At 45.2% G+C, this 58,889-nt stretch overlaps 2 pseudogenes; both read right to left on the reverse strand.

Moving 5' to 3' along the window:
* Positions 1–2,922: 2,922 nt before the first annotated feature.
* Positions 2,923–28,136, reverse strand: LOC135533692 (major facilitator superfamily domain-containing protein 12-like; annotated as a pseudogene).
* Positions 28,137–31,411: 3,275 nt separating this feature from the next.
* LOC135533691 (casein kinase I-like) lies at positions 31,412–55,493 on the reverse strand (annotated as a pseudogene).
* Between the last annotated feature and the right edge of the window lie 3,396 nt (positions 55,494–58,889).

Raw genomic sequence — 58,889 nt, forward strand, 5'->3', positions numbered from 1 at the left:
CGCCGGCCCTCACCGCCAGACCCGCCGGCCCCTCACCGCCAGACCCGCCCGGCCCCTCACCGCCACCGCCAGACCACTCACCGCCAGACCCGGCCTCACCGCCGGCCCCTCACCGCCAGACCCGCCGGCCCTCACCGCCAGACCACTCACCGCCAGACCCGCCGGCCCCTCCGCCAGACCCGCGGCCCTCACCGCTCACCGCCAGACCCGCGGCCCCCACCGCGACCCGCCCCTCACCGCCAGACCCGGCCTCACCGCCAGACCGCCCCTCACCGCCAGACCACTCACCGCCAGACCCGCCGGCCCCTCACCGCCAGACCCGCCGGCCCCTCACCGCCAGACCCGCCGCCCCCTCACCGCCAGGACCTACCGGCCCCTCACCGCCAGGACCTGCCGGCCCCTCACCCGCCAGACCCGCCGGCCCCTCACCGCCAGACCCGCCGGCCCCTCACCGCCAGACCCGCCGGCCCCCCACCGCCAGACCCGCCGGCCCCTCACCGCCAGACCCGCCGGCCCACCGCCAGACCCGCCGGCCCCCTCACCGCAGACCCGCGGCCCCTCACCGCCAGACCCGCGGCCCCTCACCGCCAGACCCGCCGGCCCTCACCGCCAGGACCTGCCGGCCCCCTCCGCCAGACCCGCGGCCCCTCACCGCCAGACCCGCCGGCCCTCACCGCCAGACCCGCCGGCCCTCACCGCCAGACCGCCGGCCCTCACCGCCAGGACCTGCCGGCCCCTCACCGCCAGACCCGCCGGCCCCTCACCGCCAGGACCTACCGGCCCCTCACCGCCAGGACCTACCGGCCCCTCACCGCCAGACCTGCCGGCCACTCAGCCGCACCCTGTGTAGTAGTGTAGTCAGAATTGTCTAAGTTGTTCTTGTCAGAGTGTGGAAGGGCAACCTTCCACCTCAGTCAGGGGCAACCTTCCACCTCAGTCAGGGCAACCTTCCACCTCAGTCAGGGGCAACCTTCCACCTCAGTCAGGGGCAACCTTCCACCTCAGTCAGGGCAACCTTCCACCTCAGTCAGGGGCAACCTTCCACCTCAGTCAGGGGCAACCTTCCACCTCAGTCAGGGGCAACCTTCCACCTCAGTCAGGGGCAACCTTCCACCTCAGTCAGGGGCAACCTTCCACCTCCAGTCAGGGCAACCTTCCACCTCAGTCAGGGGCAACCTTCCACCTCAGTCAGGGGCAACCTTCCACCTCAGTCAGGGCAACCTTCCACCTCAGTCAGGGGCAACCTTCCACCTCAGTCAGGGGCAACCTTCCACCTCAGTCAGGGCAACCTTCCACCTCAGTCAGGGGCAACCTTCCACCTCAGTCAGGGGCAACCTTCCACCTCAGTCAGGGCAACCTTCCACCTCAGTCAGGCCAACCTTCCACCTCAGTCAGGGCAACCTTCCACCTCAGTCAGGGCAACCTTCCACCTCAGTCAGGGCAACCTTCCACCTCAGTCAGGCCCACCTTCCACCCGAGGTAGGCCAACCTTCCACCCGAGGTTGGTCAATCCATGTTTGCCCTAAAATTGTCAAAGACCCCAGCCATAGACTGTTCTCTCTGCTACCACATGGCAAGTGGTACCGGAGTGCCAAGTCTAGGACAAAAAGGCTTCTCAATAGCTTTTACCTCAAAGCCATAAGACTCCTGAACAGGTAACCGATGGTTACCCGGACTATTTGCATTGTGTGCCCTCTCCCCAACCCCTCTTTTACACTGCTGCTACTTTGGGAGAAAATGTACATATATGGAGGAGCATAAATACTGTAACACAATAGAGAGATACACTTATAGAGTGCATTTGCCATTCTGGTAAAATACATTGTATATTGTATTGTATAGCAGAGGCGGCCATAGATGTATAGAAAAGTTGAACACTAAAAACAGACCACATGAAGGGAAGGTGACACATGGTATGTCCAGCTATCCTGGCACCTAAGGCCAGAGGGATATACAAGGAGGGGGTCAGTCAAATGACTAACTGATGACCAATAGACATAGCTCGCATATTTTTAGGACATAAAGACACACATACAAAGGAACATATTGAGCTAAGTGCAGAGCCAAAGCATAGGGCTGTAAAATAGAGGAATGTATAGTATTTTCAGTATAGCTGGACACGCTAGAAACTGAGGAGACACAGTCTGCTGATCATAGATAACACACAAACAAAAGAATGCATTTAGCTACGTGCAGGAACAAAGCAAGGGTCTTGTCATCATTATAATCTGACGGAAAGCAGGTATGGGCGTGATTGGGCTGAACAAGCAGGATGCACGGATTGGAATGTAACTTCATTTGCATGTGGGATGGACTCAGATGTTGTATGTGTATAAATCAGAGCGAATGCTCAGAAAAAGGTGTGTGTTCCGCGGGGCACTCCGGCTTGCTATACACTTGTATTAAAGCCTGATTGATTTCACAAGTTCTGGTATGCGTTGTATTTGATCCGATTTTCCACGACACTCCTCTCTGTTTATCATATATGCATCGTCACTTTAACTATACATTCATGTACATACTACCTCAATCAGCCTTGCTACTAACAGGTGTCTGTACGTAGCCTTGCTACTAACAGGTATCTGTATAGAGCCTTGCTACTAACAGGTGTCTGTATAGAGCCTTGCTACTAACAGGTGTCTGTATAGAGCCTTGCTACTAACAGGTGTCTGTATAGAGCCTTGCTACTAACAGGTGTCTGTATAGAGCCTTGCTACTAACAGGTGTCTGTATAGAGCCTTGCTACTAACAGGTGTCTGTATGTAGCCTTGCTACTAACAGGTGTCTGTACGTAGCCTTGCTACTAACAGGTGTCTGTATAGAGCCTTGCTACTAACAGGTGTCTGTATAGAGCCTTGCTACTAACAGGTGTCTGTACGTAGCCTTGCTACTAACAGGTGTCTGTATAGAGCCTTGCTCCTAACAGGTGTCTGTATAGAGCCTTGCTACTAACAGGTGTCTGTATAGAGCCTTGCTACTAACAGGTGTCTGTATAGAGCCTTGCTACTAACAGGTGTCTGTATAGAGCCTTGCTACTAACAGGTGTCTGTATAGAGCCTTGCTACTAACAGGTGTCTGTACGTAGCCTTGCTACTAACAGGTGTCTGTATAGAGCCTTGCTACTCTTTTTTTTCAAATGTCTCTCTACTGTTGTTTTATTTCATTACTTAAACACACACACACACCTTTTCTGCACTATTGGTTAGAGTCTGTAAGTCAGCATTTCACTGTGAGGTCTAAACCTGTTGTATTTGCGGCGCACGTGACAAATAAACTTAGATTTGATTTGAAATTTGATATTCACTTGATTTGATTTTGATTTGTTTAGTAAATGTTATAAGGCCCAGCCCTAACCCCTAACACTGGCACAATCACCCTGCCCCGCCTCCTGAGTGTAGTTAGGGTTGTCTATGTTCTCCTTGTGTTGGTTGCCAGAGTCTGGAAGGAAAAACAGCACCACACCCGAAAGCATTAGGGTTGAAGCAAGGTTTAAAACACATCTACTGACATACTGGATGGACACCTTGAGAAGGGATTTCTTGAGTAAAATGTTTGAAAGCCCTCACCCTGGCCCCGCCCCACTGAAACCACCCAATCGTAGTTAGGATTGTCTATGTTCTTCACGTCGGTCTCTGAAAGAGGAAACAAATCAGCACCACAGCACATGTAGGGCATTATTACATGAACATCCAAAGGAAGACTAGCCCTTCGTAGGCTAAAAAGAGATCCTGAAAAACAACAAGATCAGAGTTTACTTTATATGTTCTAATGTAATGTGATGAAACTCACGGTGGACGATCCTGATAGGCCATACAAGGATGGTACAGAGACTGAGAGCTGCTATGACGGCCACGCCCCCTGTTGCTATGACCATGACATAGTGGTAGTACCACACACACGCTGGACAGCAGACCTGAGAACTGATGGACAGAGAGAAAGAGAGAAAGGAGTTTACTACAGAAGAATTTCTATTGGATTTCTTCATTACTATTGATAAACTTGGTGGATCAAGATGTAGTCTAGGGTCTATTCACAACACAGTTGAATACATATGGAGTCTAGGGTCTATTCACAACACAGGTGAATACATATGTAGTCTAGGGTCTATTCACAACACAGTTGAATACATATGGAGTCTGGGGTCTATTCACAACACAGTTGAATACATATGGAGTCTAGGGTCTATTCACAACACAGGTGAATACATATGTAGTCTAGGGTCTATTCACAACACAGGTGAATACATATGGAGTCTAGGGTCTATTCACAACACAGGTGAATACATATGGAGTCTAGGGTCTATTCACAACACAGGTGAATACATATGTAGTCTAGGTCTATTCACAACACAGGTGAATACATATGTAGTCTAGGGTCTATTCACAACACAGGTGAATACATATGTAGTCTAGGGTCTATTCACAACACAGGTGAATACATATGTAGTCTAGGGTCTATTCACAACACAGGTGAATACATATGTAGTCTAGGGTCTATTCACAACACAGGTGAATACATATGTAGTCTAGGGTCTATTCACAACACAGGTGAATACATATGGAGTCTAGGGTCTATTCACAACACAGGTGAATACATATGGAGTCTAGGGTCTATTCACAACACAGGTGAATACATATGTAGTCTAGGGTCTATTCACAACACAGGTGAATACATATGGAGTCTAGGGTCTATTCACAACACAGGTGAATACATATGTAGTCCAGGTATAGGAGTGTATGAATGTCCAAGTTATTGAGCTTATTTTGGCTGATTTCATAAGACATAATCATGTTAGTGGAGCTAGCATGATGCAGCCCAGACTCCCAGGCTAGCAGTGAGTTAGCGGAGCTAGCATGATGCAGCCCAGACTCCCAGGCTAGCATGATGCAGCCCAGACTCCCAGGCTAGCAGTGAGTTAGCGGAGCTAACATGATGCAGCCCAGACTCCCAGGCTAGCAGTGAGTTAGTGGAGCTAGCATGATGCAGCCCAGACTCCCAGGCTAGCAGTGAGTTAGTGGAGCTAGTATGATGCAGCCCAGACTCCCAGGCTAGCAGTGAGTTAGCGGAGCTAACATGATGCAGCCCAGACTCCCAGGCTAGCAGTGAGTTAGCGGAGCTAACATGATGCAGCCCAGACTCCCAGGCTAGCAGTGAGTTAGCGGAGCTAACATGATGCAGCCCAGACTCCCAGGCTAGCAGTGAGTTAGCGGAGCTAACATGATGCAGCCCAGACTCCCAGGCTAGCAGTGAGTTAGCGGAGCTAGCATGATGCAGCCCAGACTCCCAGGCTAGCAGTGAGTTAGCGGAGCTAGCATGATGCAGCCCAGACTCCCAGGCTAGCAGTGAGTTAGCGGAGCTAGCATGATGCAGCCCAGACTCCCAGGCTAGCAGTGAGTTAGCGGAGCTAACACGACGCAGCCCAGACTCCCAGGCTAGCAGTGAGTTAGCGGAGCTAACACGACGCAGCCCAGACTCCCAGGCTAGCAGTGAGTTAGCGGAGCTAACACGACGCAGCCCAGACTCCCAGGCTAGCAGTGAGTTAGCGGAGCTAACACGACGCAGCCCAGACTCCCAGGCTAGCAGTGAGTTAGCGGAGCTAACACGACGCAGCCCAGACTCCCAGGCTAGCAGTGAGTTAGCGGAGCTAACACGACGCAGCCCAGACTCCCAGGCTAGCAGTGAGTTAGCGGAGCTAACACGATGCAGCCCAGACTCCCAGGCTAGCAGTGAGTTAGTGGAGCTAACACGACGCAGCCCAGACTCCCAGGCTAGCAGTGAGTTAGTGGAGCTAACATGATGCAGCCCAGACTCCCAGGCTAGCAGTGAGTTAGCGGAGCTAACACGACGCAGCCCAGACTCCCAGGCTAGCAGTGAGTTAGCGGAGCTAACACGACGCAGCCCAGACTCCCAGGCTAGCAGTGAGTTAGCGGAGCTAACACACGACGCAGCCCAGACTCCCAGGCTAGCAGTGAGTTAGCGGAGCTAACACGATGCAGCCCAGACTCCCAGGCTAGCAGTGAGTTAGTGGAGCTAACACGACGCAGCCCAGACTCCCAGGCTAGCAGTGAGTTAGTGGAGCTAACATGATGCAGCCCAGACTCCCAGGCTAGCAGTGAGTTAGCGGAGCTAACACGACGCAGCCCAGACTCCCAGGCTAGCAGTGAGTTAGCGGAGCTAACACGACGCAGCCCAGACTCCCAGGCTAGCAGTGAGTTAGCGGAGCTAACACGCGCAGCCCAGACTCCCAGGCTAGCAGTGAGTTAGCGGAGCTAACACGACGCAGCCCAGACTCCCAGGCTAGCAGTGAGTTAGTGGAACAGGCACGGTTCTCTATAATAAGGGGCTGGCTGTGCTGAAAGACACATTTGATTTGATCCGTGACACATTTGAAAGAAGTACTGAACTTAACACAAATTCGAGTACCAAACCGTTTTTCATGTTGTAGTATTGAAAAAGTAGAGAAGCGTGGGTATCGCACGCAACACTAAGGCAGGCACACACACACACACACACACAGACACACACACTCACTGGCAGGGGTGTAGAGTCTGTATCATCATAACAGCTACTCCGTTGGCCACCTTGTCAGTGAAGCTCATCGCCCCATAAACAAACGCTCCACTTTGCTGTGAAATACAGGGAAAGTTACACAACCACGAAAACAAACTCCATCAGTCTCACACATTAACTCATCGGGCCCTAAGATTCTTAAGATACTATAACTATAATAAGATACTATAACTAAGGGTCTAGTTGAAGACCGTAACTAAGGGTCTAGGGGTCTAGTTGAAGACCGTAACTAAGGGTCTAGGGTCTAGTTGAAGACCGTAACTAAGGGTCTAGTTGAAGACCGTAACTAAGGGTCTAGTTGAAGACCGTAACTAAGGGTCTAGTTGAAGACCGTAACTCCATTAACACCAACCGTCTGGTCCCCGATGAGGTCAGCGGTCATGGAGAGTGACATCACCAGGATGGTAGCTGACCCCACCCCTAGAAGGACGGACGCCCGTAGATCCGGTCACCCATCTGGTCGTCTATCAACACCCAATAAGAGAAGGCCATGATCAGCAGCAGGCCCACAAAGTAGGTCATCTACCAATCAGAGACGAGCAAGACACGAATATTAGTTCAATAATGTAGTGTCAGAGATGTACTGAAAACCAAATCCATAAAATCTACTGTGTTATGTGTATTACAGTTAGAGACAAACTACTGAACAGATTTGAAATAGACCAGACAGACACTCACACATTTGCCGATGAGTTTGCTGATAGGCTTCATGATGAAAGAGGAAGCGAAGCCACTGACGTACATCACCAGGGGAATAGTGGCAATGTATTTCTGGAACAGGAGACAGGAAACTGTGTTACTTAGACGTTCAAACAGGTACAGCCAAGGTCCTGGTTCTACATCAATAACAGGTACAGCCAAGGTCCTGGTTCTACATCAATAACAGGTACAGCCAAGGTCCTGGTTCTACATCAATAACAGGTACAGCCAAGGTCCTGGTTCTACATCAATAACAGGTACAGCCAAGGTCCTGGTTCTACATCAATAACAGGTACAGCCAAGGTCCTGGTTCTACATCAATAACAGGTACAGCCAAGGTCCTGGTTCTACATCAATAACAGGTACAGCCAAGGTCCTGGTTCTACATCAATAACAGGTACAGCCAAGGTCCTGGTTCTACATCAATAACAGGTACAGCCAAGGTCCTGGTTCTACATCAATAACAGGTACAGCCAAGGTCCTGGTTCTACATCAATAACAGGTACAGCCAAGGTCCTGGTTCTACATCAATAACAGGTACAGCCAAGGTCCTGGTTCTACATCAATAACAGGTACAGGTATAGTTGTAATTTTTGGTATAGGTACAGGTATAGTTATAGTTATAGGTATAGGTATAATTATAGGTATAGTTACAATTATTAGTATAGTTATAGGTATAGTTATTGGTATAGTTATAGGTATAGTTATAATTATAGGTATAGTTATAATTATTAGTATAGTTATAGTTATTGGTATAGTTATAGGTATAGTTATTGGTATAGTTATAGTTATTGGTATAGTTATAGTTATTGGTATAGTTATAGTTATTGGTATAGTTATAGGTATAGTTATAGGTATAGTTATAGTTATAGTTATTGGTATAGTTATAGTTATAGGTATAGTTATAGGTTATAGGTATAGTTATAGGTATAGTTATTGGTTAGTTATAGGTATAGTTATAGTTATTGGTATAGTTATAGTTATAGGTATAGTTATAGGTTATAGGTATAGTTCTAGTTATAGGTATAGTTATAGGTATAGTTATAGGTATAGTTATAGGTATAGTTATAGGTATAGGTATAGGTATAGTTATAGGTATAGTTATAGGTATAGTTATAGTTATTGGTATAGTTATAGTTATAGTTATTGGTATAGTTATAGGTTATAGGTATAGTTATAGGTATAGTTATAGGTATAGTTATAGTTATAGGTATAGTTATAGGTATAGTTATAGGTATAGTTATAGGTATAGTTATAGTTATAGTTATTGGTATAGTTATAGTTATAGGTATAGTTATAGGTTATAGGTATAGTTATAGGTTATAGGTATAGTTATAGGTATAGTTATAGGTATAGTTATAGTTATAGGTATAGTTATAGGTATAGTTATAGTTATTGGTATAGTTATAGGTATAGTTATTGGTATAGTTATTGGTATAGTTATAGTTATTGGTATAGTTATTGGTATAGTTATAGTTATAGGTATAGTTATAGTTATTGGTATAGTTATAGGTATAGTTATAGGTTATAGGTATAGTTATAGGTATAGTTATTGGTTAGTTATAGGTATAGTTATAGGTATAGTTATAGGTTATAGGTATAGGTATAGTTATAGGTATAGTTATAGGTATAGTTATTGGTATAGTTATAGGTATAGTTATAGGTATAGTTATAGGTATAGTTATAGTTATTGGTATAGTTATAGGTTATAGGTATAGTTATAGTTATTGGTATAGTTATAGGTATAGTTATTGGTATAGTTATTGGTATAGTTATAGGTATAGTTATAGTTATTGGTATAGTTATAGGTTATAGGTATAGTTATTGGTATAGTTATAGGTATAGTTATAGGTATTGGTATAGTTATAGGTTATAGGTATAGTTATTGGTATAGTTATAGGTTATAGGTATAGTTATTGGTATAGTTATTGGTATAGTTATAGGTTATAGGTATAGGTTATAGTTATAGGTATAGTTATAGGTATAGTTATAGGTATAGTTATAGTTATTGGTATAGTTATAGGTATAGTTATAGGTATAATTATAGGTATAGTTATTGGTATAGTTATTGGTATAGTTATTGGTATAGTTATAGGTATAGTTCTAGGTATAATTATAGGTATAGTTATTGGTATAGTTATTGGTATAGTTATTGGTATAGTTATAGGTATAGTTATTGGTATAGTTATAGGTATAGTTATAGGTATAGTTATAGGTATAGTTATTGGTATAGTTATAGGTATAGTTATAGGTATAGTTATTGGTATAGGTATAGTTATAGGTATAGTTATAGGTATAGTTATTGGTATAGTTATAGGTATAGTTATAGGTATAGTTATTGGTATAGTTATTGGTATAGTTATAGTTATAGGTATAGTTATTGGTATAGTTATAGGTATAGGTATAGGTATAGGTATAGTTATAGTTATTGGTATAGTTATAGGTTATAGGTATAGTTATAGGTTATAGTTATAGTTATTGGTATAGTTATAGGTATAGTTATTGGTATAGTTATTGGTATAGTTATAGGTATAGTTATTGGTATAGTTATAGTTATTGGTATAGTTATAGTTATTGGTATAGTTATAGGTTATAGGTATAGTTATAGGTATAGTTATAGGTATAGTTATAGGTTATAGTTATAGTTATTGGTATAGTTATAGGTATAGTTATTGGTATAGTTATTGGTATAGTTATAGGTATAGTTATAGGTTATAGGTATAGTTATTGGTATAGTTATAGGTTATAGGTATAGTTATTGGTATAGTTATAGGTTATAGGTATAGTTATTGGTATAGTTATAGGTATAGTTATAGGTATAGTTATAGTTATTGGTATAGTTATAGGTTATAGGTATAGTTATTGGTATAGTTATAGGTTATAGGTATAGTTATTGGTATAGTTATTGGTATAGTTATAGGTTATAGGTATAGGTTATAGTTATAGTTATTGGTATAGTTATAGGTATAGTTATAGGTATAGTTATTGGTATAGTTATTGGTATAGTTATTGGTATAGTTATAGGTATAGTTATAGGTATAGTTATAGGTATAGTTATTGGTATAGTTATAGGTATAGTTATAGGTATAATTATAGGTATAGTTATTGGTATAGTTATTGGTATAGTTATTGGTATAGTTATTGGTATAGTTATTGGTATAGTTATAGGTATAGTTATTGGTATAGGTATAGTTATATGTATAGTTATATGTATAGTTATATGTATTGGTATAGTTATAGGTTATAGGTATAGTTATAGGTATAGTTATAGTTATTGGTATAGTTATAGGTATAGTTATTGGTATAGTTATATGTATAGTTATATGTATAGTTATATGTATTGGTATAGTTATAGGTTATAGGTATAGTTATAGTTATAGGTATAGTTATTGGTATAGTTATAGGTATAGTTATTGGTATAGGTATAGTTATATGTATAGTTATATGTATAGTTATATGTATTGGTATAGTTATAGGTTATAGGTATAGTTATAGTTATAGGTATAGTTATAGGTATAATTATAGGTATAGTTATTGGTATAGTTATTGGTATAGTTATTGGTATAGTTATTGGTATAGTTATTGGTATAGTTATAGGTATAGTTATTGGTATAGGTATAGTTATATGTATAGTTATATGTATAGTTATATGTATAGTTATATGTATTGGTATAGTTATAGGTTATAGGTATAGTTATAGGTATAGTTATAGTTATTGGTATAGTTATAGGTATAGTTATTGGTATAGTTATTGGTATAGGTATAGTTATATGTATAGTTATATGTATAGTTATATGTATTGGTATAGTTATAGGTTATAGGTATAGTTATAGGTATAGTTATAGGTATTGGTATAGTTATAGGTATAGTTATTGGTATAGTTATATGTATAGTTATATGTATAGTTATATGTATTGGTATAGTTATAGGTTATAGGTATAGTTATAGTTATAGGTATAGTTATTGGTATAGTTATAGGTATAGTTATTGGTATAGGTATAGTTATATGTATAGTTATATGTATAGTTATATGTATTGGTATAGTTATAGGTTATAGGTATAGTTATAGGTATAGTTATAGTTATAGGTATAGTTATAGGTATAGTTATAGGTATAGTTATAGGTATAGTTATTGGTATAGGTATAGTTATATGTATAGTTATATGTATAGTTATAGGTATAGTTATTGGTATAGTTATAGGTATAGTTATTGGTATAGTTATTGGTATAGTTATATGTATAGTTATATGTATAGTTATAGGTATAGTTATAGGTATATGTATAGTTATAGGTATATGTATAGTGAGTTTACATGACACCCCTGTGCACTCCTTCACCAGGTTCTCCTTTTCATCCTTCTCTGTTTCAGAAGTGTGTAAAGCCCTGAAAGAAATTGATTTAAAAAAATCCCCTGTCCCTGATGAACTAGACCCCCGCCTCCTACACCTAGCTGCAGACATCATTGCTCCCCACTTCTTTGGGACTGGGACTAGCTTGGATAATAAGGTGCTCAGAGTAAACTGCCTGCTACTCAGGCCCAAAAACTAGAATATGCATATAATTAGTAGATGTGGGTAGAAAACACTCTGAAGTTTCTAAAACTGTTTGAATGATGTCTGTGAGTATAACAGAACTCGTATGGCAGGCAAAATCCCGAGAAAAAAATCCAACCAGGAAGTGGGAAATCTGAGGTTTGTAGTTTTTCAAGTCATTGCCTATCGAATATACAGTGTCTATGGGGTCATATTGCACTTCCCAAGATGCTTCTACTAAATGTCAACAGCCTTTAGAACCTTGTTTGAGGCTTCTACTGTGAAGGAGGAGGGAATGAGAACTGATTGAGTATGAGGTCTGGCAGAATGAGTTTGGATTTGTGAACTAAACGCGCGAATAAGGAGGTATTTGGAAATAAATTATGGACTTTATCAAATAAAGCAAACATTTATTGTAGAACTGGGATTCCTGGGAGTGCATTCTGATGAAGATCATCAAAGGTAAGTGAATATTTATAATGCTATTTCTGACACCTCTCCTTTGGAAAATGGCTGTATGTTTTTCTGTGGCTAGGCGGTGACCTAACATAATCGCAAGGTGTGCTTTCGCTGTAAAGCTTTTTTAAAATCTGACACAGCGGTTGCATTAAGGAGTAGTTTATCTATATTTCCATGCATAACACTTGTGTCTTTTATCAATGTTTATGATGAGTATTTCTGTAATTTGATGTGGCTCTCTGCACTTTCACTGGATGTTTGTTTGAGAATGCATTTCTGAACACACCAATTTCAAATTAGGTTTTTGGACAGAAAGAGTCACTTTATCGAACAAAACACACATTTATTGTGTAACATGGAGTCCTGTGGAGTGCCATCTGATGAAGATCAAAAGGTTGGTGATTAATTTAATCGCTATTTCTGACATTTGTGAGGGCTCTCCTTGGCTGGAAAATGGCTTTATGGTTTTCTGTGACTAGGTGCTGACCTAACATAATCGTTTGGTGTGCTTTCTCTCCGTAAAGCCTATTTGAAATCGGACACTGTGGCTGGATTTACAAACAGTTTATCTTTAAAATGGTGTAAAATACTTGTATAGGTTTGAGGAATTTTAATTATGGGGTTTCTGTTGTTTGAATTTGGAGCCCTGCAATTTCACTGGCTAATGTTGCGAGGTGGGACACCACCGTCCCACATATTCCAGAGAGGTTAAATGGAATGCAATCAGGTTTTTATGACCACAGCACTGTTTCAGCAACATTGAAGGTTTTAAATGACATCCACTGTGCTCTTGATAGGAAGTTACATTGTGTGTCTGTTTTTATTGATTTGTCGAAGGCTTTTGACACCATGGACCATGCTGTGTTAGTGCAAAGGTTAAAATGTTGTGGAATTACTGGTCATGCTCTAGATTGGTTTATAAATTACCTATCAAATCGTTCACAATGTGTAATGGAGGATGGTTGTAAATCTGAGTCCATAGAGTTGTGCTCAGGTGTTCCGCAAGGTTCTATTTTAGGCCCACTGTTGTTCATTTTGTATATCAACAACATTGGGGATCTTATTGAAACAGTGGATGTTCATTTTTATGCAGATGATACTGTTCTTTATACAAGTGGTAGTAGGTTATCTTTAGCTTTTGAAAATTCCCAAAGAGCATTTAACATCATACAACAGAATCTGTATGATTTAAAGCTGATTCTAAATTCAGGTAAAACAAAATGCATGGTATTGTCAAATGCCAGGCATGTTACTAATCATGTCAATGCTACATTGGCTGGACATACTATAGAGCAAGTTAAAGTGTACAAATATTTGGGTGTGTGGGTTGATGATAAACTGAGCTTCACTGTGCATGTAGAGAACTTGATAAGGAAGCTCAAGCTGAAAATAGGATTTTATTAACGGCATAAGGCTCGTTTTTCTTTTGAGGCCAGGAAGGTGCTGGTATGATGTACATTACTGGCATCAGGCTTGTTGTTCTCTGGAGGCCAGGAAGGAGCTGGTATGATGTACATTACTGGCATCAGGCCTGTTTTTCTCTGGAGGCCAGGAAGGAGCTGGTATGATGTACAGTACTGGCATCAGGCTTGTTGTTCTCTGGAGGCCAGGAAGGAGCTGGTACGATGTACAGTACTGGCGGTTTTAGATTGTAGTGATGTTATATATATGCAGGCCTCAGCCACTACCCTGAGAGCACTTGATTCAGTGTATCATGCAGCCCTCTAACACATCATTGTGATCTCTACAGCGCTGTTGGCTGGTCGTCATTGACCTTGCGTAGGCTTAAACACTGGTATACACTGGTTTATAAGGCCATATTGAATAAAATGCCATTTTATCTCAAGTTCTTTTTTAGTCAGGTCAGTAAATAAATATCTATTACGGTCCCATTCTCATTTGCGTCTAACAGTACCAAAAATTACAACAGGTCATGGTAGAAATAGTTTTAGTTACTTAGCTCCGTGGTCCTGGAATTCTCTCCTGAACATTTTAAAATGTGATGATCTAGTTTCGTTGTTGGATTTTAAACACTTGATCGATGTATATATCATAGAAGAGTGTAATTGTCTTTAGGACAGCTGTTTTTAGTCAAGATGTTTGTGTTTTTAAAAGTAAAATGTTTTTGTCGTACTGTATGTGTGTTTATAGTTTTGTTTAATGTTGTGTTAGGGTATGTGTGTTAGTGTATGTGTGTTAGTGTATGTGTGTTAGTGTATGTAAGTTGTTTTGTCTGGAACGTGGTTCCCCCTGCTGCTATTGGACCAGGTCTCTCTTGGAAAAGAGATGTTCTCTCAATGAGAAAAACCTGTATAAATAAAGGGCCAAATAAAATAATAGTTATCGGTATAGTTACAGGTATCGGTATAATTCAAGTGATCGGTGTAGTTATAGGTATCGTTATCGCTATAGTGGTGTTACCTTTGGCAACATGAGAGTGTTGGTAAGATACATGGTGTTGTTACCTTTGGCAACATGAGAGTGTTGGTAAGATACATGGTGTTGTTACCTTTGGCAACATGAGAGTGTTGGTAAGATACATGGTGTTGTTACCTTTGGCAACATGAGAGTGTTGGTAAGATACATGGTGTTGTTACCTTTGGCAACATGAGAGTGTTGGTAAGATACATGGTGTTGTTACCTTTGGCAACATGAGAGTGTTGGTAAGATACATGGTGTTGTTACCTTTGGCAACATGAGAGTGTTGGTAAGATACATGGTGTTGTTACCTTTGGCAACATGAGAGTGTTGGTAAGATACATGGTGTTGTTACCTTTGGCAACATGAGAGTGTTGTTAAGATACATGGTGTTGTTACCTTTGGCAACATGAGAGTGTTGTTAAGATACATGGTGTTGTTACCTTTGGCAACATGAGAGTGTTGGTAAGATACATAGTGTTGTTACCTTTGGCAACATGAGAGTGTTGGTAAGATACATGGTGTTGTTACCTTTGGCAACATGAGAGTGTTGGTAAGATACCTGGTGTTGTTACCTTTGGCAACATGAGAGTGTTGGTAAGATACCTGGTGTTGTTACCTTTGGCAACATGAGAGTGTTGGTAAGATACATGGTGTTGTTACCTTTGGCAACATGAGAGTGTTGGTAAGATACATGGAGATGTAGGTCTGAGACACGTTCACTATCAGTCTGGTGGACATGTAGAGAAACGCTACCTGGACAGGACAGAAGGAAAATACAGGAACTATTAACATGGGCTGAAAACACCCCTATTAACATGGGCTAAAAACACCCCTATTAACATGGGCTAAAAACACCCCTATTAACATGGGCTAAAAACACCCCTATTAACATGGGCTAAAAACACCCCTATTAACATGGGCTAAAAACACCCCTATTAACATGGGCTAAAAACACCCCTATTAACATGGGCTAAAAACACCCCTATTAACATGGGCTAAAAACACCCCTATTAACATGGGCTAAAAACACCCCTATTAACATGGGCTAAAAACACCCCTATTAACATGGGCTAAAAACACCCCTATTAACATGGGCTAAAAACACCCCTATTAACATGGGCTAAAAACACCACTATTAACATGGGCTAAAAACACCCCTATTAACATGGGCTAAAAACACCCCTATTAACATGGGCTAAAAACACCCCTATTAACATGGGCTAAAAACACCCCTATTAACATGGGCTAAAAACACCCCTATTAACATGGGCTAAAAACACCACTATTAACATGGGCTAAAAACACCACTATTAACATGGGCTAAAAACAGACAAAGCAGTGTTGTGTCTGCAAAATGTCAACAGAAATATATTCAGTTTATTTGTCATATGTATATACAAAGAAAAACTAAGTTGAGCAATCCTACTGCCGGAGATTGAAACAAACAACCCTGATTGGAAGTACACTGAGCATCGAATCCAGAGCGGATGCTGAGTATCAGATCAAAATGCTGTTGAAATCCAACCAGCTGTTGAATCGGACTTAAAATCTCTCGATTCCAAAATGGCAGGAGTGTTTCAGTGTTACCTGGTAAAAGGAAGGCTGCTGCAGCCAGCATTTCCACCTCAGCAGCGACTGGACGGGGCGGCAGCCTGAGGGCGAGGGATAAGGGGCCGGCGCTCTCCTCTCTCTTCTTCTTCATCATCCTCCTCTTCTCTCTTCTCTTCCCCTGCTCCCCCTTCTCTTCCCGTGTGCCCAAGTGAAAGAGGACAGAGAAAAGAGCACCGATACCCAGCACGATGAGGCTCAGGTTCTGAAAGGAAAAAAATAAAATAGAGAATGAAAAGTACCAATGAATGGACGTAAATATGTCCTCTTCATCTCCTCCCTGAAGTTGTCTACTATTGTTGTACATTTATTTATTTTTAATAACGGTGTTCAAATGACATACTGAAGGTGTAGCATGAGCCTACAGCACATTTCAACAAGCACTTCCTATTACAAACATGTGGAAGAAGATAACATCATCATCAAGATAATGAGTTGTGAATGGTTGTGGTTATACGCACATTCTTTAAAAAAAAGTTTAAGATAAAATTGTATCATGAATTTGCATTAACTATACAGGAAACAATCTGAGGCCAACTCTGATCTACTCATCAATGGGGTAATGTATGGCTCTACTCACCCAGAATATAGGGATATCTATGAGGTAATGTATGGCTCTACTCACCCAGAATATAGGGATATCTATGGGGTAATGTATGGCTCTGCTCACCCTGAATATAGGGATATCTATGAGGTAATGTATGGCTCTACTCACCCAGAATATAGGGATATCTATGGGGTAATGTATGGCTCTACTCACCCTGAATATAGGGATATCTATGGGGTAATGTATGGCTCTACTCACCCTGAATATAGGGATATCTATGAGGTAATGTATGGCTCTACTCACCCTGAATATAGGGATAACTATGAGGTAATGTATGGCTCTGTTCACCCTGAATATAGGGATATCTATGAGGTAATGTATGGCTCTGCTCACCCTGAATATAGGGATATCTATGAGGTAATGTATGGCTCTGCTCACCCTGAATATAGGGATATCTATGGGGTAATGTATGGCTCTACTCACCCTGAATATAGGGATAACTATGAGGTAATGTATGGCTCTGTTCACCCTGAATATAGGGATATCTATGAGGTAATGTATGGCTCTGCTCACCCTGAATATAGGGATATCTATGAGGTAATGTATGGCTCTGCTCACCCTGAATATAGGGATATCTATGGGGTAATGTATGGCTCTACTCACCCTGAATATAGGGATAACTATGAGGTAATGTATGGCTCTGTTCACCCTGAATATAGGGATATCTATGAGGTAATGTATGGCTCTGTTCACCCTGAATATAGGGATAACTATGAGGTAATGTATGGCTCTGCTCACCCTGAATATAGGGTTATCTATGGGGTAATGTATGGCTCTACTCACCCTGAATATAGGGATAACTATGAGGTAATGTATGGCTCTGCTCACCCTGAATATAGGGATATCTATGAGGTAATGTATGGCTCTGCTCACCCTGAATATAGGGATATCTATGAGGTAATGTATGGCTCTGCTCACCCTGAATATAGGGATATCTATGGGGTAATGTATGGCTCTACTCACCCTGAATATAGGGATATCTGTGAGGTAATGTATGGCTCTGCTCACCCTGAATATAGGGATATCTATGAGGTAATGTATGGCTCTGCTCACCCTGAATATAGGGATATCTATGAGGTAATGTATGGCTCTGCTCACCCTGAATATAGGGATATCTATGAGGTAATGTATGGCTCTACTCACCCTGAATATAGGGATATCTATGAGGTAATGTATGGCTCTACTCACCCTGAATATAGGGATAACTATGAGGTAATGTATGGCTCTGCTCACCCTGAATATAGGGATATCTATGGGGTAATGTATGGCTCTACTCACCCTGAATATAGGGATAACTATGAGGTAATGTATGGCTCTGCTCACCCTGAATATAGGGATATCTATGAGGTAATGTATGGCTCTACTCACCCTGAATATAGGGATATCTATGAGGTAATGTATGGCTCTGCTCACCCTGAATATAGGGATATCTATGAGGTAATGTATGGCTCTACTCACCCTGAATATAGGGATATCTATGAGGTAATGTATGGCTCTGCTCACCCTGAATATAGGGATATCTATGAGGTAATGTATGGCTCTGCTCACCCTGAATATAGGGATATCTATGAGGTAATGTATGGCTCTGCTCACCCTGAATATAGGGATATCTATGGGGTAATGTATGGCTCTACTCACCCTGAATATAGGGATATCTATGAGGTAATGTATGGCTCTACTCACCCTGAATATAGGGATATCTATGGGCCCCAGGGTCTCGGTGAGAGAGGGGTCCTCGTCTGATCCAGTCTGGAAGTGGAACAGCAGATAGGCCACAGCGTACACTGTTATATTGGCCATCACTGTAAACGCATACCTGGAATAGCAGAACAAGAGAGAATATTTTGCCATTTTAAAAAGCTCATTTCCTGCAATTCTACACATTTTGCCATGTCTTGTGTGTGTTCATGTGCTATTCCCGAAACGGCTAAACGCCTTTTATTCTCGCTTCGAGGCAAGCAACACTGAAGCATGCATGAGAGCACCATTTAACATCGATGGGGCTGTAGTGGAGCGGGTCGAGAGTTTGAAGTTCCTTGCTGTCCACATCAACAAACTGTCATGGTCCAAACACACCAAGTAAGTCGTGATGAGGGAACAACACCTTTTCCCCTCAGAAGACTGAAAAGATTTGACATGGGACCCAAGATCTTCAAGAAGATTTATTACAGCTGCACCATCGAGAGCTTCCTGACCGGTTGCATCACTGCCTGGCAACTGCTCAGCAGCCGACCATACGGCGCTACATAGGGTTGTGCGTTGTTAGAGGTTCACCTAGGGGGTCATGATAGGGGCTGGACCAAATGTTTGATGTATTAGAATAATTGACTATGTTGTATTAATAGAAGCGGAAGGGTTATAAGACCCCTCCCTCCTTACATTTATAGGATCCTGGACTACAGAGTAACACTATATATACAATATGAGGTTTAATATTGTTCCACAGTACTTTTCTGGTCTTTCTGCCTCTTCTAAGAGCAACAGTCTGAGAAATGTTTGACTGTAGAGACAGAACTCAGTAAGAGATAAGGGACCAGTCAGACATCCCACTATAAATCAACTTGGACATTATTTACTGCTAAGTATTTAGATAACACTAAAAACCTTGATTATATAGCTGTGTAGGCATGGCTTTGGTCTCATGAGTAGAAGGTAATGACGTAGGCAGTGACATCACTAAGGCTGGACTTCAGGTTTAATAAAAGCAACTTCTATTTTGCAGAACTTACGCGGAAAAATGCGTGCTCTGTTCCTGATTGTCAACTTCTGCAATTGCATTAATAAAGGTTTTTGAATGATTTAATTAAAGATATTGTCATAATGCTAATTTCACCAATGATGATTGACAAGGAACCGGAAACAAACCCTAACAGCGTACAGCCCAGTACATCACCGTGGCCAAGCTTCCTCCCATCCAGGACCTCTGTACTAGGTGGTGTCAGAGGAAGGCACAAAAATTGTCAAAGACTCCAGCCACCTTAGTCATAGACGGTTCTCTCTGCTACCGCACGGCAAGCGGTACCCGGAGCGCCAAGTCTAGGACCAAAAGGCTCCTTAACAGCTTCTAACCCCCCAAGCCATCAGACTCTTGAACAATTAATCAAATGTCCCCCTGGACTATTTGCATCGACACAGCCCCCCTGTTTTTACACTGCTGCTACTCGCTGTTTATTATCTATGCATAGTCACTTCACCCCTAACCTGTACCCCCTGCACACTGACTCTCCACCGGTACCCCCTGTATATAGCCTCCACATTGACTCTGTACCGTAATACCCTGTATATAGCCTCCACACTGACTTGGTACCGGGACCCCCTGTATATAGCCTCCACATTGACTCTGTACCGTAATACCCTGTAAATAGCCTCCACATTGACTCTGTAACGTAACACCCTGTATATAGCCTCCACATTGACTCTGTACCGGTACCCCCTGTATATAGCCTCCACATTGACTCTGTACCGGTACCCCCTGTATATAACCTCCACACTGACTCTGTACCGGTACCCCCTGTGTATAACCTCCACACTGACTCTGTACCGGTACCCCCTGTATATAGCCTCCACATTGACTCTGTAACGTAACACCCTGTATATAGCCTCCACATGGACTCTGTACCGTAACACCCTGTATATAACCTCCACACTGACTCTGTACCGGTACCCCCTGTATATAGCCTCCACACTGACTCAGTACCGGGACCCCTGTATATAGCCTCCACATTGACTCAGTACCGGGACCCCTGTATATAGCCTCCACATTGACTCTACCGGTACCCCCTGTATATAGCCTCCACACTGACTCAGTACCGGGACCCCCTGTATATATCCTCGTTATTGTTATTGTGTTAATTCTATCTTTTTTTTATTTATTTTTTACATTTTATTTAGTAAATATTTTAACTCTATTTTCTTAAAACTGCATTGTTGATTAAGGGCTTGTAAGTAAGCATTTCACTGTAAGGTCTACACCTGTTGTATTCGGCACATGTGACGAATTAAATTTGATTGACCATGCAGACTGAATGTGTCTCATGGTCCAGGAACAACACGTGGTCCTTGAGTGACAGGGGCGGGGCTAGGCGGGGCTAGGTCTGTGTGGAAAGCGGCATGGAGAGAGAGATAACTGAAGTAGCCAAGTAAACCTTAAAAATGTATGTTACACACAGCGTATCCCCTTTAACAAACCAAACACACACAAAAAAACATTATCAAAGCGAAAATAAAAACCCAAACCTGTCCGTGCATTAATACCGGTATATCGTACAATATGGTATACCGCCCTAGCTCCATCCTGGTTGTTATTTACCTGTAAGCAGTGAGCTCCAGCCTGGTTGTTATTTACCTGTAAGCAGTGAGCTCCATCCTGGTTGTTATTTACCTGTAAGCAGTGAGCTCCACCCTGGTTGTTATTTACCTGTAAGCAGTGAGCTCCATCCTGGTTGTTATTTACCTATAAGCAGTGAGCTCCACCCTGGTTGTTATTTACCTGTAAGCAGTGAGCTCCACCCTGGTTGTTATTTACCTGTAAGCAGTGAGCTCCACCCTGGTTGTTATTTACCTGTAAGCAGTGAGCTCCATCCTGGTTGTTATTTACCTGTAAGCAGTGAGCTCCACCCTGGTTGTTATTTACCTGTAAGCAGTGAGCTCCATCCTGGTTGTTATTTACCTGTAAGCAGTGAGCTCCACCCTGGTTGTTATTTACCTATAAGCAGTGAGCTCCACCCTGGTTGTTATTTACCTGTAAGCAGTGAGCTCCACCCTGGTTGTTATTTACCTGTAAGCAGTGAGCTCCACCCTGGTTGTTATTTACCTGTAAGCAGTGAGCTCCACCCTGGTTGTTATTTACCTGTAAGCAGTGAGCTCCACCCTGGTTGTTATTTACCTGTAAGCAGTGAGCTCCAGCCTGGTTGTTATTTACCTGTAAGCAGTGAGCTCCACCCTGGTTGTTATTTACCTATAAGCAGTGAGCTCCACCCTGGTTGTTATTTACCTATAAGCAGTGAGCTCCACCCTGGTTGTTATTTACCTATAAGCAGTGAGCTCCAGCCTGGTTGTTATTTACCTGTAAGCAGTGAGCTCCACCCTGGTTGTTATTTACCTGTAAGCAGTGAGCTCCACCCTGGTTGTTATTTACCTGTAAGCAGTGAGCTCCACCCTGGTTGTTATTTACCTGTAAGCAGTGAGCTCCACCCTGGTTGTTATTTACCTGTAAGCAGTGAGCTCCACCCTGGTTGTTATTTACCTGTAAGCAGTGAGCTCCACCCTGGTTGTTATTTACCTGTAAGCAGTGAGCTCCATCCTGGTTGTTATTTACCTATAAGCAGTGAGCTCCACCCTGGTTGTTATTTACCTGTAAGCAGTGAGCTCCACCCTGGTTGTTATTTACCTGTAAGCAGTGAGCTCCACCCTGGTTGTTATTTACCTGTAAGCAGTGAGCTCCACCCTGGTTGTTATTTACCTATAAGCAGTGAGCTCCACCCTGGTTGTTATTTACCTATAAGCAGTGGGCTCCACCCTGGTTGTTATTTACCTATAAGCAGTGAGCTCCACCCTGGTTGTTATTTACCTGTAAGCAGTGAGCTCCACCCTGGTTGTTATTTACCTGTAAGCAGTGAGCTCCACCCTGGTTGTTATTTACCTGTAAGCAGTGAGCTCCACCCTGGTTGTTATTTACCTGTAAGCAGTGAGCTCCACCCTGGTTGTTATTTACCTGTAAGCAGTGAGCTCCACCCTGGTTGTTATTTACCTATAAGCAGTGAGCTCCACCCTGGTTGTTATTTACCTGTAAGCAGTGAGCTCCACCCTGGTTGTTATTTACCTATAAGCAGTGAGCTCCACCTTGGCGTGTTCGCAGGACACCAGCTCAGGGATGAGTGACAGGTGTGAGATCTGCGTGGCAGCCCAGCCGAACTGGAAGATGATGATGAATGGGATGAAGTACGTCAGGCTGACCCACTGAGAGGTGTACTGGTCACACCCCAGACACTGATTAAAGATGAACGCAAAGGACATCAGCACACTGACCGTACCTGGAGAGGGGCAGGGGATGTTACTGTTGACGTGTGTGTATCTCACTTCCCTTTACCAACAGTAGCCTTGTCAGTCATGATAATAAAGCTTCTTACTCTGAACCGAATCCAATAAATAAAGAGGGGAGCAAGGTTAGCTCTATGAAGACCTAACACAGCCCACAGGAAGGGGAATGAGGTTAGCTCTATGAAGACCTAACACAGCCCACAGGAAGGGGAATGAGGTTAGCTCTATGAAGACCTAACACAGCCCACAGGAAGGGGAATGAGGTTAGCTCTATGAAGACCTAACACAGCCCACAGGAAGGGGAATGAGGTTAGCTCTATGAAGACCTAACACAGCCCACAGGAAGGGGAATGAGGTGATCTCTATGAAGACCTAACACAGCCCACAGGAAGGGAATGAGGTTAGCTCTATGAAGACCTAACACAGCCCACAGGAAGGGGAATGAGGTGAGCTCTATGAAGACCTAACACAGCCCACAGGAAGGGGAATGAGGTTAGCTCTATGAAGACCTAACACAGCCCACAGGAAGGGGAATGAGGTTAGCTCTATGAAGACCTAACACAGCCCACAGGAAGGGGAATGAGGTGAGCTCTATGAAGACCTAACACAGCCCACAGGAAGGGGAATGAGGTTAGCTCTATGAAGACCTAACACAGCCCACAGGAAGGGGAATGAGGTGATCTCTATGAAGACCTAACACAGCCCACAGGAAGGGGAATGAGGTTAGCTCTATGAAGACCTAACACAGCCCACAGGAAGGGGAATGAGGTGATCTCTATGAAGACCTAACACAGCCCACAGGAAGGGGAATGAGGTTAGCTCTATGAAGACCTAACACAGCCCACAGGAAGGGGAATGAGGTGAGCTCTATGAAGACCTAACACAGCCCACAGGAAGGGGAATGAGGTGAGCTCTATGAAGACCTAACACAGCCCACAGGAAGGGGAATGAGGTTAGCTCTATGAAGACCTAACACAGCCCACAGGAAGGGGAATGAGGTTAGCTCTATGAAGACCTAACACAGCCCACAGGAAGGGGAATGAGGTGATCTCTATGAAGACCTAACAGCCCACAGGAAGGGGAATGAGGTTAGCTCTATGAAGACCTAACACAGCCCACAGGAAGGGGAATGAGGTGAGCTCTATGAAGACCTAACACAGCCCACAGGAAGGGGAATGAGGTGAGCTCTATGAAGACCTAACACAGCCCACAGGAAGGGGAATGAGGTTAGCGCTATGAAGACCTAACACAGCCCACAGGAAGGGGAATGAGGTTAGCTCTATGAAGACCTAACACAGCCCACAGGAAGGGGAATGAGGTTAGCTCTATGAAGACCTAACACAGCCCACGGGAAGGGGAATGAGGTTAGCTCTATGAAGACCTAACACAGCCCACAGGAAGGGGAATGAGGTTAGCTCTATGAAGACCTAACACAGCCCACAGGAAGGGGAATGAGGTTAGCTCTATGAAGACCTAACACAGCCCACAGGAAGGGGAATGAGGTTAGCTCTATGAAGACATAACACAGCCCACAGGAAGGGGAATGAGGTTAGCTCTATGAAGACATAACACAGCCCACAGGAAGGGGAATGAGGTCACAGCCCAGACACAGGAAGGGGAATGAGGTCACAGCCCAGACACAGGAAGGGGAATGAGGTCACAGCCCAGGCACAGGAAGGGGAATGAGGTCACAGCCCAGGCACAGGAAGGGGAATGAGGTCACAGCCCAGGCACAGGAAGGGGAATGAGGTCACAGCCCAGGCACAGGAAGGGGAATGAGGTCACAGCCCAGACACAGGAAGGGGAATGAGGTCACAGCCCAGGCACAGGAAGGGGAATGAGGTCACAGCCCAGACACAGGAAGGGGAATGAGGAAAAGGAAAGAACATGAAGGAGATAAGCACACTGCTCATCCCTGGAGGGAGAGCGAAGGCGTTGTGCAAACATTGATGTGCAGGCTTATATCCCAGCCCAGCACTGACACACCTGAATCAACTAATCTAGGGCTTGATGATGATTTGTTTTAGCAGCTGTGTTAGTGCTGGGCTAGAACAAAAGCCTGCACACCCAGTGGGTCTCATGCAGGAGCAGGCCTGATCATCACAGCCCACTGATCCCAGGTAGGGTGTAGGTTTTCTGTGGCAACCAACAACTTACCGCTGGTTTGGTGCTTGTTCACTGGGACGATTCTAACTGGAACATTCCCCCTCGTAAGCAAGCTACGCAAACCAGCCAATAAGATGCCATGTTGAGTAGGTGACGGCAAGACAAACTCAAACCAAAAACCCATTGGCTTAACAATAAAGTGGCAAGGGGAATCACCAATATAACCCTGTTACATATAGCACATAGCTGTCTGGTAACCTGATAGCGCATAGCTGTCTGGTAACCTGAATTGCACATAGCTGTCTGGTAACCTGAATTGCACATAGCTGTCTGGTAACCTGATAGCGCATAGCTGTCTGGTAACCTGATAGCGCATAGCTGTCTGGTAACCTGATAGCGCATAGCTGTCTGGTAACCTGATAGCGCATAGCTGTCTGGTAACCTGATAGCGCATAGCTGTCTGGTAACCTGATAGCGCATAGCTGTCTGGTAACCTGATAGCGCATAGCTGTCTGGTAACCTGATAGCGCATAGCTGTCTGGTAACCTGAATTGCACATAGCTGTCTGGTAACCTGAATTGCACATAGCTGTCTGGTAACCTGATAGCACATAGCTGTCTGGTAACCTGATAGCGCATAGCTGTCTGGTAACCTGATAGCGCATAGCTGTCTGGTAACCTGATAGTGCATAGCTGTCTGGTAACCTGAATTGCACATAGCTGTCTGGTAACCTGAATTGCACATAGCTGTCTGGTAACCTGATAGCACATAGCTGTCTGGTAACCTGATAGCACATAGCTGTCTGGTAACCTGATAGCACATAGCTGTCTGGTAACCTGAATTGCACATAGCTGTCTGGTAACCTGATAGTACATAGCTGTCTGGTAACCTGAATTGCACATAGCTGTCTGGTAACCTGATAGCACATAGCTGTCTGGTAACCTGAATTGCACATAGCTGTCTGGTAACCTGATTGCACATAGCTGTCTGGTAACCTGATAGCACATAGCTGTCTGGTAACCTGATAGCACATAGCTGTCTGGTAACCTGAATTGCACATAGCTGTCTGGTAACCTGAATTGCACATAGCTGTCTGGTAACCTGATAGCACATAGCTGTCTGGTAACCTGATAGCACATAGCTGTCTGGTAACCTGAATTGCACATAGCTGTCTGGTAACCTGATAGCACATAGCTGTCTGGTAACCTGATAGCACATAGCTGTCTGGTAACCTGATAGCACATAGCTGTCTGGTAACCTGAATTGCACATAGCTGTCTGGTAACCTGATAGCACATAGCTGTCTGGTAACCTGATAGCGCATAGCTGTCTGGTAACCTGATAGCACATAGCTGTCTGGTAACCTGATAGCACATAGCTGTCTGGTAACCTGATAGCACATAGCTGTCTGGTAACCTGATAGCGCGCATAGCTGTCTGGTAACCTGATAGCGCATAGCTGTCTGGTAACCTGATAGCACATAGCTGTCTGGTAACCTGATAGCACATAGCTGTCTGGTAACCTGATAGCACATAGCTGTCTGGTAACCTGAATTGCACATAGCTGTCTGGTAACCTGAATTGCACATAGCTGTCTGGTAACCTGAATTGCACATAGCTGTCTGGTAACCTGAATTGCACATAGCTGTCTGGTAATCTGAATTGCACATAGCTGTCTGGTAACCTGAATTGCACATAGCTGTCTGGTAACCTGATAGCACATAGCTGTCTGGTAACCTGATAGCACATAGCTGTCTGGTAACCTGAATTGCACATAGCTGTCTGGTAACCTGATAGCACATAGCTGTCTGGTAACCTGATAGCACATAGCTGTCTGGTAACCTGATAGCACATAGCTGTCTGGTAACCTGATAGCACATAGCTGTCTGGTAACCTGATAGCACATAGCTGTCTGGTAACCTGAATTGCACTACCAAGGACCTGTCTGGCAGCACCTGAACGCAGGCATGTGGCCTGTGTTGTGAACTCACTTCCTTATGAATGACTCAGCTTAAAGTTTGGTCACAAGACTACAAGTGTTCAGTTCAACACATGTTATTGGCAAGGTAACATAATAGCCTTTCTTGTCCTTTTATTGTGGGCCTAGAATGGTACGGAATACATACATTGGCAATTGTAAGATCCAAAAGGACATAATTTGACTAATTCATAATTGTATTATAATTACAGTGTAGCAATCAACCAAGGCACCAATATGAAACAGGTATTCACTCACCCACTAAATGCCATGTCTTCCTCTTGCCGTATGTCCCACACCCCCGGGGTCCGGTCCGACTCGTAGCCGATAAGGGGTGTGCAGACCCCGTCCGCTATCTGCCCCACCAGCAGTAACACACCTGCATAGGTGTTCTGAAAGCCCAGCACGGAGTGGTAGTACACCAACAGGTAGGTGAACCACATAGACGCACACAGATCGTTCAGAAAGTGTCCCACAGCGTAACTCAGCCGCTGACAAAAAGGCAGAGACCTCGGTGTATAGTCTGACATGATTGTTTCGAGAATATTAGGTTATTTTCTGAAAAATATATCTATTCTAATTATAGTTAAATTGTTTTTGGAAGATATTTTGATTAACTAATATGTTCGCCTAAATATACGATCAAATAGGTTATCTGAATACTCAACAAGCAAAAATAGAATTCCACATTGAAAACAAATATTAGGTCCTACTTGTGTGAGTACAGATCGTTATTCCCCAACATGTCCGTGTCCATCTGATCACACGGTGCCAGTTTCCTTACGATCAAGCTGACTGTTATAAAGAGAGAAAAAAAATCTCTATATATATTCAGGCACCTAACAAAACACCTCAACCACTGTCCTTACCTCAGCCAACCCCGTAACCAGATTACGGTTAACTTGTTAAAGTAAAGTAACGCCTCGCCACTTCCCCATTCATTACATATATCACCCGTTTCACAGACATATCTCGGTAGTCGATTTAGAGACAATACGGATTGAATTCCAACGATATTCGCCGGCTCGTTATTCTTTGGAGTAAACATACACTATGATGCTGTTTCATGACAACAACAATGTCCGACAGCGTTCCGGTGAAATGAAGGGAAAGACTGGGGCCCCTTTCCCGTTCTGGACCAATAGGAACGCAGGTTTGCGCTCCTCACACGTGATGCTGACAGATGTTTTTCCGGAAGTGGGATGACTTCATTCCTGATACACAAGTTCATTTGCATCTGTAAAACATTGTTTTTTTCTCAATTTAAAAATCAGATAAAAATACATTGTTCAAACTTTTCATTACATTATTTTGTGATTGATTTAAGTTTAGAACAACACGTATAGGTTTTCTGTGCTAGATAATAGAATACAAGTATTGTGATTGATTTATGTTTAGAACAACACGTATAGGTTTTCTGTGCTAGATAATAGAATACAAGTATCTCTAATTGGATACTGAAAGTGATTTCATCACTCAAGTCTAGACTCAGTCCAGTGAGCAACTATTTCCCACACAGGGTCAGAGTACATCACATGTTTTACTCTGAAGAGCTTTGTCAGCGTTCCTCATGTTTTTAGTCTGAAACAAAGGTAATGATTATTTTGTCACAAGATGACTGTCCTGTATAACCTTGGCTTACCCACTCATCACTTTTACTAGGAGAATGTCAATATCGTAGGTCTGTGTGGGAAGCGACCATATAAAGTTGTTTTTACAATGCAAGTCTGCCTGTCTAGATAATACCAGATATAGTAACAGGTTTTGAGAATGCTTATACATTTTGAAAATAGACAAGATATGAAAGCCTTAACATTTGTTGTATTTTGAAATGGGACGTATGTCTTTTTACTTAACCTTTACTTAACTAGGCAAGTCAGTTAAGAACAAATTCTTATTTACAATGACGGCCTACCCCGGGCCAAACCTAGAAGACGCTGGGCCAATTGTGCGCCGCCCTATGTGACTCCCAATCACGGCCGAATGTGATGCGGCCTGGATTCGAACCAGGGACTGCAGTGACGCCTCTAGCACTGAGATGCAGTGTCTTAGACCACTGCACCACTCGGGAGTATTACTTTAATACCTCTACAGGATCAGTGTCCTTCCACCGGGACAGTTGAGCTCACATGCACTAATGTGACTAGCATGACAGTTGTAAGTAACAACAAACTTTACAGGACATAGACATGTCTTATATGGGCAGAAAGCTTACATTATTGTTAATCTAACTGCACTGTCCAATTTACAGTTGCTATTACAGTGAAATACCATGGTATTGTTTGAGGAGAGTCCACAACAACAAACCCTTTGTCACAGCAACTGGTTTGATACATTCACCTCTGAAGGTAAATAATGTACTTACATTCAGTAATCTGGCTCTGATTTGTCATCCTGAGGGTCCCAGAGATAAAATGTAGCATATTTTGTTTCATAAAATGTAGTAACTGGGTTCTCCAGTTTGATCCCCTGCTGTCTCTGGCTCCACACCCACCCCCGCGGCCATCTATATGTGGGAAAGTTTGTGTATACGCTAATGATCCATCATGTATGACATTCCTGGTAGTGTGTACATTTAAATGTATTTCCATAGCATTTTTGTATGTTCTCTATAGTTATGTACTTGAAAATGTATCAATTGACCAATTCGGCACATAATATTGTCCAGTATTGCTGAAACGTTGCATATACTGCTGCCACCTAGTGTCCAAAATCTAAATTGCACCTAGACTGAAATAAGCATGATGGCCCTTCTTTTGCATTTCCAAGATGAGAAAAAAAAGTGCATGTTTTTTGGTTTGTATTATCTTTTACCTGATCTATTGTGTTATATTCTCCTACATTAATTTAAAATTTCTACAAACTTCAGAGTGTTTCCTTTCAAATGGTATCAAGAATATGCATATCCTTACTTCAGGTCCTGAGCTACAGGCAGTTAGATTTGGGTATGTCATTTTAGGTGTCCAATCCTTTTAAACTGGCACAAACTAAAACTTGCAGGTAACTGATTTGAACAAGCAACATAAAACCCATAAACACATAGGTGTCTGTCCCAAATGCACCCCATTCCTTTATAGTACACTACCTTTGACCAGGGACCATAGTACTCTGCTCAAAAGTAAATGATCCCAGAATTCCATGTTCTTTTTTTCTCCAAAGTGCAATTTTAAAGAAGAAATTAAATATCTGTTTCTCTCAATCCATCCTCAGTACCTGAGACCAGCCACCACATCCATCCTGAGACCAGCCACCACATCCATCCTCAGTACCTGAGACCAGCCACCACATCCATCCTCAGTACCTGAGACCAGCCAGTCAGACACCACATCCATCCTCAGTACCTGAGACCAGCCACCACATCCATCCTCAGTACCTGAGACCAGCCACCACATCCATCCTCAGTACCTGAGACCAGCCACCACATCCATCCTCAGTACCTGAGACCGGCCACCACATCCATCCTCAGTACCTGAGACCAGCCACCACATCCATCCTCAGTACCTGAGACCAGCCACCACATCCATCCTCAGTACCTGAGACCAGCCACCACATCCATCCTCAGTACCTGAGACCAGCCACCACATCCATCCTCAGTACCTGAGACCAGCCACTGTCAGACACCACATCCATCCTCAGTACCTGAGACCAGCCACCACATCCATCCTCAGTACCTGAGACCAGCCAGTCAGACACCACATCTGTTCTCAGTATTTTTGTATTTCTTTCCTGTCCTGACACATTGTTATTCTGTATTTCTTTCCTGTCTGTATGACACTCTGTGTTATTCTGGAGTTCCTGTCTGTATGACACTCTGTGTTATTCTGTATTTCTTTCCTGTCTGTATGACACTCTGTGTTATTCTGGAGTTCCTGTCTGTATGACACACTGTTATTCTGGAGTTCCTGTCTGTATGACACACTGTTATTCTGGAGTTCCTGTCTGTATGACACACTGTTATTCTAGAGTTCCTGTCTGTATGACACACTGTTATTCTAGAGTTCCTGTCTGTATGACACACTGTTATTCTAGAGTTCCTGTCTGTATGACACACTGTTATTCTGGAGTTCCTGTCTGTATGACACACTGTTATTCTGGAGTTCCTGTCTGTATGACACACTGTTATTCTAGAGTTCCTGTCTGTATGACACACTGTTATTCTGGAGTTCCTGTCTGTATGACACACTGTTATTCTGGAGTTCCTGTCTGTATGACACACTGTTATTCTGGAGTTCCTGTCTGTATGACACACTGTTATTCTGGAGTTCCTGTCTGTATGACACACTGTTTTTCTAGAGTTCCTGTCTGTATGACACACTGTTATTCTGGAGTTCCTGTCTGTATGACACACTGTTATTCTGGAGTTCCTGTCTGTATGACACACTGTTATTCTGGAGTTCCTGTCTGTATGACACACTGTTATTCTGGAGTTCCTGTCTGTATGACACACTGTTATTCTGGAGTTCCTGTCTGTATGACACACTGTTATTCTGGAGTGGAGTTCCTTCTAGGCTCTTAATGTTGATCCCACAAATAAAAACGACTTTGTAAATGGAGCACATTGTTGTGTTACAGTTTAGTCTGTCCTCCTCTGTCAATGTTCAGCACGTTAAAATGGAACACAGACAACAGTTTGATCTCTGTCCTTTTAATAGTCTCTTATTTATGATTTCTCAGGTCGTTCCTGGCTCTCTTCATTCATTTATCCATTCATCCACCCATCATGAGCTCATCTTCAGGCCTTGTCCATCCATCCATCCATCCATCCATCCATCCATCCATCCATCCATCCATCCATCCATCCATCCATCCATCCATCCTCATAGAAATATACACATTTATTCCTTACAATCTTCTTCTTCAGGTTTATAATATAAAACGGGTCCAAGCACAGACAGTCATGGTTCTGTCCCATTGTGTCCTGTCCGTCTGTAGCGGCACGTCACCAGTCTGTTGTAGTACTGTAGGAGGGTCAACAGGGGGCGCTCTAACTGAACACATACAGAGTGAGACAGACAGAGAGGAGGGTGTAGAGTACTGGGCTCAGCTCAGTTTCAGTACTGCTTCCTTCCCTCTGTCAGTCTGTCAGTGTGGTTTCCAACAACTCCTCCTTCTTCTCCTTCTCTTCACTAGTGTCTCTGAAGGCCTTTCCTCTTCTTCACTAGTGTCTCTGAAGGCCTTTCCTCTTCTTCACTAGTGTCTCTGAAGGCCTTTCCTCTTCTTCACTAGTGTCTCTGGAGGCCTTTCCTCTTCTTCACTAGTGTCTCTGAAGGCCTTTCCTCTTCTTCACTAGTGTCTCTGGAGGCCTTTCCTCTTCTTCACTAGTGTCTCTGGAGGCCTTTCCTCTTCTTCACTAGTGTCTCTGAAGGCCTTTCCTCTTCTTCACTAGTGTCTCTGAAGGCCTTTCCTCTTCTTCACTAGTGTCTCTGAAGGCCTTTCCTCTTCTTCACTAGTGTCTCTGGAGGCCTTTCCTCTTCTTCACTAGTGTCTCTGGAGGCCTTTCCTCTTCTTCACTAGTGTCTCTGGAGGCCTTTCCTCTTCTTCACTAGTGTCTCTGAAGGCCTTTCCTCTTCTTCACTAGTGTCTCTGGAGGCCTTTCCTCTTCTTCACTAGTGTCTCTGAAGGCCTTTCCTCTTCTTCACTAGTGTCTCTGAAGGCCTTTCCTCTTCCTCCTCGTAAAGAAACAGCAGCACCTGAAACAGAACAAAGGAACAACAATAGGATGAGATTATAACATTGAAAAAACGAAGGGGTAGAGGGCAGGGGGTAGAGGGAAGGGAGGGGTAGAGGGAAGGGAGGGAGGTAGAGGGCAGGGGAAGGGGTAGAGGGCAGGGGGAAGGGGTAGAGGGAAGGGGTAAAGTGAAGGGGTAGAGAGAAAGGGGCATCCATCTCACTTAGTGTCGTCGGCCACCTCCACCTCGGCCGGGGCAGTGATGGGTGCATTGGAGTGGCCCGCCGTCGGGTCGTCTGTATTCAGCTCCCCATTGGTTGAACTCAACACCTGAAGGGGAGCATCATGGGAGTATCATAGACCACCAGACAATGGCGGCTTATTATGGTCCAAAATATCTAAGGTCACTTATTATGAGACTTCTGAATGTTGTATATAGAAATGTAATGAATAGAGCCGACACGATTCCCTATTCTACATGATAGAAATGTAATGAATAGAGCCAACACGATTCCCTATTCTACATGATATAAATGTAATGAATAGAGCCAACACGATTCCCTATTCTACATGATATAAATGTAATGAATAGAGCCAACACGATTCCCTATTCTACATGATAGAAATGTAATGAATAGAGCCAACACGATTCCCTATTCTACATGATAGAAATGTAATGAATAGAGCCAACACGATTCCCTATTCTACATGATATAAATATAATGAATAGAGCCAACACGATTCCCTATTCTACATGATATAAATGTAATGAATAGAGCCGACACGATTCCCTATTCTACATGATAGAAATGTAATGAATAGAGCCAACACGATTCCCTATTCTACATGATATAAATGTAATGAATAGAGCCAACACGATTCCCTATTCTACATGATATAAATGTAATGAATAGAGCCAACACGATTCCCTATTCTACATGATATAAATGTAATGAATAGAGCCAACACGATTCCCTATTCTACATGATATAAATGTAATGAATAGAGCCAACACGATTCCCTATTCTACATGATATAAATGTAATGAATAGAGCCAACACGATTCCCTATTCTACATGATATAAATGTAATGAATAGAGCCAACACGATTCCCTATTCTACATGATATAAATGTAATGAATAGAGCCAACACGATTCCCTATTCTACATGATATAAATGTAATGAATAGAGCCAACACGATTCCCTATTCTACATGATATAAATGTAATGAATAGAGCCGACACGATTCCCTATTCTACATGATATAAATGTAATGAATAGAGCCGACACGATTCCCTATTCTACATGATATAAATGTAATGAATAGAGCCGACACGATTCCCTATTCTACATGATATAAATGTAATGAATAGAGCCGACACGATTCCCTATTCTACATGATATAAATGTAATGAATAGAGCCGACACGATTCCCTATTCTACATGATATAAATGTAATGAATAGAGCCGACACGATTCCCTATTCTACATGATATAAATGTAATGAATAGAGCGACACGATTCCCTATTCTACATGATATAAATGTAATGAATAGAGCCGACACGATTCCCTATTCTACATGATATAAATGTAATGAATAGAGCCGACACGATTCCCTATTCTACATGATATAAATATAATGAATAGAGCCGACACGATTCCCAATTCTACATGATATAAATGTAATGAATAGAGCCGACACGATTCCCTATTCTACATGATAGAAATGTAATGAATAGAGCGACACGATTCCCTATTCTACATGATAGAAATGTAATGAATAAAGCCAACACGATTCCCTATTCTACATGATAGAAATGTAATGAATAGAGCCAACACGATTCCCTATTCTACATGATATAAATGTAATGAATAGAGCCGACACGATTCCATATTCTACATGATATAAATGTAATGAATAGAGCCAACACGATTCCTTATTCTACATGATATAAATGTAATGAATAGAGCCAACACGATTCCCTATTCTACATGATATAAATGTAATGAATAGAGCCAACACAATTCCCTATTCGACATGATATAAATGTAATGAATAGAGCCAACACGATTCCTATTCTACATGATAGAAATGTAATGAATAGAGCCAACACGATTCCCTATTCTACATGATATAAATGTAATGAATAGAGCCAACACGATTCCCTATTCTACATGATATAAATGTAATGAATAGAGCCGACACGATTCCATATTCTACATGATATAAATGTAATGAATAGAGCCAACACGATTCCTTATTCTACATGATATAAATGTAATGAATAGAGCCAACACGATTCCCTATTCTACATGATATAAATGTAATGAATAGAGCCAACACAATTCCTATTCGACATGATATAAATGTAATGAATAGAGCCAACACGATTCCCTATTCTACATGATAGAAATGTAATGAATAGAGCCAACACGATTCCCTATTCTACATGATATAAATGTAATGAATAGAGCCAACACGATTCCCTATTCTACATGATAGAAATGTAATGAATAGAGCCAACACGATTCCCTATTCTACATGATATAAATGTAATGAATAGAGCCAACACGATTCCCTATTCTACATGATATAAATGTAATGAATAGAGCCAACACGATTCCCTATTCTACATGATAGAAATGTAATGAATAGAGCCAACACAATTCCCTATTCTACATGATAGAAATGTAATGAATAGAGCCAACACGATTCCCTATTCTACATGATAGAAATGTAATGAATAGAGCCAACACGATTCCCTATTCTACATGATAGAAATGTAATGAATAGAGCCAACACGATTCCCTATTCTACATGATATAAATGTAATGAATAGAGCCAACACGATTCCCTATTCTACATGATATGAATGTAATGAATAGAGCCAACACGATTCCCTATTCTACATGATATAAATGTAATGAATAGAGCCAACATGATTCCCTATTCTACATGATAGAAATGTAATGAATAGAGCCGACATGATTCCCTATTCTACATGATAGAAATGTAATGAATAGAGCAGACATGAATCCCTATTCTACATGATAGAAATGTAATGAATAGAGCAGACATGATTCCCTATTCTACATGACAGACAATCATATCTTCTACTCAATACATTCAGAAGTCTCACTCTCAGCTCACAAACTCGGTCATAATCATTTGTAATGTTGCCTAATGTTATGAGATGAAAACTGGTTTCCTCAAGATGGTTGTGTGATTCCAGAAACATTTGAAGTTTCCACTGTCCTGTTATAGAAATGATGTGATCAGACTGCATGTTCAGCTGGCTACTTGATCCCTCTTACAGTGACTTAATGCTCCAGCCAACAATGGCCCCTTCTGAGATGGTCCCATATGCCCTATATAGCAAACTACTGTTAACCAGGGCCCATGTGGCTCTGGTCAAAAGTAGTGCACTACATAGGGCATTTGGGGTGCAAACAAATGACACTGAACGCTGCCCACACTAGATGGTATTACATTGATTACATCCATCTATATAAGACTTGCGACCAACCACAAGGTGACCTCAGTTCTAGATGATGAAACATTCTAATAGCACAAGTTTTCCTTAAGTCACTGTCTCTCCCACAGTTAGTCCCTCGCCCCAGTAGCATTATTAGTCCCTCGGCCCAGTAGCATTATTAGTCCCTCGGCCCAGTAGCATTATTAGTCCCTCGGCCCAGTAGCATTATTAGTCCCTCGTCCCAGTAGCATTATTAGACCCTCGCCCCAGTAGCATTATTAGTCCCTCGGCCCAGTAGCATTATTAGACCCTCGCCCCAGTAGCATTATTAGTCCCTCGCCCCAGATGGATATAGTTAGTTCCTCGGCTTCAGTAGGATAGAGTTAGTCCCTCGGCCCAGATGGATAGAGTTAGTCCCTCGGCCCAGTAGCATTATTAGACCCTCGGCCCAGTAGCATTATTAGACCCTCGCTCCAGTAGCTTTATTAGTCCCTCGCCCCAGTAGGATAGAGTTAGTCCCTCGGCCCAGTAGCATTATTAGTCCCTCGCCCCAGATGGATAGAGTTAGTCCCTCGGCCCAGTAGCATTATTAGTCCCTCGGCCCAGTAGCATTATTAGTCCTCGCCCCAGATGGATAGAGTTAGTCCCTCGGCCCAGTAGCATTATTAGTCCCTCGCCCCAGTAGCATTATTAGTCCCTCGGCCCAGTAGCATTATTAGACCCTCGGCCCAGTAGCATTATTAGACCCTCGCTCCAGTAGCATTATTAGTCCTCGCCCCAGTAGGATAGAGTTAGTCCTCGCCCCAGTAGGATAGAGTTAGTCCTCGCCCCAGTAGCATTATTAGTCCCTCGCCCCAGTAGGATAGAGTTCGTCCCTCGCCCCAGTAGGATAGAGTTAGTCCTCGCCCCAGTAGGATAGAGTTAGTCCCTCGCCCCAGTAGGATAGAGTTAGTCCTCGCCCCAGTAGCATTATTAGTCCCTCGCCCCAGTAGCATTATTAGTCCCTCGCCCCAGTAGCATTATTAGTCCCTCGCCCCAGTAGCATTATTAGTCCTCGCCCCAGTAGGATAGGGTTAGACAATCGCCCCAGTAGCATTATTCGTCCCTCGGCCCCAGTAGCATTATTAGTCCCTCGGCCCAGTAGCATTATTAGACCCTCGGCCCAGTAGCATTATTAGACCCTCGCTCCAGTAGCATTATTAGTCCTCGCCCCAGTAGGATAGAGTTAGTCCTCGCCCCAGTAGGATAGAGTTAGTCCCTCGCCCCAGTAGCATTATTAGTCCCTCGCCCCAGTAGGATAGAGTTCGTCCCTCGCCCCAGTAGGATAGTGTTAGTCCCTCGCCCCAGTAGGATAGAGTTAGTCCTCGCCCCAGTAGGATAGAGTTAGTCCCTCGCCCCAGTAGCATTATTAGTCCCTCGCCCCAGTAGCATTATTAGTCCCTCGCCCCAGTAGCATTATTAGTCCTCGCCCCAGTAGCATTATTAGTCCTCGCCCCAGTAGGATAGGGTTAGACAATCGCCACAGTAGCATTATTCGTCCCTCGGCCCCAGTAGGATAGAGTTAGACCCTCGGCCCCAGTAGGATAGGGTTAGACCCTCGGCCCCAGTAGCATTAATAGTCCTCGCCCCAGCAGCATTATTAGTCCCTCGGCCCCAGTAGCATTATTCGTCCCTCGGCCCCAGTAGCATTATTAGTCCTCGCCCCAGCAGCATTATTAGTCCCTCGGCCCAGTAGCATTATTCGTCCTCGGCCCCAGTAGGATAGGGTTAGACCCTCGGCCCCAGTAGCATTATTAGTCCTCGGCCCCAGTAGCATTATTAGTCCCTCGCCCCAGCAGCATTATTAGTCCTCGGCCCAGTAGCATTATTCGTCCCTCGGCCCCAGTAGGATAGAGTTAGACCCTCGGCCCCAGTAGCATTATTAGTCCCTCGGCCCCAGTAGCATTATTAGTCCCTCGGCCCCAGTAGCATTATTAGTCCCTCGGCCCCAGTAGGATAGAGTTAGTCCCTCGGCCCAGTAGCATTATTCGTCCCTCGGCCCCAGTAGGATAGAGTTAGACCCTCGGCCCCAGTAGCATTATTAGTCCCTCACCCCAGTAGCATTATTAGTCCTCGCCCCAGTAGCATTATTAGTCCTCGCCCCAGCAGCATTATTAGTCCCTCGGCCCCAGTAGGATAGAGTTAGTCCCTCGGCCCAGTAGCATTATTCGTCCCTCGGCCCCAGTAGGATAGAGTTAGACCCTCGGCCCCAGTAGCATTATTAGTCCTCGCCCCAGTAGCATTATTAGTCCCTCGCCCCAGTAGCATTATTAGTCCCTCGCCCCAGCAGCATTATTAGTCCTCGCCCCAGCAGCATTATTAGTCCTCGGCCCCAGTAGGATAGAGTTAGTCCCTCGGCCCAGTAGCATTATTAGTCCCTCGGCCCCAGTAGCATTATTAGTACCTCGGCCCCAGTAGCATTATTAGTCCCTCGCCCCAGTAGCATTATTAGTCCCTCGCCCCAGTAGCATTATTAGTCCCTCGCCCCAGTAGCATTATTAGTCCTCGGCCCCAGTAGGATAGAGTTAGACCCTCAGCCCAGTAGCATTATTAGTCCCTCGGCCCCAGTAGCATTATTAGTCCCTCGGCCCCAGTAGGATAGGGCTAGACAATCGCCCCAGTAGCATTATTCGTCCCTCGGCCCCAGTAGGATAGGGTTAGACCCTCGGCCCCAGTAGGATAGGGTTAGACCCTCGGCCCCGGTAGCATTATTAGTCCCTCGGCCCGGTAGGAGACAGCTAGTCCCTCGGCCCGGTAGGAGACAGCTAGTCCCTCGGCCCCGGTAGGAGACAGCTAGTCCCTCGGCCCGGTAGGAGACAGCTAGTCCCTCGGCCCGGTAGGAGACAGCTAGTCCCTCGGCCCGGTAGGAGACAGCTAGTCCCTCGGCCCCGGTAGGAGACAGCTAGTCCCTCGGCCCCGGTAGGAGACAGCTAGTCCCTCGGCCCCGGTAGGAGACAGCTAGTCCCTCGGCCCCGGTAGGAGACAGCTAGTCCTCGGCCCCGGTAGGAGACAGCTAGTCCCTCGGCCCCGGTAGGAGACAGCTAGTCCCTCGGCCCCGGTAGGAGACAGCTAGTCCCTCGGCCCCGGTAGGAGACAGCTAGTCCTCGGCCCCGGTAGGAGACAGCTAGTCCTCGGCCCCGGTAGGAGACAGCTAGTCCCTCGGCCCCGGTAGGAGACAGCTAGTCCCTCGGCCCCGGTAGGAGACAGCTAGTCCCTCGGCCCCGGTAGGAGACAGCTAGTCCCTCGGCCCCGGTAGGAGACAGCTAGTCCCTCGGCCCGGTAGGGAGACAGCTAGTCCTCGGCCCCGGTAGGAGACAGCTAGTCCCTCGGCCCCGGTAGGAGACAGCTAGTCCCTCGGCCCCGGTAGGAGACAGCTAGTCCTCGGCCCCGGTAGGATACAGCTAGTCCCTCGGCCCCGGTAGGATACAGCTAGTCCCTCGGCCCCGGTAGGATACAGCTAGTCCCTCGGCCCGGTAGGATACAGCTAGTCCCTCGGCCCCGGTAGGATACAGCTAGTCCCTCGGCCCCGGTAGGATACAGCTAGTCCCTCGGCCCCGGTAGGATACAGCTAGTCCCTCGGCCCCGGTAGGATACAGCTAGTCCTCGGCCCCGGTAGGATACAGCTAGTCCTCGGCCCCGGTAGGATACAGCTAGTCCCTCGGCCCCGGTAGGATACAGCTAGTCCCTCGGCCCCGGTAGGATACAGCTAGTCCCTCGGCCCCGGTAGGATACAGCTAGTCCCTCGGCCCCGGTAGGATACAGCTAGTCCCTCGGCCCCGGTAGGATACAGCTAGTCCCTCGGCCCCGGTAGGATACAGCTAGTCCTCGGCCCCGGTAGGATACAGCTAGTCCCTCGGCCCCGGTAGGATACAGCTAGTCCCTCGGCCCCGGTAGGATACAGCTAGTCCCTCGGCCCCGGTAGGATACAGCTAGTCCCTCGGCCCCGGTAGGATACAGCTAGTCCCTCGCCCCGGTAGGGATACAGCTAGTCCCTCGGCCCCGGTAGGATACAGCTAGTCCTCGGCCCCGGTAGGGATACAGCTAGTCCCTCGGCCCCGGTAGGATACAGCTAGTCCTCGGCCCCGGTAGGATACAGCTAGTCCCTCGGCCCGGTAGGATACAGCTAGTCCCTCGGCCCCGGTAGGATACAGCTAGTCCCTCGGCCCCGGTAGGATACAGCTAGTCCCTCGGCCCCGGTAGGATACAGCTAGTCCCTCGGCCCGGTAGGATACAGCTAGTCCCTCAGCCCCGGTAGGATACAGCTAGTCCCTCAGCCCCGGTAGGATACAGCTAGTCCCTCAGCCCCGGTAGGATACAGCTAGTCCCTCAGCCCCGGTAGGATACAGCTAGTCCCTCAGCCCCGGTAGGATACAGCTAGTCCCTCAGCCCCGGTAGGATACAGCTAGTCCCTCAGCCCCGGTAGGATACAGCTAGTCCCTCGCCCCCGGTAGGATACAGCTAGTCCTCGCCCCCGGTAGGATACAGTTAGTCCCTCGGCCCCAGCAGGATACAGTTAGTCCCTCGGACCCGGTAGGATATAAGCCTAGTATGAAGTGTGCACATTGTGAGGGAAAAAGTGGGTAAGGAGAATGCGTTGGAGAAAGAAAACGTGAGCAGAGACTAGTGCTGCAGAAAGAGAGCTAGGAGAGGAAAAACAAGGAGAAAGAGAAAGAAAGCAAGAGACAAGAGGCAGAGTGTTGAACATTGCGGGGCGACGCCACAGCCCAGTACCTGGACAGAGCCCCCAGCCTATCAGCTGCTAGATGGGACCCCAGCAGCTCCCTATTGGTCACTGGAGTGGGCTGGGAATCACTTCCTTTGGGTTCTGGCGACTGGCACGACAGCAAAGGAGGAAGTAGAGGGAGGAGATGGTGAAGGAGGAAGTAGAGGGGAGGAGATGGTGAAGGAGGAAGTAGAGGGAGGAGATGGTGAAGGATGAGATGGTGAGGGAGGAAGTAGAGGGAGGAAGTAGAGGGAGGAGATGGTGAGGGAGGAAGTAGAGGAGGAGATGGTGAGGGAGGAAGTAGAGGGAGGAGATGGTGAGGGAGGAGATGGTGGAGGAGGAAAGAAACAGAAAAACAGTGTTTAAAGACGTCTCTCTCCCGGTCAGCAGTTCGGCAGCTACTTAGACACTGCTCTACCGGAGGACAGACAGACCTGAGGGGCGGTGCGGTGATGGGGGAAGAAAAGAGTGCACGTGAGGAGGAGTGCATGACAGAAGACAACTCGTGTGACATGAAGAAACACAAGCGGCTGTAGAAGCCACTGGTGTGAGCTGAGACTGAACAAGCTGCTGCTATGAGACTGGCTTCGGTTGGTGGGTCTGGTGCTGCTGTTATGAGACTGGCTTCGGTTGGTGGTTCTGGTGCTGCTGTTATGAGACTGGATTCGGTTGGTGGGTCTGGTGGCATTGTCAGTGGCAATCTGTGGTTTGATGAGTAAGGCCAGTTATACAGTTAGTTTAACCTGGATACCAGTCTGTTTCTAGTTGCTTTAATAGAGCCTGGATACCTGTCTGTTTTGCTCTCTTGCCAACTCCTTATGGAACTGTTGTGACGAACTGTTTGGCTTGACAATCAGAGTAGGAGTAGGCAAAAGCACCAACAGATCTGGGACCCAGGCTACAGATCTGGGACCCAGGCTACAGATCTGGGACCCAGGCTACAGATCTGGGACCCAGGCTACAGATCTGGGACCAGGCTACAGTTAGTAAGAAGCTGCCAATTTGGAACACATGTTCAGTGTATGTTTGTGTGTGTGATCAGTGTGTGTGTGTGTGTTCAGTGTATGTGTGTGTGTGTGTTCAGTGTGTGTCCTACCTGGTTTTGGTCTGCTGCACTGCCTTGTCTCTGCTGCTGGACTGTAGGAGGGGCTCACTGGGGACTGGACCAATAGGAGTGGGCTGAGGACAGAGGTTAAAGGTCATCATTAACTAAAGGGCCAATAGGAGTGGGCCATATCCTACATCAAGCTGTTCATCAGAGCCATATCCTACATCAAGCTGTTCATCAGAGCCATGTCCTACATCAAGCTGTTCATCAGAGCCATGTCCTACATCAAGCTGTTCATCAGAGCCATGTCCTACATCAAGCTGTTCATCAGAGCCATGTCCCACATCAAGCTGTTCATCAGAGCCATGTCCTACATCAAGCTGTTCATCAGAGCCATGTCCCACATCAAGCTGTTCATCAGAGCCATGTCCCACATCAAGCTGTTCATCAGAGCCATGTCCCACATCAAGCTGTTCATCAGAGCCATGTCCTACATCAAGCTGTTCATCAGAGCCATGTCCTACATCAAGCTGTTCATCAGAGCCATGTCCCACATCAAGCTGTTCATCAGAGCCATGTCCCACATCAAGCTGTTCATCAGAGCCATGTCCCACATCAAGCTGTTCATCAGAGCCATGTCCCACATCAAGCTGTTCATCAGAGCCATGTCCCACATCAAGCTGTTCATCAGAGCCATGACCCACATCAAGCTGTTCATCAGAGCCATGTCCTACATCAAGCTGTTCAGAGCCATGTCCTACATCAAGCTGTTCATCAGAGCCATGTCCTACATCAAGCTGTTCATCAGAGCCATGTCCTACATCAAGCTGTTCATCAGAGCCATGTCCTACATCAAGCTGTTCATCAGAGCCATGTCCTACATCAAGCTGTTCATCAGAGCCATGTCCTACATCAAGCTATTCATCAGAGCAATGTCCTACATCAAGCTGTTCATCAGAGCAATGTCCCAAATGGAACCCTGTAATTTCCTACACATAGTGCACTACTATTGGCTAAAGTTACAAATAGAACTCACTCAACTATATACATCAAATCTATGACATAGGGGTAATACTACAGTAATACGGAGGGTTTAGGGTTAGGACTGAGGGGCTAGGGTTAGAAATGAGGGGCTAGGGTTAGAAATGAGGGGTAATACTAGGGTTAGGACTGAGGGGTAATACTAGGGTTAGCACTGAGGGGTAATACTAGGGTTAGCACTGAGGGGTTAGGGTTAGGACTGAGGGGTAATACTAGGGTTAGGACTGAGGGGTAATACTAGGGTTAGCACTGAGGGGTTAGGGTTAGGACTGAGGGGTAATACTAGGGTTAGGACTGAGGGGTAATACTAGGGTTAGCACTGAGGGGTTAGGGTTAGGACTGAGGGGTAATACTAGGGTTAGGACTGAGGGGTAATACTAGGGTTAGGACTGAGGGGTAATACTAGGGTTAGCACTGAGGGTAATACTAGGGTTAGGACTGAGGGGGGTAATACTAGGGTTAGGACTGAGGGGTTAGGGTTAGGACTGAGGGGTAATACTAGGGTTAGGACTGAGGGGTAATACTAGGGTTAGGACTGAGGGGTAATACTAGGGTTAGGACTGAGGGGTTAGGGTTAGGACTGAGGGGTAATACTAGGGTTAGGACTGAGGGGTAATACTAGGGTTAGCACTGAGGGGTAATACTAGGGTTAGCACTGAGGGGTAATACTAGGGTTAGGACTGAGGGTAATACTAGGGTTAGGACTGAGGGGTAATACTAGGGTTAGGACTGAGGGGTAATACTAGGGTTAGGACTGAGGGGTAATACCAGGGTTAGGACTGAGGGGTAATACTAGGGTTAGGACTGAGGGGTAATACTAGGGTTAGGACTGAGGGTTAGGGTTAGGACTGAGGGGTAATACTAGGGTTAGGACTGAGGGGTAATACTAGGGTTAGGACTGAGGGGTTAGGGTTAGGACTGAGGGGTTAGGGTTAGGACTGAGGGGTTAGGGTTAGGACTGAGGGGTAATACTAGGGTTAGGACTGAGGGGTAATACTAGGGTTAGCACTGAGGGGTAATACTAGGGTTAGGACTGAGGGGTTAGGGTTAGGACTGAGGGGGTAATACTAGGGTTAGGACTGAGGGGTTAGGGTTAGGACTGAGGGGTAATACTAGGGTTAGGACTGAGGGGTAATACTAGGGTTAGCACTGAGGGGTAATACTAGGGTTAGCACTGAGGGGTAATACTAGGGTTAGGACTGAGGGGTAATACTAGGGTTAGGACTGAGGGGTAATACTAGGGTTAGCACTGAGGGGTAATACTAGGGTTAGGACTGAGGGGTAATACTAGGGTTAGGACTGAGGGGTAATACTAGGGTTAGGACTGAGGGTTAGGGTTAGGACTGAGGGGTAATACTAGGGTTAGGACTGAGGGGGTAATACTAGGGTTAGGACTGGGGGGTAATACTAGGGTTAGGACTGAGGGGTAATACTAGGGTTAGGACTGAGGGGGGTAATACTAGGGTTAGGACTGAGGGGTAATACTAGGGTTAGGACTGAGGGGTAATACTAGGGTTAGGACTGATCTGGGGTAATACTAGGGTTAGGACTGAGGGGTAATACTAGGGTTAGGACTGAGGGGTTAGGGTTAGGACTGAGGGGTAATACTAGGGTTAGGACTGAGGGGTAATACTAGGGTTAGCACTGAGGGGTAATACTAGGGTTAGGACTGAGGGGTAATACTAGGGTTAGGACTGAGGGGTAATACTAGGGTTAGGACTGAGGGGTAATACTAGGGTTAGGACTGAGGGGTAATACTAGGGTTAGGACTGAGGGGTAATACTAGGGTTAGCACTGAGGGTAATACTAGGGTTAGGACTGAGGGGGTAATACTAGGGTTAGGACTGAGGGGGTAATACTAGGGTTAGGACTGAGGGGTAATACTAGGGTTAGGACTGAGGGGTAATACTAGGGTTAGGACTGAGGGGTAATACTAGGGTTAGGACTGAGGGGGGTAATACTAGGGTTAGGACTGAGGGGTAATACTAGGGTTAGGACTGAGGGGTAATACTAGGGTTAGGACTGAGGGGTAATACTAGGGTTAGGACTGAGGGGTAATACTAGGGTTAGGACTGAGGGGTTAGGGTTAGGACTGAGGGGTAATACTAGGGTTAGGACTGAGGGGTAATACTAGGGTTAGGACTGAGGGGTAATACTAGGGTTAGGACTGAGGGGTAATACTAGGGTTAGGACTGAGGGGTAATACTAGGGTTAGGACTGAGGGTTAGGGTTAGGACTGAGGGGTAATACTAGGGTTAGGACTGAGGGGTAATACTAGGGTTAGCACTGAGGGGTAATACTAGGGTTAGCACTGAGGGGGTAATACTAGGGTTAGGACTGAGGGGTAATACTAGGGTTAGGACTGAGGGGTACTAGGGTTAGGACTGAGGGGTATGAGGGGTTAGGGTTAGGACTGAGGGGTAATACTAGGGTTAGGACTGAGGGGTACTAGGGTTAGGACTGAGGGGTTAGGGTTAGGACTGAGGGGTAATACTAGGGTTAGGACTGAGGGGTAATACTAGGGTTAGGACTGAGGGGTTAGGGTTAGGACTGAGGGTTAGGGTTAGGACTGAGGGGTAATACTAGGGTTAGGACTGAGGGGTAATACTAGGGTTAGCACTGAGGGGTAATACTAGGGTTAGCACTGAGGGGGTAATACTAGGGTTAGGACTGAGTGGTAATACTAGGGTTAGGACTGAGGGGTAATACTAGGGTTAGCACTGAGGGGTAATACTAGGGTTAGGACTGAGGGGTAATACTAGGGTTAGGACTGAGGGGTAATACTAGGGTTAGGACTGAGGGGTTAGGGTTAGGACTGAGGGGTAATACTAGGGTTAGGACTGAGGGGTAATACTAGGGTTAGGACTGAGGGGTAATACTAGGGTTAGGACTGAGGGGTAATACTAGGGTTAGCACTGAGGGGTAATACTAGGGTTAGGACTGAGGGGTAATACTAGGGTTAGGACTGAGGGGTAATACTAGGGTTAGGACTGAGGGGTAATACTAGGGTTAGGACTGAGGGGTTAGGGTAAGGACTGAGGGGTAATACTAGGGTTAGGACTGAGGGGTAATACTAGGGTTAGGACTGAGGGGTAATACTAGGGTTAGGACTGAGGGGTAATACTAGGGTTAGGACTGAGGGGTAATACTAGGGTTAGGACTGAGGGTAATACTAGGGTTAGGACTGAGGGGTAATACTAGGGTTAGGACTGAGGGGTAATACTAGGGTTAGGACTGAGGGGTAATACTAGGGTTAGGACTGAGGGGTTAGGGTTAGGACTGAGGGGTTAGGGTTAGGACTGAGGGGTTAGGGTAAGGACTGAGGGGTAATACTAGGGTTAGGACTGAGGGGTAATACTAGGGTTAGGACTGAGGGGTAATACTAGGGTTAGGACTGAGGGGTAATACTAGGGTTAGGACTGAGGGGTAATACTAGGGTTAGGACTGAGGGGTAATACTAGGGTTAGGACTGAGGGGTTAGGGTTAGGACTGAGGGGTTAGGGTAAGGACTGAGGGGGTAATACTAGGGTTAGGACTGAGGGGTAATACTAGGGTTAGGACTGAGGGGTAATACTAGGGTTAGCACTGAGGGGTAATACTAGGGTTAGGACTGAGGGGTAATACTAGGGTTAGGACTGAGGGGTAATACTAGGGTTAGGACTGAGGGGTAATACTAGGGTTAGGACTGAGGGTAATACTAGGGTTAGCACTGAGGGGTAATACCAGGGTTAGGACTGAGGGGTTAGGGTTAGGACTGAGGGGTAATACTAGGGTTAGGACTGAGGGGTAATACTAGGGTTAGGACTGCGGGGTAATACTAGGGTTAGGACTGAGGGGTAATACTAGGGGTTAGGACTGAGGGGTAATACTAGGGTTAGGACTGAGGGGTAATACCAGGGTTAGGACTGAGGGGTAATACAGGGTTAGGACAGGGTTAGGACTGAGGGGTTAGGGTTAGGACTGAGGGGTAATACTAGGGTTAGGACTGAGGGGTAATACTAGGGTTAGGACTGAGGGGTAATACTAGGGTTAGGACTGAGGGGTAATACTAGGGTTAGGACTGAGGGTAATACTAGGGTTAGGACTGAGGGTAATACTAGGGTTAGGACTGAGGGGTAATACTAGGGTTAGCACTGAGGGGTAATACTAGGGTTAGCACTGAGGGGTAATACTAGGGCACTAGGCACTAGGGTTAGGGGTAATACTAGGGTAAGGACTGAGGGGTAATACTAGGGTTAGGACTGAGGGGTAATACTAGGGTTAGGACTGAGGGGTAATACTAGGGTTAGGACTGAGGGGTTATACTAGGGTTAGGACTGAGGGTAATACCAGGGTTAGGACTGAGGGGTAATACTAGGGTTAGGACTGAGGGGTAATACTAGGGTTAGCACTGAGGGGGTAATACTAGGGTTAGGACTGAGGGGGTTAGGGTTAGGACTGAGGGGTAATACTAGGGTTAGGACTGAGGGGTTAGGGTTAGGACTGAGGGGTAATACTAGGGTTAGGACTGAGGGGTAATACTAGGGTTAGGACTGAGGGGGTAATACTAGGGTTAGGACTGAGGGGTAATACTAGGGTTAGGACTGAGGGGGTTAGGGTTAGGACTGAGGGGTAATACTAGGGTTAGGACTGAGGGTAATACTAGGGTTAGCACTGAGGGGTAATACTAGGGTTAGCACTGAGGGGTAATACTAGGGTTAGGACTGAGGGGTAATACTAGGGTTAGCACTGAGGGGTAATACTAGGGTTAGGACTGAGGGGTAATACTAGGGTTAGGACTGAGGGGTTAGGGTTAGGACTGAGGGGTAATACTAGGGTTAGGACTGAGGGGTAATACTAGGGTTAGGACTGAGGGGTAATACTAGGGTTAGGACTGAGGGGTAATACTAGGGTTAGGACTGAGGGGGGTAATACTAGGGTTAGGACTGAGGGGTAATACTAGGGTTAGGACTGAGGGGGTAATACTAGGGTTAGGACTGAGGGGTAATACTAGGGTTAGGACTGAGGGTTAGGGTTAGGACTGAGGGGTAATACTAGGGTTAGGACTGAGGGGTAATACTAGGGTTAGCACTGAGGGGTAATACTAGGGTTAGCACTGAGGGGTAATACTAGGGTTAGGACTGAGGGGTAATACTAGGGTTAGCACTGAGGGGTAATACTAGGGTTAGGACTGAGGGGTAATACTAGGGTTAGGACTGAGGGGTAATACTAGGGTTAGGACTGAGGGGTTAGGGTTAGGACTGAGGGGTAATACTAGGGTTAGGACTGAGGGTAATACTAGGGTTAGCACTGAGGGGTAATACTAGGGTTAGCACTGAGGGGTAATACTAGGGTTAGCACTGAGGGGTAATACTAGGGTTAGCACTGAGGGGTAATACTAGGGTTAGGACTGAGGGGTAATACTAGGGTTAGGACTGAGGGGTAATACTAGGGTTAGCACTGAGGGGTAATACTAGGGTTAGGACTGAGGGGTAATACTAGGGTTAGGACTGAGGGTAATACTAGGGTTAGGACTGAGGGGTTAGGGTTAGGACTGAGGGGTTAGGGTTAGGACTGAGGGGTTAGGGTTAGGACTGAGGGGTTAGGGTTAGGACTGAGGGGTTAGGGTTAGGACTGAGGGGTAATACTAGGGTTAGGACTGAGGGGTAATACTAGGGTTAGGACTGAGGGGTAATACTAGGGTTAGCACTGAGGGGGGTAATACTAGGGTTAGGACTGAGGGGTTAGGGTTAGGACTGAGGGGTAATACCAGGGACTGACCAGTGGCTTGCCGACCCAGTCGTACTCGTAATCAAAGACGTAGCCGTTGCTATCGAAGAGGTCGGTGAAGAGTTTGCGTAAGTAGTCGTAGTCCGGCTTCTCAAAGAAATCCAGGCGCCGCACATAACGCAGGTAGGTGGCCATCTCTTCTACAGGGAGACACACACGTTACATTCAGGTAGGATCACACCTGTTCTATTCATTCAGAAAGAAAACACCTCGTTGTCATGGTGATGATACCACAATGGTGATGATACCACACCTGTTCTATTCATTCAGAAGAAAACACCTCGTTGTCATGGTGATGATACCACAACGTCTAGAGGCAAAGGGGGTCCGATCCCGTACTAGATGGGTGTACCTGGACCTGGGAAGCTCTCACATAGCACCTCAACGGTGCAGGCTGGTGGTGTAGCGGTGTGGGCAATGTTTTCCTGGGACGCGTTGGGTCCCTTGATACCAACTGAACAACGTCTAGAGGCAAAGGGGGGTCCGATCCCCTACTAGATGAGTGTACCTGGACCTGGAAGCTCTCACATAGCACCTCAACGGTGCAGGCTGGTGGTGTAACGGTGTGGGCAATGTTTTCCTGGGACGCGTTAGGTCCCTTGATACCAACTGAACAACGTCTAGAGGCAAAGGGGGTCCGATCCCGTACTAGATGGGTGTACCTAATAATACTGTTCAGTAACTGTTGTAATTCAGGAAGACAGATACACAGACCTGGAAGCTCTCACATAGCACCTCGATGGGCGTGGCTCTCTTGGTGTCACCTATCTTCTGATAGCGCTCCTTCAGAGTGTCTGCCTGGGGCGGAGAGAGAGAGACAGAGAGAGAGACAGAGAGAGAGACAGAGAGAGAGAGACAGAGAGAGAGACAGAGAGAGAGAGACAGAGACAGAGAGAGACAGAAAGAGAGACAGAGAGAGAGACAGAGAAAGAGACAGAGAGAGAGACAGAGAGAGAGAGACAGAGAGAGAGACAGAGAGAGAGACAGAGAGAGAGAGAGAGAGAGAGACAGAGAGAGAGAGAGACAGAGAGAGACAGAGAGAGAGACAGAGAGAGAGACAGAGAGAGAGAGAGAGAGAGACAGAGAGAGACAGAAAGAGAGACAGAGAGAAACAGACAGACTTCATTGCCTGTCGGGGAATGTTTAATTCTGGAATGAAATACCAGAAGTGTTAAAGGATAAACGGACCAATCAGGGAATTGTGATGGCTAACTTTGATATAGGTTTCACACAACAGACAACTTTCTCTCTGAACAATGTCATGTGAAACACGATGGTCAGCGTGTTCAGTTAGTGATGTGCATAGAGACATGTGACTGACGGTTGTGTGTCTGTCTGAACTGATAAGACAGCAAGGACAGACTAGCTGGACCTTTAATCAACAGTAACTCGCTGGACCACCTTTAATCAACAGTAACTAGCTGGACCTTTGATCAACTGAACAACAGTAACTAGCTGGACCACCTTTAATTAACAGTAACTAGCTGGACCACCTTTAAATCAACAGTAACTAGCTGGACCACCTTTAAATCAACAGTAGCGAGCTGGACCACCTTTAAATCAACAGTGCGAGCTGGACCACCTTTAATCAACAGTAACCTGCTGGACCACCTTTAATCAACAGTAACTCAAGCTGGACCACCTTTAATCAACAGTAACCTGCTGGACCACCTTTAATCAACAGTAACTAGCTGGACCTTTAATCAACTAATAACATATGGGAATTGTTTAGTGTAGTGTGTGTGACATTACATTAGTTCCTAACCTTAAGGTGTGTTTGTTCCTACCTTCAGGCCTTGCCAGGGCAGACTGCCTCGCAGGAAGTACATGAACATGTGACCTAGAGCTTCCAGGTCATCTCTCCTGCTTTGTTCTGCAGAGAGACAGGAAACAAAACACAGTTTCAGAGACACACACACACAAGCCCATTTCAAACACAGGAACAAATGAGTTCCAACTAAGAGAAAATCACAGAATTGTTTTATTTTTCTATACATTTCACCTTTATTTAACCAGGTAGGCCAGTTGAGAACACCTTTATTTAACCAGGTAGGCCAGTTGAGAACACCTTTATTTAACCAGGTAGTTATATAACCCTAACCCTTTATTTAACCAGGTAGTTATATATATAACCCTAACCCTTTATTTAACCAGGTAGGCCAGTTGAGAACACCTTTATTTAACCAGGTAGGCCAGTTGAGAACACCTTTATTTAACCAGGTAGGCCAGTTGAGAACACCTTTATTTAACCAGGTAGGCCAGTTGAGAACACCTTTATTTAACCAGGTAGGCCAGTTGAGAACACCTTTATTTAACCAGGTAGGCCAGTTGAGAACAAGTTCTCATTTACAACTGCGACCTGGCCAAGTTAAAGCAAAGCAGTGCGACACAACAGAGTTACACATGGAGTAAACACGCGTGCAGTCAACAACACAATAGAAGAAAAAGAAAGTCTATCTACAGTGTGTGCAAAAGGCATGAGGTGGTAAGGCAATAGACCATAGTAGCGAAGTAATTACAATTTAGCATATTAACACTGGAGTGATAGATGAGCAGATGATGATGTGCAAGTAGAGATACTGCTGTGCAAAAGAGCAGAAAAGTAAATGAAAACAATATGGCGATGAGGTAGATAGATTAGATGGACTATGTACAGCTGCAGCGATTAGTTCGCTGCGGATGCTGACCAATCCCAACTGTTGAAGCAGATGGACTAAACCAGAAAACAGCTCCATAACTATCCACCCTGATTCAAAAGACTGGTGTAGAAAAACACATGACAGCTGTTATCTCAGGGTTCCCCCTGGACTAGCAGCACTTTGGTTCGACTTCCTGTCACCTCCAAAAGTAACATGACAGACTAATGCGGGATTGGATTGGATTTCAACGAGGACATCCACTGATTTAAACAAGACAAATTAATTCAGGCTTAAAGGGACACCTTCATATCCTCTCCAGCACCGCCCCAACATCAACATGTGAAAATGGAGCATTTCTATTTTTTGGAGTGAAATATATTTGAGGAAGAAGGTAAGTGTTTCCAATGACATCGTCTACCAATCAGAAGGCAATGCCTCCTCATAATTGGTTTAAAAAAAAATCACGATGCACACTAATGATGTCATCGGAAACACTCCTCTTCCTCCATCTTTGTCATGTGTCTTTTGGGTCTTTCTGGTCAACTATATTTTATCAATGGGATCACCTGGATCATACAGAGTACATCAAATCAGGCTGTTTACCTCTGCTCAGGTGAGTATTGATGCTCATGTAGGGTGTAAAGTGGCTGTTCCACTGGATGTCAGAAGGTGAATTCACCAATTTGTAAGTCGCTCTGGATAAGAGCGTCTGCTAAATGACTTAAATGTAAATGTAAATGTGTGGTGCATGTCAGGCTGTTTAACTTTGCCCAGGTGAGTATTGATGCTCATGTAATGTGTGGTGCATGTCAAGCTGTTTACCTCTGCCCAGGTGAGTATTGATGCTCATGTAATGTGTGGTGCATGTCAGGCTGTTTACCTCTGCCCAGGTGAGTATTGATGCTCATGTAATGTGTGGTGCATGTCAGGCTGTTTACCTTTGCCCAGGTGAGTATTGATGCTCATGTAATGTGTGGTGCATGTCAGGCTGTTTACCTCTGCCCAGGTGAGTATTGATGCTCATGTAGGGTGTGGTGCATGTCAGGCTGTTTACCTCTGCCCAGGTGAGTATTGATGCTCATGTAGGGTGTGGTGCCCGTCAGGCTGTTTACCTCTGCCCAGGTGAGTATTGATGCTCATGTAGGGTGTGGTGCATGTCAGGCTGTTTACCTTTGCCCAGGTGAGTATTGATGCTCATGTAAGGTGCGGTGCCCGTCAGGCTGTTTACCTCTGCCCAGGTGAGTATTGATGCTCATGTAATGTGTGGTGCATGTCAAGCTGTTTACCTCTGCCCAGGTGAGTATTGATGCTCATGTAATGTGTGGTGCATGTCAGGCTGTTTACCTCTGCCCAGGTGAGTATTGATGCTCATGTAATGTGTGGTGCATGTCAAGCTGTTTACCTCTGCCCAGGTGAGTATTGATGCTCATGTAGGGTGTGGTGCATGTCAGGCTGTTTACCTCTGCCCAGGTGAGTATTGATGCTCATGTAATGTGTGGTGCATGTCAGGCTGTTTACCTCTGCTCAGGTGAGTATTGATGCTCATGTAATGTGTGGTGCATGTCAGGCTGTTTACCTCTGCTCAGGTGAGTATTGATGCTCATGTAATGTGTGGTGCATGTCAGGCTGTTTACCTCTGCCCAGGTGAGTATTGATGCTCATGTAATGTGTGGTGCATGTCAGGCTGTTTACCTCTGCTCAGGTGAGTATTGATGCTCATGTAATGTGTGGTGCCCGTCAGGCTGTTTACCTCTGCCCAGGTGAGTATTGATGCTCATGTAATGTGTGGTGCCCGTCAGGCTGTTTACCTTTGCCCAGGTGAGTATTGATGCTCATGTAATGTGTGGTGCCCGTCAGGCTGTTTACCTTTGCCCAGGTGTGTATTGATGCTCATGTAATGTGTGGTGCCCGTCAGGCTGTTTACCTCTGCCCAGGTGAGTATTGATGCTCATGTAATGTGTGGTGCCCGTCAGGCTGTTTACCTTTGCCCAGGTGTGTATTGATGCTCATGTAATGTGTGGTGCCCGTCAGGCTGTTTACCTTTGCCCAGGTGAGTATTGATGCTCATGTAATGTGTGGTGCCCGTCAGGCTGTTTACCTTTGCCCAGGTGAGTATTGATGCTCATGTAATGTGTGGTGCCCGTCAGGCTGTTTACCTCTGCCCAGGTGAGTATTGATGCTCATGTAACGTGCGGTGCCAGTCAGGCTCTTGTGCTCCCTGTAAGGGATGTGTTTCTTGGTCTCAGGATCAATGTACTCTTTGGCCAGGCCGAAGTCTATGATGTGGATTGTGTGCTGCCGCTTGCTGCCGGGTCGGCCAACCAGGAAGTTCTCTGGCTTCACGTCCCGGTAGATCAGACTCCTGTGTGTGGACGAACTCCATCCGCGTGATCTGGGAGAGGGGGAGGAAAGAGGTCCTCTTTGCAACATGAAATCATTATCAGTTAGCATGTGGAACATTCAGGCCCTAAACTCATTAACCTTTGGACTGAAGAGTTCAGCACTGAAGTTCAACAAACATCTGAAAGATGTTGATGTCATCATTCTGCAGGAGACATGGTGTAAGGCTGACGTTGTCACTCACTGTCCCACAGTACAGACATCAATCTATCAGTACAAAACATAAACTATATATTCAGGCAAACAGCAAAAAAGCACGACTGAAATTGATTTTTTAAAAAAGAAGACCACAAATGACAACTGGTTTGATGCAGATTGTAAAATTATAAGGAATAAACTTAGAACACTATCCAACCAAATAATGGTGAATTACGGCTTCATTACTGTGAGACTTTAAAACTCTGGAAACGTACACTCAGAACCAAAAAAGCACATTACAACAGCAAGCAGCTGACACTAATTGAGAGTCCATAAACACACACAACTTCTGGCAAAATTGGAAAAAATGAAACAAATCTAAACAATAGGAATTAGCGATACAAAATGGTGACATATGGACAACCCATTTTAAAACGCTCTACAACACCGCTCAAATTGACACAAATGCAGAACAACGTCAAACTCATGAGAAGTTGAATGGATTAGAAAAAGCTATAAAGGACAAACAAAATGCATTGGACTCCACAATTACTGACCAGGAGCTCAATAAGAAACTAAACTATTACTGACCAGGAGCTCTATAACAAACTAAACTATTACTGACCAGGAGCTCTATAACAAACTAAACTATTACTGACCAGGAGCTCTATAACAAACTAAACTATTACTGACCAGGAGCTCTATAAGAAACTAAACTATTACTGACCAGGAGCTCTATAAGAAACTAAACTATTACTGACCAGGAGCTCTATAAGAAACTAAACTATTACTGACCAGGAGCTCTATAAGAAACTAAACTATTACTGACCAGGAGCTCTATAACAAACTAAACTATTACTGACCAGGAGCTCTATAACAAACTAAACTATTACTGACCAGGAGCTCTATAAGAAACTAAACTATTACTGACCAGGAGCTCTATAAGAAACTAAACTATTACTGACCAGGAGCTCTATAACAAACTCAACTATTCCTGACCAGGAGCTCTATAAGAAACTAAACTATTACTGACCAGGAGCTCTATAACAAACTAAACTATTACTGACCAGGAGCTCTATTAGAAACTAAACTATTACTGACCAGGAGCTCTATAAGAAACTAAACTATTACTGACCAGGAGCTCTATAAGAAACTAAACTATTACTGACCAGGAGCTCTATAAGAAACTAAACTATTACTGACCAGGAGCTCTATAAGAAACTAAACTATTACTGACCAGGAGCTCTATTAGAAACTAAACTATTACTGACCAGGAGCTCTATAAGAAACTAAACTATTACTGACCAGGAGCTCTATAAGAAACTAAACTATTACTGACCAGGAGCTCTAAAACAAACTAAACTATTACTGACCAGGAGCTCTATAAGAAACTAAACTATTACTGACCAGGAGCTCTATAAGAAACTAAACTATTACTGACCAGGAGCTCTATAAGAAACTAAACTATTACTGACCAGGAGCTCTATAAGAAACTAAACTATTACTGACCAGGAGCTCTATAAGAAACTTCATGCCCTCAAATTTAAAAGCATGCGGACCTGATGGCAACCTTGACAAAGTACAGGCTCAGTGAGCACAGCCTTGCCATTGAGAAGGGTCGACACAGGAAAATCTGGCTCCCTGTAGAGGAAAGGCTGTGCAACCACTGCACAACAGCAGAACCTGAGACAGAGCTGCATTTCCTGACAAAATGTCAAAAATATAAAACAATGAGAGTGAGAGAGATAATGAAAGACACCGATTCAGAGAGAGACATTGGGTGAAGTTGTTCCCCCTCCCAAAGCCACTGGATCAGCCATTGCTCTAATTCTGCGAAGGGAGGTCTTTACCAGATTCGGGATTCCAGACCAAATCCTCTCTCACCGAGTCCGCAGTTCATATCAGGAATCTACAAAGAGCTCTGTACCTACTGGGGTGTAATTGCCAACCTGACCACAGCCTATCATCCTCAGACCAACCTGACCGAGAGGGTAAACCGAACCCTGAAGGGGATGATTGCTTCATTCGTGGGGGATCAGCACACAAGTTGTGATCAGCATCTCCCTGAATTTCGCTTTGCACTGAACTCTGCCGTGCAGAGACTTCTGGGGTCACTCCGCCGAACTCCACCTGGGAAGACCACTACAAGGTCCGATGGACAGGGATTTTGCAAAGTTCCAATGTTTCACCTGACTGCCCAGCGTTTGATGTTGTCCAACACCACCACACCTTGCTAGCCAGAGTGGAGGTCAGCAAAATCAAAGCCAAACAACGACAGCTGAGAAACTATGACAAACATAGACGAATCGTGTTTCCCACCCAAGTCTCGTGTCTGGGTACGTTCACATCATCTGTCAAAGGCATCTAAGAAGTTCACTGCCAAGCTAAGCTTCGAGATGGAAGGTCCATACCGTGTAGTGCAGCAGTTGGGACCAGTGAACTACTTGGTCTGTTTGGAGGACACTGGGGAAGATGTCAGGACAGTGCATGTTGTTGACCTAAAGCCCTGCTACCCTACGGCAGAAGAGCTGGATCGCAGGCAAAAGCAACACCTGCAGCACCTCTTCGTGGAGGACTCTGATGATGAGGACTTCCTTGGTTTTGTGTAGCAGGAACATGAACCTGTCAAAGCCTGCATCCTCTCTGTTTCTACAGGCTTTGTTTTTTCATGGGGGGAGGAGTGTGGCGAAATCTGCACGGAGCCTTCACCGTGCGCTGCCACTTTAAGCGCATGAGCAGTAAGGAAGGAGGACATAAAGACAGCTCGTTCAGCTTTTTGGGGAGGGGCTCTTGGGGTGGCGCGACAGTTCGATTGTGTGTGCTATGCTGCAGACGTTTGGTTTATTTTCAGCATGTGTAGTTTATAAAGTATTTACCTCAAGCATCGGTGTGACCGCTCTAGGTAGAGGTTGTTATTGTTTGGGACGCGCCAGTTATGGATCGCATGGATTAGTAGCAACATTTTTTTCAGAAGTTTTGACATAAAATCCCTCGGACAGTCAGACAGTACACCAGCAGGCCTGAAGACCACAGCTAAGATCTCTCTTGTTCTCTTTCTCTCCCCTCTATTGTTCCAGTGCTTTACCCTGAAACAGACTCTCTATTTTTCCAATGCACTTCCCATTGAAGTTCATTAGAGCTGGACTATTATTGCCCTGCCAAGTATTTGGGTGGACATTTTAGTTAAAAGGGAGGTTGCTTGTAAGTTGTGTATTGTTATGTGAACTGTATTGAGGTGAGGTGTACCAATGACATGTGGCGATAAGATTGTGGACATTTGCAAGGCCTTGTGTTAAGGCACATTCCCTTTATGTCTATGAACACCCCCACATTCCCTTTGTGTCTATGAGCACCCCTCACATTCCCTGTGTCTATAACACCCTCCACATTCCGTGTCTATGAACACCCCCACATTCCCATTGTGTCTATGAGCACCCCCACATTCCCTGTGTCTATAAACACCCTCCACATTCCCTGTGTCTATGAACACCCCCCACATTCCCATTGTGTCTATGAACACCCCCACATTCCCTTTGTGTCTATGAACACCCCCACATTCCCTTTGTGTCTATGAACACCCCCCACATTCCCTATGAACACCCCCCACATTCCCATTGTGTCTATGAACACCCCCACATTCCCTATGAACACCCCCCACATTCCCTATGAACACCCCCACATTCCCATTGTGTCTATGAACACCCCCACATCCCCATTGTGTCTATGAACACCCCCCACATTCCCATTGTGTCTATGAACACTCCCCACATTCCCATTGTGTCTATGAACACTCCCCACATTCCCATTGTGTCTATGAACACTCCCCACATTCCCATTGTGTCTATGAACACCCCACATTCCCATTGTGTCTATGAACACCCCCCACATTCCCATTGTGTCTATGAACACTCCCCACATTCCCATTGTGTCTATGAACACCCCCCACATTCCCATTGTGTCTATGAACACCCCCCACATTCCCCTTTGTGTCTATGAACACCCCCACATTCCCTTTGTGTCTATGAACACCCCCAACATTCCCTTTGTGTCTATGAACACCCCCACATTCCCATTGTGTCTATGAACACCCCCACATTCCCATTGTGTCTATGAACACCCCCACATTCCCATTGTGTCTATGAACACCCTCCACATTCCCATTGTGTCTATGAACACCCCCCACATTCCCATTGTGTCTATGAACACCCCCACATTCCCATTGCGTCTATGAACACCCCCCACATTCCCATTGTGTCTATGAACACCCCCACATTCCCATTGTGTCTATGAACAACATTCCCATTGTGTCTATGAACACCCCCACATTCCCTTTGTGTCTATGAACACCCCCACATTCCCTTTGTGTTGAACACCCCCCACATTCCCTTTGTGTCTATGAACACCCCCACATTCCCATTGTGTCTATGAACACCCCCACATTCCCATTGTGTCTATGACACCCTCCACATTCCCATTGTGTCTATGAACACCCTCCACATCCCCATTGTGTCTATGAACACCCCCACATTCCCATTGTGTCTATGAACACCCCCACATTCCCATTGTGTCTATGAACACCTCCACATTCCCTTTGTGTCTATGAACACCCCCACATTCCCATTGTGTCTATGAACACCCTCACATTCCCATTGTGTCTATGAACACCCCCACATTCCCATTGTGTCTATGAACACCCCCCACATTCCCATTGTGTCTATGAAATCCTCTGTCGATGACTGGGTTCTTGTATGAAGTTGCTGTTCAATTGCTCTGCCATTATTATTATTATTGTAGGCGGTATTCTGGGTGGGGTTACCACTGTGCTGATGAGGTATTCTGGGTGGGGTTACCACTGTGCTGATGAGGTATTCTGGGTGGGGTTATCCCTGTGCTGATGAGGTATTCTGGGTGGGATTACCCCTGTGCTGA

Source organism: Oncorhynchus masou, unplaced genomic scaffold (assembly GCF_036934945.1).
Source record: "Oncorhynchus masou masou isolate Uvic2021 unplaced genomic scaffold, UVic_Omas_1.1 unplaced_scaffold_2589, whole genome shotgun sequence".
NCBI lineage: Eukaryota > Metazoa > Chordata > Actinopteri > Salmoniformes > Salmonidae > Oncorhynchus > Oncorhynchus masou.